The 72,089-nt window shown below is 34.0% G+C and overlaps 2 protein-coding genes across 2 annotated transcripts; both read left to right on the top strand.

Annotated features, from left to right (window-relative positions):
• The first annotated feature begins 26,488 nt into the window (after nucleotides 1–26,488).
• Nucleotides 26,489–27,556, top strand: LOC139902065 (uncharacterized). Its single transcript, XM_071884725.1, has 2 exons — nucleotides 26,489–26,909; nucleotides 27,000–27,556. The coding sequence occupies exons 1-2, from the start codon at nucleotides 26,489–26,491 to the stop codon at nucleotides 27,554–27,556; spliced, it is 978 nt and encodes a 325-aa protein (XP_071740826.1).
• Nucleotides 27,557–59,433: 31,877 nt separating this feature from the next.
• LOC139886591 (myosin-12) lies at nucleotides 59,434–70,848 on the top strand. Its single transcript, XM_071870445.1, has 38 exons — nucleotides 59,434–59,554; nucleotides 59,632–59,777; nucleotides 60,427–60,583; nucleotides 60,657–60,715; nucleotides 60,791–60,950; nucleotides 61,053–61,202; nucleotides 61,811–61,947; nucleotides 62,033–62,179; nucleotides 62,302–62,403; nucleotides 62,487–62,544; nucleotides 62,657–62,758; nucleotides 62,861–62,898; nucleotides 63,571–63,697; nucleotides 63,785–63,952; nucleotides 64,042–64,173; nucleotides 64,276–64,382; nucleotides 64,509–64,569; nucleotides 65,161–65,344; nucleotides 65,419–65,618; nucleotides 65,695–65,814; nucleotides 66,256–66,354; nucleotides 66,422–66,637; nucleotides 66,716–66,855; nucleotides 67,118–67,219; nucleotides 67,299–67,407; nucleotides 67,515–67,583; nucleotides 67,674–67,733; nucleotides 67,819–67,989; nucleotides 68,062–68,217; nucleotides 68,665–68,865; nucleotides 68,962–69,111; nucleotides 69,194–69,264; nucleotides 69,353–69,452; nucleotides 69,956–70,012; nucleotides 70,101–70,157; nucleotides 70,271–70,351; nucleotides 70,428–70,510; nucleotides 70,597–70,848. Exons 1-38 carry the CDS (start codon nucleotides 59,477–59,479, stop codon nucleotides 70,718–70,720), a joined length of 4,479 nt encoding a protein of 1,492 aa, XP_071726546.1. The 5' UTR covers nucleotides 59,434–59,476; the 3' UTR covers nucleotides 70,721–70,848.
• The last annotated feature ends 1,241 nt before the right edge of the window (nucleotides 70,849–72,089 follow it).

Genomic DNA, 72,089 nt, shown 5'->3' with positions numbered 1-72,089 from the left:
ATTTCGATGTTAAAACCTAGTTTTATCGTTCATAAATATGTATAAACATGATTTTGAGTTCATTTAATTGAAAATTTTTAAAAATTTTACTAGAATTGGGTAGTCAGTATATAAGACTAGGGCTGTTCTTTATTATCAGAGAGCACTAGATTCTAATACAACTACTGCTTTACTAGTATTTTTAATGGTAACCAAGTTTATAAAGTAAAAAATTTTAAAATCCGAAAGAACCGAAAGCCGAAAGAATTTAACCCCTTCCCACACTTAAGATCTTGCAATGCCCTCATTTGCAAGAAATCAGTAACAATTTAAATTATTGAGGGTGATTTGTGTGAAATTGATTAAATTTTACCAAAGTTTCCAAACATATTGGCGTTTGTTTGCTGAATGATAAATGGTGCACATCATTTGTTCATTCCGTCTTGTTGTTATTTCACATATATTTTGCATCTTGTCGTCAAAATTAGTTGCTTTTGCTGAACTTAATGCTAGTCTTTGAAAATGCATTGTTTTACCCTGTTGTGTACATAAGATAAACTGCAAACATATATACATATTTTTGAAGTTTGGTATATTACCCCACATTCAAAAATTATTAAAATCTAAGAATAAAAGTTAGACAATTATAAAAACTATTACAATATTAACAAAAGTATTAAACGTATCAATCATTACAAATTACAAAATAAAAAAACTAAGTATACTAGGGATGATACTGGTACCAGTAGGGGTTCCAGGCATAACCATAGGTGCTATAGAATGCTTCGGCATGGTTATACATAGGATACGGTGGCTGCATCTCTATAGACCAGGGAGGGAAGATGGGTTTCGGTGTAGGAATATAGTTTCTACCTATATGTTGGCAATGAGCTATGATTTGGTTCTGATGAACTTGCCAATCTTCAAATGCTCTCTGTCTAGCATTTTCGTACTCCTGAGAAGCTATAAACCTTTGCATTTCTTGCATCTCATTCCCCCCTCCTACATTACCTTGCTGTTGGTTTCTCTCAACCTGTGGATGTCTACCATGGTATGGTACTGCGGCGTTATTTCGCCTCTTCAAAACTTTCGCACTATGGTATACATTTAAACCTATAGTATCGCGGGGTTCTGGTTCTTCCACTAATAATCCCCCCCGACTTATATCCACACCGAGATATTCAGCAATCAAAGTAATAAAAATACCACCTCCTATTATGCTATGCGGTCTCATCCCCCGAACCATAGCTGATAAATAATAACCCACACAATACGGTATACTTACAGCGCTTTGTGGGTCTCGAATACACATATGGTAAAACAAATCCTGTTCATTTACTTTTTCCTTGTTCTTACCCCTTTGTGTAATCAAATTAGCTAAAAACCTATGAATTACTCTTAATTCAGCTCTATCTATGTCCAAATAAGAGTAATTTCCCCCTTTGAAATGGTGATGGCTTGTCATTTGACTCCACACACCGTGTATATCAAAATTTTCATCTATCTTTCTACCGTTTAGTATCAACCCTCTACAATCAGCAGATGCTAACTCCTCAGGCGTATATATACGTAAAGCCTGAGCCATGTCCAGTAAAGACATGTGGCGCATCGAACCGCCTAACAAAAATCTAATAAAAGAACGATCGGTTAAACTAGCTACCCGATCATTCAACTCTATACTACACAATAATTCTTCACACCATACTTTATATACAGGTCTACGCATGGTGAATAAACGTACCCAGTCATTAAAAGTAGAATTACCATACCTCTGTACAAGTAATTCCCTAATTGGCCCGGCCAATTCTACAGCTTCTAAGGGTCCCCATTCTATGACCCTCGGTACCTCAACAACCTTAGAATGAAGAGTATGCAAACCCCTTTGGTATTTTGGATAATCTATCCAAAGTCTGTCAAATCTCAGGTTCGGGTGCAACTCTTCCAAGTGCATATCAGAAAAGGTCATGACTGGATGAGGTATATCCTGCTTGTAGTAGTTATCCACCTCCTGTTGTTCCGCATTCTCAGCAGGAGCATTGCGAGCTTGGGATGAAGATTCACCCCTTTCAGTCTGCAAAACACATCAAACACAATTTTTGTGCATCCAAATATGCGTTAGTGTCAGCAAAATCATCAATCAAAATAATTACAATGACATGATCAATTTATATCAAACTTAAGCTCATTTTCACATTTTTATCAAATCTACACTTTTTCAAATAAGCATATACGAAAATGTTCGCCAAGTTCATAAGCATTCAACTCAAATAACATGTCAAAATAATCATTACTAGCAATTAAACAAGTCTCAAATGGCATTATCTTTCAAAAATCAAGTTCATGAATTTTTAGACTTGAAAAAGTCCACTTTAATTCTCAAAATCATGTTTAGGCTCAAAGTTTGGATCATTTAACTATCTAAACATGTTACACTACTTAATTTAGCAACAATTCATGACAAAAATCGGCCATAACCTGTTTATATCAAAAAGCCCCAAATTTGTTCAAGAACACAAACCCTAGATTACTCAAAATTTGAAGTTTAAGGCTTCTAATCATGTTAAATAGCATCAATCTAGGTTATACAAGCATAATACATAAACAATTTAAGCATAATTACACTAAAAAGCATCAAAATCAAATTGGGGAAAAAATTGCTCAAGAACACCAAATTTCGGATTAAATGGTGTTTAGGTGTAGAAATTTACCGTTTTTCTTGAGTAATTTCTAGATAGCATCCTTCTCAACATGATTTTAGTAAAAGATTTGGTGATTAACGGTTAAAAATTGTGATTTTGGGGGTGTTTTTGGTGTATTTTCGCGCAGTATTTCGGCAGGTTTTTAGTTTTTGTGGGTTGGGGACTGATCTGTTCTGCGGTTATATTTTTTTCTGATTTTTAGTCCCTCCGCGACTCGCGGTGTTTTCCCCTTCAAACTCCGCGACTCGCGGAGTTTGGGTTTTTTTTTTTTTTTTTTTTTTTAATCTTTAACTTATAAAATAATTAAGTAATTAATTTTTAAAATTTTGTTTCCCTTGTTATTTAGGACGAGGTCGTTTCGGATCGATGTCCTAGTCCGTCCCTCGACAAAATTTTAAAATTTTTCTTTTTGTAGCGATTGTTTTAAAAGCTAAGATTTTTTTTTTTGGGGTTTTTTAATGTTTTTGGCATACTTTAATTCAATAAGATTAAAAATAATGATAATAAAAGTTCTCGTCCCTCCCTCGGGTAAAGTAATTTCGGTTCAAAGACCTAGTCTTCAACTTACGACGAATTTTAAAAATCATATTTTTAACTTAATGAGATAAAGTAAATTTTTGTTTTTAAATTCACACAACTTAAATATGAAATTCAAAATTAATATTAAAAATTCACACCAAACTTAAAATTTAAAATGCATAAAATTAAAAATTCATATTTTAAAAATTCACACCAAACTTATATTATAGTTCAAATATTTACAATTTTAAATATATTGTTTTTATAAAGTTTACAATATTAATTTAAGATTTAAATATTAATTTTAAAAACATGGTAAAAATAAAATTAAAAATCTTTTTGGCTTTTTATCCCACTTTAATCAATCAAATATTATCAAAAATATGCGCCCCTCTTTTCGGTAAAGTAATTTCGGTTCCAAGACCTAATTTAACTCATGACGAATTTTTGAAATATTTTGGGTTGATTGATTAAAGATATTTATACCTTAAGAATAAACGTTAAATTTCGCAGTGATGTAATAAATTTTTGAATGATATCAATAATTTCGGTCGCCAAACCTAATTTTATTCAATACCAATTTAATACTTTTTAGCGAACAAATTAGCGTTTATTATCAAAAGGTTAAAAATAAAAATAAAAATAAAAACTGTACAGACATACCTGTGAAATAGATTTCTTAGTTATATGATCTATCCCATTCATAAGATAGTCGGTTTAATTGGTTTTCCATAGCTACATAGGCGTAACCTCGAGCATTCAGTGTCTTTTCTTCTAAACATATGAACGGTCCGTCTCTGCATAAAGTAACAAATTTGGTATTTGAATAGGTTTGCTTATTTGAATATTTACCTCCATGTGACCATTTTCCGCATTTGTGACATCTTTCCAGGTGTCGTGCTCTTCTTTTCGCTGCGGATTTTGATTTTCCTTTACCAAATTGTAACTTATTATCTTCGCATCTGGATTCTTTTCTAACTCCGTCCATTCTTTTTCTGATTACTGATACTAATTCACTCGGTAGTATGTCATTATTACGTTTAGTGATCAAAGCGTGTAGCATTAGACCATGGTTTAGTTCACAGGCAGTCTTCATTTCGTAAAAACCTAAAAAAATAAAAATTCAGAATGGGGGGAGAAGACTAGTTCTTTAGGGTCTGATAGGGAAAGACCATTCGGGTTCCATTTTCGAGAACTACACGAAAACAGACAATCTAACTCTAACAGAAATATATAAACCCCTTTGATTCTCCCCACACTTAGTTGGCTGTGGTATCGAAATTGTGATTAACATTATTTTCAATTGAATCATTAACAACTTGTATATCTTTGACTTTTACTTCAATCCATTTGTTGATTTCCTCCGTAACTTTCACAAATTCAACTAACATTGCCTTTTCTTTTGACGATAAATTGGATATTAATCGGTTATATAACTTAAAGTTTCCTTTAATCTTAGCATCGTGAATCCGTTTATAAAGTTTCTTCGTTGAACTGTTAAAAATGGATTCATCTAATTTCGTATCATCAACGGCATTCTTTGTGATTGGATCATCATTAAGTGTTTCTTCATCTTCCCCACACTTATGCATTTTTATTGGTCTAACAGTTTTGGTTTGTGGAGATCTAAACTTTCGGTTCACAAAGGTGATCGATGTATCACCATTCCTAAGTGTTATTCTACCTTCTCTTACATCAATGAATGCCTCGGTGGTTGCTAAAAATGGGCGACCTAGAATTAGAGGAATATCAAGGTTTTCCTCCATATTAATCACTATGAAGTTTGTAACAAAGGTCAAACTTCTCACGTTAACAAGTAAATTATTTGCTATTCCAACCGGGTGTTTAATGGTTTGGTCAAATGATTGAACACCTATTTTGGTTGGTTTTAATTTACCCATGCCTAATCTTTTGTATAAGGAAAGAGGCATAATATTTGCACTTGCTCCTAAATCTGCGAGTCCATTATATACAGCACCATCATTAAGTAAGCAAGAAATGATAAATTCACCCGGGTCTCCTGCTTTAGTAAGTCGAGTTGGTTTGTAAACCTTTTTCGGGTGTTCTTTCCTTGGTTCTTTCATTTCTATTTGAATTTCTTGTTCACATTTTTCTTCGTTTCTTGGAATGGGAGGTTTGTATAGGAATTCTTCTTCATCACTCAAATTTGAATCCTCCCTATATTCCAGTTTTGATTTTTCATTTGTTGTTGATAACATATTTATGTTTTCATTTTGAAGGTTTTCTTGGGTGGTGAAATTATGATTAACTTCATTGTCAACTTCCATCGGACCATGTATGTAATGTTTAACTCTGTGACCATTAACTTTAAATTCAATCCCATTTGAATTTATTAATTCTATCGTTCCGTATGGGAAAACTCTTTTGACTATGAATGGTCCAGACCATCTTGATTTCAATTTTCCAGGAAATAGCTTGAATCGTGAATTGAAAAGAAGAACTCTGTCTCCTTCTTTAAATTCTTTTAAACTTCTGATTCTTTTATCATGCCATTTCTTCGTTCTTTCTTTATAGATTAACGAATTATCGTATGCTTCATGTCTCAATTCTTCTAATTCGTTTAGTTGACTTAATCGTAAACGTCCAGCTTCATGTAAATCAAGATTACATGTCTTCAAAGCCCAAAATGCTTTGTGTTCAATTTCTACTGGAAGATGACATGCTTTTCCATAAACAAGTCTAAAAGGTGTGGTTCCAATTGGAGTTTTGTAGGCTGTTCTAAAAGCCCAGAGTGCATCCTCCAATTTAATGGACCATTCCTTTGGATTTGATCCTACGGTTTTCTCTAGAATACGTTTTAAAGCTCGGTTGGTATTTTCAACTTGTCCACTTGTTTGTGGATGATATGCGGTGGAGATTTTATGAGTTACTCCATATCTTTTAAGAACTTTCTCAAGTTGATTATTACAGAAATGAGTACCCCGATCACTTATCAAAGCTTTCGGTGTTCCAAACCTTGCAAAAAGACGTTTTAAAAAGTTGACTACAACTCGTGCATCGTTAGTTGGGAGAGCTTGTGCTTCCGCCCATTTAGATACATAATCAATGGCTACGAGTATATATAGATTATTATGAGATTTTGGAAATGGACCCATAAAGTCAATACCCCAAATGTCAAATACTTCACATACTTGGATGACATTTTGTGGCATTTCATCACGTTGACTTATTTTTCCGGCCCTTTGACAAGCATCACAGGATTTGCAAAGAAGGTGTGCGTCTTTGTAAATTGTAGGCCAATAGAATCCAGCATCATAAACTTTTCTTGCTGTTAGTTGAGGCCCATAATACCCTCCTGTTGGTCCTGTGTGACAATGGTTTAATATTTTACTAGCTTCATCTCCAAATACACATCGGCGTATTATTCCATCGGGACAACTTTTAAACAGATGTGGATCTTCCCAAAAATAGTGTTTTATATCACTGAAGAATTTCTTTCGTTTTTGGTACGATAATCCTTTTTCAAGGAATCCACAAACTAAGTAGTTTGCATAGTCTGCAAACCATGGGATTTCTTTATAATCTATCTTCAATAGATATTCATCAGGAAAGTTGTCTTGTATGGCCGATTCATTTAGAACTTCTAACTCAGGATTTTCAAGACGAGAAAGATGATCAGCGGCGAGATTTTCTGCTCCTCTTTTATCTCGGATTTCAATATCAAACTCCTGTAAGAGTAAGATCCAACGGATTAATCTTGGTTTAGCATCTTGTTTTGAAAATAAGTATCTAAGAGCAGAATGGTCGGTATAGACCACCGTTTTTGCTAGAACGAGATATGATCGAAATTTGTCAAAAGCAAAGACAATAGCAAGGAGTTCTTTCTCAGTAGTTGTATAGTTCGTTTGTGCTCCTTGTAACGTCTTACTAGCATAATATATAGGTTGAAATCGTTTTTCAATCCTTTGTCCTTAAATGGCTCCCATTGCAAAATCACTTGCATCGCACATTAGTTCAAATGGTAGATTCCAATTTGGTGTTATCATGATCGGCGCATTAGTTAGTTTTTCTTTAAGAATATTAAAAGATTTGATACACTCATCTGAAAAGATGAATGGAGCATCCTTTTCTAGGAGTTTATTCATAGGAGTGGCAATTTTAGAAAAATCTTTTATGAAACGTCGGTAAAAACCGGCATGCCCTAGAAAACTCCTAACTCCTCTAACATTGGTGGGATGTGGAAGTTTAGCAATTACATCTACTTTAGCTCTATCCACTTCAATTCCGTCTTTTGAAATTTTATGTCCAAGAACGATGCCTTCTTTAACCATGAAATGGCATTTCTCCCAATTAAGAACTAGATTTGATTGTTCGCATCTAATAAGCATTCGTTCAAGATTAACTAGACATGATTCAAATGTATCACCGAAGACTGAAAAGTCATCCATGAAAACTTCCATGCATTCTTCTATCATGTCGTGAAAAATCGCCATCATACACCTTTAAAAGGTTGCAGGGGCGTTGCAAAGTCCAAATGGCATGCGTTTGTAAGCAAAAGTACCATAAGGGCACGTGAATGTGGTTTTCTCTTGATCTTCGGGTGCTATTGGAATTTGAAAATATCCGGAAAATCCATCTAGAAAACAATAGTAACTATTTCCGGCTAATCTTTCCAACATTTGATCAATGAAAGGTAAGGGAAAGTGATCTTTTCTGGTGGCGTCATTTAATTTTCTATAATCAATACACACACGCCATCCTGTTACAGTCCTAGTAGGAATAAGCTCATTTTTCTCATTTGTAATGACAGTCATGCCACCCTTCTTAGGTACGCATTGAACTGGGCTTACCCATGGACTATCAGAAATTGGATATATCAAACCTGCATCTAGCAGTTTAATAATCTCTTTCTTAATTACATCTTGCATATTAGGATTTAGTCTTCGTTGGCGTTGCACATACGTTTTATGACCTTCTTCCATAAGGATTTTATGTGTGCAATACGAAGGACTTATTCCTTTAATATCATGAATCTTCCATGCAATGGCTGGTTTATGAGCTTTCAACACAGAAATGAGTTGTGATTTCTCATTTTCAGTAAGAGAAGACGATATTATTACAGGTAATTCAGATTCACCATGTAAATAAGCGTATTCCAAATGGTTTGGAAGTGGCTTTAACTCTAATTTCGGAGGTTCTTCTATCGATGATTTGTATCGATATCTGTCTTCTTCTTTTAGCATTTGAATTTCTTCTGTTGTTGGTTCATATCCATTAGCTATAAGTGTAGCTAACATTTCAGCTTCATCAATTGGTTCATTACCTTCTCCTAAAGAACATTCTCCTGTTCCTTGTAATTCTGGAAATTCTTCTAATAATTCTGCATGTGCATCTATAGTTTGAATATAATAACATGTATCATCTGCAGATTGTGGTTGTTGCATTGCTCTATCAACTGAAAAGGTAACACTCTCATCCTCTATACTTAGGGTCAATTTCTTACCGAACACGTCTATCATTGCTTTAGCCGTGTTTAAGAATGGTCTTCCTAATATGAGAGGAACTTGAGAATCTTCTTCCACGTCCAAAACAACAAAATCTACTGGAAATACTAAAGTACCAACTTTAACTAGCATGTTCTCCATTATCCCTCTAGGATATTTTATTGATCTATCGGCTAGTTGTATGCTTATTCTGGTTGGTTTTAATTCTCCAAGGTCTAGTTTAGCGTATAGTGAATACGGCATTAGATTTATACTAGCACCTAAGTATGCCAATGCTTCTATTGAACTAAGACTACCTAGAAAACATGGAATTGTGAAACTTCCTGGATCAGATAATTTTTCTGGTATCTTATTCAACAGCACTGCTGAACAATTAGCATTCATAGTAACAGCCGAGAGTTCTTCCATTTTCTTTCTATTTGAGATTAGATCTTTTAAGAATTTAGCATATCTAGGCATTCCTGAAATCACATCAATGAAAGGAAGATTTACATTTATCTGTTTAAACATATCCAAGAATTTGGATTGCTCGGCTTCAAGTTTCTCTTTCTTCATTTTACTCGGGTAAGGAAGTGGTGGTTGGTATGGTTTAACATAAGGTTTATCCTTAACTGTGTTATCTTCATTAACCTTTTCAACTACCGGTTCTTTTTCCTTATCTTGATCAGGTTGTGGTTCTTGTGGAGTAGGAATAGCTTCATCAGAAGTTACAGGTATTTCCGGTGGTTTAAGTGTTGTACCACTTCTTGTGGTAATAGCTTTAGCTGTTTCATTCTGGGGGTTAGCATTTGTATCACTAGGTAGACTTCCCGGTTTTCTTTCACCTATTAACCTTGCTAGGTTACTTACTTCTTGTTCCAGATTTTGAATAGAAGCTTGTTGATTTCTAAATGCTTGAGCATTTTGTTCATTAGTTTGTTTTTGAGATGTGAAAAACTGCGTTTGAGTTTCAACTAGCTTCGTCATCATATCTTCTAAATTCGGCTTTTTATCATCGGTTTGTTGTGGTGGTTTGTTTTGAAAATTAGGTCTTTGCTGATTGTAAGTATTATTGGATACTTGTTGATTGCTAGGACCTTGTTGGTTGTTGTATGGAATATTTCGGTTATAATTCTGGTTTTGATTGTAAATTGGTCTTGGCGGTTGATAACTATTCTGATAATTATTTCCAGGCCTTTGGTTTATGTATGAAATATTCTCTCTTTGTTCCATTGTTAATTCAATACTGAGACAATCTTTTGTCAAATGTGGTCCTCCACACTGCTCACAACTAATTCGTATTGAGTGAATATCTTTAGTCATCTTTTCCATTCGTCTTTCCACAGCATCTATCTTTGCGGAAATGGAATCTAAGTCATGGCTAGAATCGGCTCTAGCTGCTTTAGATGATCTAACGATATCTTTTTCTTGGTGCCACTCATGTGAGTGGGAAGCAGTGTTATCAATAATTTTGTAAGCATCAGTTTCGGTTTTCTTCATAATAGAACCACCAGCTGCTATATCTATGTCTTTTCTCGTAGTGATGTCGCATCCTTGGTAGAATATTTATACTATTTGACAGGTGTCTAAACCATGTTGCGGACATCCTCTTAACAACTTTCCATATCTAGTCCATGCCTCATATAGAGTTTCATTCGGTTTCTGTGTAAACGTAACAATTTCTGCTTGAAGTCTTACGGCTTTAGATGCAGGAAAGAATTGTTTAAGAAATTTTTCAACTAAAACGTCCCATGTATCGATCGTCCCTTCAGGTAACGATTCCAACCAATCTTTGGCTTCTCCCTTTAAAGTCCAGGGAAATAACATGAGATATATCTGTTCATCCTCCACTTCTCTTATTTTAAATAGTGTGCAGATCCTATTAAAGGTACGTAAATGTTCATTTGGATCTTCCTTCGGCGCACCACTAAATTGGCATTGATTTGTCACCATGTGTAGAATTTGTCCTTTGATTTCATAATCTGGCGCATTAATGTCTGGATGAGTAATTGCGTGTCCTTGGCCAGTGCGTTTAGCTCTCATTCGGTCTTCCATACTTAAAGGTTCCAGATTTTCCATAATTGAATTTGTTGAATCGGAATCACTAGAGGATTCTGATTTAATGGTTCGTTCCTCAACAATCTCTGTTTGAATGATTGGTGGTTCCGGAGAAAAGTTTAGTGGTTCAGGATCTACGAACCGTTCCTGAATATTCTCCGGATTCTCAATTGTGAGGTCGGGTTCAAAAAATGGATTATCGGAAATTTGAACTGAAGTACTTGGTCGACTGGATGATGATTCTAAAGAAAAATCAACGGCAGTAATATTTGCTAAATGTCTTGATCTAGTTACAGGTGGTGAACGTACAAAAGGTGGTGAACGTACAAAAGGTAGTGAACGTCTTGCTCGGTGCATTCACTGAATATCCTCTTAGTTTTTAAAAGGAAAGAAAAATTATAATAAGTTATCCAATCAATAGACTTTTCTGATTTTGCCCACGTTTTGAATAGCCAAAAGATGCAGCAGAGGGGCAGGATTCGTTTGGTCTCAATATAATTGAGGACTGTTTGGCTCCAATAACCCGGTCCACGTACAAATCCAACTATTACTACGAACCAGAAAATTTTTATGTCTATCAATTTAACCACTTAAAATAAATTTTCGTAATTTTAAGAAATTTAGATAAGAAGTAGAATAAAAATTTATGTCCTAAAAACTAGAATAGCGAGAAATAAGAAAGAAAAAGAGTTCGTCGGAAAAAGATTGAAAAAGAAAAATGGTTGAAAAATAAAAGGTGACGGAAAAATAAAAGAAACTTATAAAACTTAAAAATACTTGACTAACCTAACCTTATTACTACAGCTAACTTAAAATTATAATCGCAAATTGAGATTACTAATTGGAATGATAATTGATACATAGGTAAAAGTCGTCTAAAAATATTAAAGCTTACAAGTAAAACTATATCCCAAATGGAAATAACTTAAAAAGAAACTAAAACTTAAAAAGGCGTCGCAAAATTCTAAAGCACCTAAATCTTAGTCTAAAGAAAAAGCACTTAAGGGATTTTACGGCAAAGCCTAAAAATCTAGAAGTAAAAATAACTATGGCAAAAACTAAGTTTAAAACTAAATATGAGCTAAAAATACAAATATTACGCTAAAACGATTAAAAAGGGACAAAATATAAAAATATACAAAAAGTTGTAAAAAGTACAATTTTTATAAAAATATTATTTTTATATTATTTATTTATTAAAACTACTAATTTTACAAATTAATTAAACTACTAAATAATACAAATTAAATAAAAAGAAACTAAACTAATTAATAAATAAATAAAACCTATTTTAGGGTTTCTAATTAAATAATAATAATAATTATTATTATTACACCGTAATTAATGCCTGATTAGGGCTTCTGTCGCGTGTCAGAGTACCTCCGCGAGTCACGGTAATCAATGCAGAAAACCCCGCGAGTCGCGGGGTTCAGAAATTCAGATGACAGCTTATTTAAATTCGACGCGTTTTTCTTTATTTAATTTTTTTTTTTTTTTAGCGTTGCGCTTCCGGCTTTTAAGAGAATCCCCGGCAGCGGCGCCAAAAATATTTGATGTTTTAGCAGAGTGGTATAAAATACTATTAAATTTTTGCAGAAAATATTATTAAATACGATACAATTTTACACAAGATATTTATTTAATTATAGAATGGATATACTTAAACCTTGCTACAACACTTATAGGCAGTGTACCTAATCGTACAGTAGTGTAGTTTTTAGTAAGTCCGGTTCGTTCCACAGGGAATCTTTTTAAACAAAGCTTAACGCTATATTAGTTTACTTTTATAAAAATACAAATATATATATATAAGTAATATTATTATTATAAATGGGGGGTTTTTACCGTTTAATGACCGGTTTATCGATTTTAAAACTTTAGTCGCAGTTAAAACCAAATATAAAATATTAAAAATAAATACAAGACTTAAATTAAAGCATAAAGTAAATAACGATAATGAAATTGCGAATAATAAAAGTGCGATAAAATAAACTTGCGATAATTAAAAAGTACGATAATTAAAAGTGCAATTAAATACAATAACAAAAAAAATGCGATAATTAGAAGTGCAATTAAATATAAAATAAAGGAAATTAAATATGAAATAAAAGAATTATGCTTATTTAAACTTCCGTAATCATGATGTTTGACGTGTTGATTTTAGTTTTATGCTCATGGGTTAATTGTCCTTTGTCCTGGATTATTTAATATGTCCATACGGATTTGTCCATAATAGTCCATCAGTCATAAATATAAAGAGCGAAAGCCTTCGTCAAATTATTCTTATTCCCGAAGTCAAATATTTCAACTAATTGGGGATTCGAATTGTAACAAGGTTTTAATACTTTGTTTAATGAATACACCAGGTTATCGACTGCGTGTAAACCAAGGTTTTACTACTTTGTTAACAATTACACCAATTACCCTTGAATGTAATTCACCCCTGTTTCAACAAGTTTATTAACTATTAATCCAGTTCCGTATCCGGTAAAATGAATAATTATTGGTATTTATAGATATCCCGCCCACCGTACCCAGTCAAGCGTATGTGGTTATATATAAATACGTCAAATTATAAGTTTGTATATTAAATTAACAAAGTATTGTTTAGTTAATATAAAACCCATTAATAGCCCATAGTCTAATTTCCACAAGTGTCGTTCTTTTGTCCAAACCCCAATTATGGTACAAAGCCCAATTACCCAATTTTAGTAATTAGCCCAACATCATGATTACTTCGGATTAAATAAGCATAATAATAACTTAGCTACGAGACATTAATATAAAAAGGTTGAACATAACTTACAATGATTAAAAATAGCGTAGCGTTATACGGACAGAATTTCGACTTACACCCTTACAACATTCGCTAACATACCCTTATTATTAGGATTAAAATTAAAATTAAAATTAAAATTAAAATATAAATATAAATATATACGATATAGATAGAGAGATGGATATATTTTTTTTGGTTTTTTTACGATCAGAATGCGCGAGCTTTATAGGGAGTTTCAGAAATTGGGGCTCCGCGACTCGCGGCCAATTTTGCCTTCAAACTTCGCGAGTCGCGGAGTTTGCTTTTACAGCTCAGAGGAGTTTGGCTCTTTGTTTACCGACGGTTTTAAATAAATATAATATATTAAATAATTATTATAAGAATTATTTAAATATTATATTATATTTATGTGCATAGTTGACTTGTAATTTTTAGTCTGTTGCGTCGAGCGTTGAGAGTTGACTCTGGTCCCGGTTCCGGATTTTCGAACGTCCTTGCGTACAATTTTATATTTTGTACTTTGCGTTTTGAATCTTGTACTCTTGTAATTTCGAGACGTTTCTTATCAATAATTGGAACCTCTTTGATTGTCTTTTGTACTTTTGAGCTTTTTGGTCGTTTGCGTCTTCAATTCGTCGAATCTGTCTTTTGTCTTCACCTTTTATTATTTAAACGAATATCACTTTTAAATAGAACAATTGCAACTAAAAGCTTGTCTTTCTTGAGGAATAATGCTATGAAATATATGTTCGTTTTTAGCATTATCATCATCCAACCTCAAGAAATCTTTGTTTCTTACAGTAGGTTATCATTCTAATACAAGGTAATAATCATATTCAAACTTTGGTTCAATTTCTATAACTATAACAATCTTTTTTCAAGTGATGATCTTACTTGAACTTGTTTTCGTGTCATGATTCTGCTTCAAGAACTTCGAGCCATCCAAGGATCCGTTGAAGCTAGATCCATTTTTTTCTTTTCCAGTAGGTTTATCCAAGGAACTTAAGGTAGTAATGATGTTCATAACATCATTCGATTCATACATAAAAAGCTATCATATTCGAAGTGGTAAACTAGTAATCACTAGAACATAGTTTAGTTAATTCTAAACTTGTTCGCAAATAAAGTTAATACTTCTAACTACACATTTAAAATCAACTATACACATGATCTATATCTATATGATATGCTAACTTAATGATTTAAAACCCGGAAACACGATAAACACCATAAAACCGGATTTACGCCGTCGTAGTTACAACCGGGGGCTGTTTTGGTTTGGATAATTAAAAACTATGAAAAACTTTGATTTAAAAGATATAATTCTGGGAAAATGATTTTTCTTATGAACATGAAACCATATCCAAAAATCATGGTTAAACTCAAAGTGAAAGTATGTTTTTCAAAACAGTCATCAAGATGTCGTTCTTTCGACAGAAATGACTACCTCTTTCAAAAATGACTTGTAACTTGTATTTCCGACTATAAACCTATACCTTTTCTGTTTAATTTCATAAAGTCAAGTTCAATACGAAACCGTGGCCGCTTAAATCACTCAAAACGGATTAGAAACGAAGAAATGGCGAGCAAAACAAAATTGGTAAAAACTACTCATTTTAGCTACGTGAAAATTGGTAACAAATCTATTCCAACCATAACTTAATCAACTTGTATTGTATATTATATAATCTTGAGATACCATAGACACGTATACAATATTTCGACCTATCATGTCGACACATCTATATATATTTCGGAACAACCATAGACACTCTATATGTGAATGTTGGAGTTAGCTATACAGAGTTGAGGTTGATTCCAAAATATATATAGTTTGAGTTATGATCAATACTGAGATATGTATACACTGGGTCGTGGATTGATTCAAGATAATATATATATCGATTTATTTCTGTACATCTAACTGTGGACAACTAGTTGTAGGTTACTAACGAGGACAGCTGACTTAATAAACTTAAAACATCAAAATGTATTAAAAGTGTTGTAAATATATTTTGAACATACTTTGATATATATATGTACATATTTGTTATAGGTTCGTGAATCGACCAGTGGCCAAGTCTTACTTCCCGACGAAGTAAAAAATCTTTGAAAGTGAGTTATAGTCCCACTTTTAAAATCTAATATTTTTGGGATGAGAATACATGCAGGTTTTATAAATGATTTACAAAATAGACACAAGTACGTGAAACTACATTCTATGGTTGAATTATCGAAATCGAATATGCCCCTTTTATTAATTCTGGTAATCTAAGAATTAGGGAACAGACACCCTAATTGACGCGAATCCTAAAGATAGATCTATTGGGCCTAACAAACCCCATCCAAAGTACCGGATGCTTTAGTACTTCGAAATTTATATCATATCCGAAGGGTGTCCCGGAATGATGGGGATATTCTTATATATGCATCTTGTTAATGTCGGTTACCAGGTGTTCACCATAGGAATGATTTTTATCTCTATGTATGGGATGTGTATTGAAATATGAAATCTTGTGGTCTATTATTATGATTTGATAATATATAGGTTCAACCTATAACTCACCAACATTTTTGTTGACGTTTTAAGCATGTTTATTCTCAGGTGATTATTAAGAGCTTCCGCTATCGCATACCTAAATAAGGACGAGATTTGGAGTCCATGCTTGTATGATATTGTGTAAAAACTGTATTCAAGAAACTTATTTCATTGTAACATATTTGTATTGTAAACCATTATGTAATGGTCGCGTGTAAACAGGATATTTTAGATTATCATTATTTGATAATCTACGTAAAGCTTTTTAAACCTTTATTGATGAAATAAAGGTTATGGTTTGTTTTAAAATGAATGCAGTCTTTGAAAAACGTCTCATATAGAGGTCAAAACCTCGCAACGAAATCAATTAATATGGAACGTTTTTAATCAATAAGAACGGGACATTTCAGTTGGTATCCGAGCGTTGGTCTTAGAGAACCAGAATTTTGCATTAGTGTGTCTTATCGAGTTGTTAGGATGCATTAGTGAGTCTGGACTTCGACCGTGTTTACTTGAAAAATGATTGCTTAACAAATTTTGTTGGAAACTATATATTTTTAACATGTGAATATTATGTGATATATTAATCTCTTAACGTGTTTGATATTATGTGATTGATGTCTACCTCTAATACAAGTCCCATTGACTCACCTAATAATAATGAAGAGTCAAATGTAATTTGAAATGATTCGTTGACTGATTCACAAGTTCCCGAAGAGGAACCGGAAGAAGAATCGGAACCGGAAGAAGAATCGGAACCGGAGGAGGAGGAACCGGAAGAAGAAATAGAACCGGTGGGGGAAATAATAAAACGGTTAAGTAAAAGAAAATCCTCAACCAACCGACCAAGGTTAATTATGGTCAACGGTGTTTCCGCCAAGGAAGCAAAATATTGGGAGGATTACCAATTCTCCGATGAATCGGATCCCGACGAGGATTCCGATGATGTTATAGAAATTACCCCAACTGAATTTAAAAAGGCAAAAGAGAACAATAAGGGAAAGGGCATAAAAATAGAGAAATCTGATTCCAACCCCGATGAACTTTATATGTATCGTCAATACCCGTATTTCTTAAGTTGTAACAATAACCCGGGAACCTCTAAATCACAAGGTTTTTCGAGACCAATGTGGAAAACGACGGCTCGTATTAGGGGAACATCATATATCCCTAAAAACTTAGCAAAAAGAACCAAGTTCGAAAAAGAAGAAACGAGTGAGTCGGAATAAGATAGTTGTATTTGTGCGGTGTAATATATGTAATATAGTGTGCTTATGCTTTACGATATATATAAAAATTGCTTGTATTAATAAGTATCTTTTATGAATCTAACTCTTGTCTATTTTACAGTATAAAAACACAAAATGGATAGACAACCCAATATTTTAGAAGACTTACCCGGAGACATGATTGATGAAATCTTGTCTAGAGTCGGTCAGAATTCCTCGGCACAACTATTTATGGCAAAATCAGTTTGTAAGACATTCGAAGAACGTTCCAAGAATGCCTTGGTTTATAAAAGGCTTTCGTTTGAAAGATGGGAGATATCACATTGGGAAACCCATAAGTTACGATGTGTTTACTTTGACGCATATATTGCGGGGAACCCAAATGCTATTTTACGCAACGGGTTAAGAAATTATTTTGACTCAATATATCCGAATATAGGACTTCGTGATTTAGAAAAAGCGGCTAACATGCAACATAAAGAAGCATGTTATGCTTACGGGTTAGTAATGTTCGCTTCTCACCAAAGTGAGAACAAGAACATCGGGCTACAACTATTAAACAAAACGTTCCCACAAGTGACGGATTCGGTAATTGGGGTAAGAAATGAGGTTTTTAGATTGTTACAGGACTGTTGGACATTACGTAACCCTCGTCCCTTTGACAACGTTACAACACGCTGTCTTATCAACGGCCATAACGGTTATGTTCCACAAGACCAAGGATGGGAAGTAGTCCTAGTAAAACCAGAATGCATGACTTGTTTCTGGACGTATGCATTACGTGTCTTTATTACCTTTGCTGAACGACTTGTGTACTAACTAGAATTATCTTCGCAACTACTTTGTATCAAAGTTTTATGTGCTATATTTCATGCTATATGTAAAATAGCGGTATTGTAAGTTTGCAAGTTATTGTATAAAGGTTTGAATATGATATATATTTTTTTTGTGATTAGTTTTTCATATAGAATTATAGTAGTTGAAATGGTATGTTAGCTACTAAGTATGAACTTAACGGGTAGGTACTACCCGAATTAAAGAGTATAAAACGCTAATATGAAGAAAGAGCTTTTATAAATAAGTTCATATTACGCTACGAAATACTATTGACTACTCTTGATATTCTATATGATTAACTCGTTTCATTTGACTATTTTGAAGGAAATGGCACCGACTACTCGACACACCTTGAATATGAGTGAAGAGGAATTTCGTGCCTTTCTTGCTTCAAACATATCCGCAGTACAGGTCGCGCTACATACCAACAATAACCTTGGATCTAGCAGTACAGGAAATCGTGTAGGATGCACCTACAAAGAATTCACTGCCTGCAAACCTTTGGAATTTGATGGAACCGAAGGACCAATCGGATTGAAACGGTGGACCGAGAAGGTAGAATCGGTGTTTGCCATAAGTAAGTGTACTGAAGAGGACAAAGTGAAGTACGCTACGCATACCTTCACAGGTTCTGCGTTAACATGATGGAATACCTATCTAGAGCAAGTGGGACAAGATTATGCTTACGCACTACCGTGGTCAGCATTCAAGAACTTGATGAACGAGAAGTACGCCCTAGAACCGAGGTCAATAAGCTCAAGACAGAACTTAGAGGGTTACGAACCCAAGGATTTGATATTACCACGTATGAAAGACGATTCACAGAATTGTGCCTATTGTGTCCGGGAGCGTCCGAAGATGAGGAAGAGAAGATCGACGCGTTTGTGAAAGGATTACCGGAAAGAATCCAAGAAGATATAAGTTCACACGAGCCCGCCTCCATACAACAGGCATGTAGAATGGCTCACAAACTAGTAAACCAGATTGAGGAAAGAATTAAAGAACAGGCAGCTGAAGAGGCCAATGTGAAGCAAGTCAAAAGAAAGTGGGAGGAAAACGGTGATAAGAATCACCAATACAACAACAGCAATTACAACAATAATCGCAACAACTATCCCAACAATCGCAACATCAATCGCAACTACAACAAACGGCCCAACAACAACAACAACAACAACAACAACAACAACAATAACAACAACAACAACAACAACAACAACAACAACAACAACTACAACAATCATCCCAACAACAATAACAACCGCAACAACAACAATAATCAGAAGCAGCTATGCCAAAGGTGTGAAAAGTATCACTCGGGGTTCTGCACCAAATTTTTCAACAAGTGTAAAATAAATGGTCATAGCGCGGCGAAGTGTGAGGTCTACGGACCAGGGGTTAACATAACGAAAGGAACAAATGGTGTCGGAACGAGTAATGGTGGAGCAAGTAGTGTCGGAGCAAGTTATGCCAATGTAGTTTGTTATAAATGTGGAAAATCGGGCCACATTATTAGAAATTGCCCGAACCAGGAGAACACGAATGGACAAGGCCGCGGAAGAGTTTTCAATATTAATGCGGCAGAGGCACAGGAAGACCCGGAGCTTGTTACGGGTACGTTTCTTATTGACAATAAACCTGCTTACGTTTTATTTGATTCGGGTGCAGATAGAAGCTATATGAGTAGAGATTTTTGTGCTAAATTAAGTTGTCCATTGACGCCGTTGGATAGTAAATTTTTACTCGAATTAGCAAACGATAAATTAATTTCAGCAGATTATATATGCCGAAATTGAGAAATTAAACTGGGTAGCGAAATATTTAAGATTGATTTGATACCAGTAGAGTTAGGGAGTTTTGATGTAATAGTTGGCATGGACTGGCTGAAGGAGATGAAAGCAGAGATCGTATGTTACAAAAATGCAATTCACATTGTACGAGAAGAAGGAGAACCCTTAATGGTGTACGGAGAAAAGGGCAACACGAAGCTACATCTTATTAGTAATTTGAAGGCACAAAAACTAATAAGAAAAGGTTGCTATGCTGTTCTAGCACACGTCGAGAAAGTACAAACTGAAGAAAAGAGCATCAATGATGTTCCCGTCGCAAAAGAATTTCCCGATGTATTTCCGAAAGAATTACCGGGATTACCTCCACATCGATCCGTTGAATTTCAAATAGATCTTGTACCAGAAGCTGCACCAATAGCTCGTGCTCCTTACAGACTCGCACCCAGCGAGATGAAAGAACTGCAAAGCCAATTACAAGAACTTTTAGAGCGTGGTTTCATTCGACCAAGCACATCACCGTGGGGAGCTCCTGTTTTGTTTGTCAAGAAGAAAGATGGTACATTCAGGTTATGTATCGACTACCGAGAGTTGAACAAACTTACCATCAAGAACCGGTACCCACTACCGAGAATCGATGACTTATTTGATCAACTACAAGGCTCGTCTGTTTATTCAAAGATTGACTTACGTTCCGGGTATCATCAAATGCGGGTGAAAGAAGATGATATTCCAAAGACTGCTTTCAGAACACGTTACGGTCATTACGAGTTTATGGTCATGCCATTTGGTTTAACTAATGCACCAGCTGTGTTCATGGACCTTATGAACCGAGTGTGTGGACCATACCTTGACAAGTTTGTCATTGTTTTCATTGATGGCATACTTATTTACTCAAAGAATGACCAAGAACACGGTGAACATTTGAGAAAGGTGTTAGAAGTATTGAGGAAGGAAGAATTGTACGCTAAATTTTCAAAGTGTGCATTTTGGTTGGAAGAAGTTCAATTCCTAGGTCACATAGTGAACAAAGAAGGTATTAAGGTGGATCTGGCAAAGATAGAAACTGTTGAAAAGTGGAAAACCCCGAAAACTCCGAAACACATACGCCAGTTTTTAGGACTAGCTGGTTACTACAGAAGGTTCATCCAAGACTTTTCCAGAATAGCAAAACCCTTGACTGCATTAATGCATAAAGGGAAGAAATTTGAATGGAAGGATGAACAAGAGAAAGCGTTTCAGTTATTGAAGAAAAAGCTAACTACGGCACCTATATTGTCATTGCCTGAAGGGAATGATGATTTTGTGATTTATTGTGACGCATCAAAGCAAGGTCTCGGTTGTGTATTAATGCAACGAACGAAGGTGATTGCTTATGCGTCTAGATAATTGAAGATTCACGAACAAAATTATACAACGCATGATTTGGAATTAGGCGCGGTTGTTTTTGCATTAAAGACTTGGAGGCACTACTTATATGGGGTCAAAAGTATTATATATACCGACCACAAAAGTCTTCAACACATATTTAATCAGAAACAACTGAATATGAGGCAGCGTAGGTGGATTGAATTGTTGAATGATTACGACTTTGAGATTCGTTACCACCCGAGGAAGGCAAATGTGGTAGCCGACGCCTTGAGCAGGAAGGACAGAGAACCCATTCGAGTAAAATCTATGAATATAATGATTCACAATAACCTTACTACTCAAATAAAGGAGGCGCAACAAGGAGTTTTAAAAGAGGGAAATTTAAAGGATGAAATACCCAAAGGATCGGAGAAGCATCTTAATATTCGTGAAGACGGAACCCGGTATAGGGCTTAAAGGATTTGGGTACCAAAATTTGGAGATATGAGAGAAATGGTACTTAGAGAAGCTCATAAAACCAGATACTCAATACATCCTGGAACGAGGAAGATGTACAAGGATCTCAAGAAACATTTTTGGTGGCCGGGTATGAAAGCCGATGTTGCTAAATACGTAGGAGAATGTTTGACGTGTTCTAAGGTTAAAGCTGAGCATCAGAAACCATCAGGTCTACTTCAACAACCCGAAATCCCGGAATGGAAATGGGAAAACATTACCATGGATTTCATCACTAAATTGCCAAGGCCTGCAAGTGGTTTTGATACTATTTTGGTAATAGTTGATCGTCTCACCAAATCAGCACACTTCCTGCCAATAAAAGAAGATGACAAGATGGATAAGTTAGCACGACTGTAATTGAAGGAAGTCATCTCCAGACATGGAATACCAATCTCTATTATCTCTGATAGGGATGGCAGATTTATTTCTAGATTCTGGCAGACATTACAGCAAGCATTAGGAACTCGCCTAGACATGAGTACTGCCTATCATCCACAAACTGATGGGCAGAGCAAAAGGACGATACAAACGCTTGAAGACATGCTACGAGCATGTGTTATTGATTTCGGAAACAGTTGGGATCGACACCTACCGTTAGCAGAATTTTACTACAACAACAGTTATCATTCTAGTATTGAGATGGCGCCGTTTGAGGCACTTTATGGTAGAAAGTGCAGGTCTCCGATTTGTTGGAATGAAGTGGGGGATAGACAGATTACGGGTCCGGAGGTAATACAAGAAACTACTGAGAAGATCATCCAAATTCAACAACGGTTGAAAACCGCCCAAAGTCTACAAAAGAGCTACGCCGACATTAAAAGAAAAGATATAGAATTTGAAATTGGAGAGATGGTCATGCTTAAGGTTGCACCTTGGAAAGGTGTTGTTCGATTTGGTAAACGAGGGAAATTAAATCCAAGGTATATTGGACCATTCATGATTATTGATCGTGTCGGACCAGTAGCTTACCGACATGAGTTACCTCAACAACTCGCAGCTGTACATAACACTTTCCACGTCTCGAATTTGAAGAAATGTTTTGCTAAAGAAGATCTCACTATTCCATTTGACGAAATCTAAATCAATGAAAAACTTCAATTCATTGAAGAACCCGTTGAAATAATGGATCATGAGATTAAGAGACTTAAACAAAACAAGATACCGATTGTTAAGGTTCGATGAAATGCTCGTAGAGGACCCGAGTTCACCTGGGAACGAGAAGATCAGATGAAGAAGAAGTACCCGCACTTATTTCCAGAAGATGAGCCAACACCTCCAATCGCTTAAAATTTCGGGACGAAATTTATTTAACGGGTAGGTACTGTAGTGACCCGAACTTTTCTGAACCTTTCTATGATTATATGTTTAATGAAAACTATATTTACATGATTAAATATTTCCAAGATGTTAAGCAATCAAACTTGTTAAGACTTGGTTAATTGAAACGGAAATTTTGTAAACGTCTGATTACCCAGTTTGACCAATGATTCACGAACGCTATAAGTTGTATATGACATGATGATACATAAATTAATAAATATATATGTTTAACATGATATAATGATCATTAAGTATCTCATTAAAAATAGTAACAATAAGTTATATACTTAAAAAGGAGACTATTGACGTATGAAACTCAAAACGATACATATAACGATTATCGTTATAACCACGTCTTACTAAATATATATGAAGCATATTAATACATTGTTATATTATATATAACATGATAATATGATAATTAAATATATCATTAATTGTATTAACAATGAACTACATAAGTAAAAACAAGACTACTAACTTAAGGTTTTCGAAACGAGACATATATGTAACGATTATCGTTGTAACGACATTTAAATGTATATATCAAATTAATATATATCAATATATCATAATATCATGATAATATAATAATTTAAAATCTCATTTGATATTATAAACTTTGGGTTAACAACATTTAACAAGATCAGTAACCTAAAGGTCTCAAAACAACACTTACATGTAACGACTAACGATGACTTAACGACTCAGTTAAAATGTATATACATGTAGTGTTTTAATATGTATTCATACACTTTATATCTAATCCATATACCAACGACCAAAAACACCTACAAACACTTTCATTATTCAATTTTCTTCATCTAATTGATCTCTCTCAAGTTCTAACTTCAAGTTCTAAGTGTTCTTAATAAATTCTACAAGTTCTAGTTACATAAAATCAAGAATACTTTCAAGTTTGCTAGCTCACTTCCAATCTTGTAAGGTGATCATCCAACCTCAAGAAATCTTTGTTTCTTATAGTAGGTTATCATTCTAATACAAGGTAATAATCATATTCAAACTTTGGTTCAATTTCTATAATTATAACATTCTTATTTTAAGTGATGATCTTACTTGAACTTGTTTTCGTGTCATGATTCTGCTTCAAGAACTTCGAGCCATCCAAGGATCCGTTGAAGCTAGATCCATTTTTCTCTTTTCTAGTAGGTTTATCCAAGGAACTTAAGCTAGTAATGATGTTCATAACATCATTCGATTCATACATAAAAAGCTATCATATTCGAAGTGGTAAACTAGTAATCACTAGAACATAGTTTAGTTAATTCTAAACTTGTTCGCAAATAAAGTTAATCCTTCTAACTACACTTTTAAAATCAACTATACACATGATCTATATCTATATGATATGCTCACTTAATGATTTAAAACCCGAAAACACGATAAACACCATAAAACCGGATTTACGCCGTCGTAGTTACAACCGGGGGCTGTTTTGGTTTGGATAATTAAAAACTATGAAAAACTTTGATTTAAAAGCTATACTTCTGGGAAAATTATTTTTCTTATGAACATGAAACCATATCCAAAAATCATGGTTAAACTCAAAGTGAAAGTATGTTTTTCAAAACAGTCATCAAGATGTCGTTCTTTCGACGAAAATGACTACCTCTTTCAAAAACGACTTGTAACTTGTATTTCTGACTATAAACCTATACCTTTTCTGTTTAGTTTCATAAAGTCAAGTTCAATACAAAACCGTGGCCGCTTAAATCACTCAAAACGGATTAGAAACGAAGAAATGGCGAGCAAAACAAAATTGGTAAAAACTACTCATTTTAGCTACGTGAAAATTGGTAACAAATCTATTCCAACCATAACTTAATCAACTTGTATTGTATATTATGTAATCTTGAGATACCATAGACACGTATACAATGTTTCGACCTATCATGTCGACACATCTATATATATTTCGGAACAACCATAGACACTCTATATGTGAATGTTGGAGTTAGCTATACAGGGTTGAGGTTGATTCCAAAATATATATAGTTTGAGTTGTGATCAATACTGAGATATGTATACACTGGGTCGTGGATTGACTCAAGATAATATATATCGATTTATTTCTGTACATCTAACTGTGGACAACTAGTTGTAGGTTACTAACGAGGACAGCTGACTTAATAAACTTAAAACATCAAAATGTATTAAAAGTGTTGTAAATATATTTTGAACATACTTTGATATATATGTACATATTTGTTATAGGTTCGTGAATCGACCAGTGGCCAAGTCTTACTTCCCGACGAAGTAAAAAATCTGTGAAAGTGAGTTATAGTCCCACTTTTAAAATCAAATATTTTTGGGATGAGAATACATGCAGGTTTTATAAATGATTTACAAAATAGACACAAGTACGTGAAACTACATTCTATGGTTGAATTATCGAAATCGAATATGCCCCTTTTTATTAAGTGTGGTAATCTAAGAATTAGGGAACAGACACCCTAATTGACGTTAATCCTAAAGATAGATCTATTGGGCCTAACAAACCCCATCCAAAGTACCGGATGCTTTAGTACTTCGAAATTTATATCATATCCGAAGGGTGTCCCGGAATGATGGGGATATTCTTATATATGCATCTTGTTAATGTCGGTTACCAGGTGTTCACCATAGGAATGATTTTTATCTCTATGTATGGGATGTGTATTGAAATATGAAATCTTGTGGTCTATTATTATGATTTGATAATATATAGGTTAAACCTATAACTCACCAACATTTTTGTTGACGTTTTAAGCATGTTTATTCTCAGGTGATTATTAAGAGCTTTCGCTATCGCATACTTAAATAAGGACGAGATTTGGAGTCCATGCTTGTATGATATTGTGTAAAAACTGCATTCAAGAAACTTATTTCATTGTAACATATTTGTATTGTAAACCATTATGTAATGGTCGCATGTAAACAGGATATTTTAGATTATCATTATTTGATAATCTACGTAAAGCTTTTTAAACCTTTATTGATGAAATAAAGGTTATGGTTTGTTTTAAAATGAATGCAGTCTTTGAAAAACGTCTCATATAGAGGTCAAAACCTCGCAACGAAATCAATTAATATGGAACGTTTTTAATCAATAAGAACGGGACATTTCAATACATGCTTCCGCACACTATTTTGATACTTGCTTGGATGTCGAGTATACGTACATACATGGAGCGTCTTTTGACTTTACTTTAAATTGTGCCGCATAGTTCATTTTTACTTTAAATGTTGTAACGTAACATGTTGTTAAACTACTTTTGTAAACCTTGAAACATCCTTACATTTGAAATGAATACGACATATTTTGGTCAAACTTTATTTTAAAGACTTATGACCACGTAACGGGACCTAAGTTGACGGCGCCGTCAATGACGATTTTGACGGGTCGTCACAGAAACCGTATTTCAGGAAATGAAGAAGTTGTTGAAAACTATACCTACGTTGACAGCACCAATTAAAGGAGAAAATCTTTACCTCTATATATCCGTGGCAAATGAAGCTTTTGGCTCAGTTTTAGTTGCAGAAAGAGACAAAATACAAAAGCCAGTGTATTTTGTCAGCAAAGCTCTTGCGGGTAGTGAAATAAACTATGCCCCCATTGAAAAATTTGTGTACGCGCTTATATTGACATCGCGAAGGTTGCAGAGATATTTTCAATGGCACCCAGTACATGTGTTAACTAACATGCCAATCAAGCAAGTTTTAACAAAACCAGAAATATCTGGTAGGCTCGCGTTGTGGGCAGTGGAGTTAGGTGCTTTTGAAATCTCTTACTTTTTGCGCAATGCTATAAAGGGGCAAGTTTTAGCAGATTACCTTGCAAAAATGTCTGGTGAGATGGAAGTAATCAATGAGCGAACATAGTTAAAGCCAGTGCAGGGTGAGACATGGGATTTATTTACTGATGGAGCCTAATGCGCAGAAGTTGCCGATGCGGGTCTAGTGTTAGCATGCCCAAGTGGTGAGGAGCACACGTACGCGTTACGTTTCAATTTTGATGTAACGAATAATGAAGCTGAATATGAAGCGTTGCTTGCTGGTTTAAATATCACGCATAAAATGCATGTCACCAAGTTGCGCGCTTTTACAGATTCGCAGGTAGTGGCAAATCAGTTTAGTGGCTCTTTTAACGCACATGAACTCTCGATGCAAAAATATTTGAAGTTGTTGCAAGAATTAGCTATGCAGTTTGAGCATTTTGAACTTGCACAAGTACCAAGGAGTCAAAATAAGAAAGTGGATGCGTTAAGTAAGTTGGCTGCTTTAACATTTTCACACTTTCAAAAGCAAGTTTGGGTTGAGGAGTTGCCAAGCAAATCAATAGATAATGATCTAATGGTTGCGTCTGTTGAAGAAGAACAACCAAACTGGATGGAACTAATTATGCAGTATATCCGCAACAATGTCTTGCCGAATGATAAACCCGAAGCTCATTTAGTTCGTGAACGAGCACCAATGTACATCATTCAAAATGGATGAAGTACACAATGGTTCTTGCGCATTGCATTCAGGCTATAAAACAATTGCGGCTAAAATTATGCGAATGGGTTACTTTTGGCCGTCCTTGTATCGCGATGTTGCAAAGATTGTTAAGCGTTGCAAGAGTTGCCAAAGGCATGCACCGCAGAATAGGATGCCAAGGCACGATATGATCCCTGTTAACTCGCCATGGCCATTTCACAAATGGGCTATTAACATTGTGGGACCATTTCCCACATGTCCTGGCAATGCCAAATTTTTAATTGTGGCAATTGACTATTTTACAAAATGGGTTGAGGCGAAAGCAGTTCGCACTATCATTGGAGTGCAAGTGCGTAATTTTGTTTGGGAATATATTGTGTGCATATTTGGCATTCCGCGAGAGTTGATTAGCGATAATGGGGCTCAAACAGCGAAAGACTCATTCAAAACACGGTGCACTGATTTAAATATAGTCCAAAAGTTTACGTCGGTGGCACATCCGCAGGCTAATGGATTGTGTGAAGTAACTAATCGCGACATTGTAAGCGGTATTAAAAAGCGATTATATGAGAAGCAAACTGGTTGGGTGGACGAGCTACCCAATGTACTATGGGTGCATCTTACTACTTTCAAGAAGAGCACAGGTGAAACACCTTTTAGTTTGGTATATGGCTCTGAAGCAGTAATACCCACTGAAATTCTTGTTCCAACACATAGAATTGCTAACTTTGATGAAGAAGCAAATAATGAAGCTCTATGTGAAAATTGAATTTAATAGAAGAGCAAAGGTTAATGGCTCCTATCAGGGAGGCAAATAACAAACAGCAAATTGTTAAGTATTATAACAAAAGAGTGCGTGCATTGTCCTTTGATATAGGCGAATGGGTACTGCGGAACAATGATGCGAGTCAAGCAAAAAAACTTGGTAAGCTGGGGCCTAATTGGGAGGGTCCTTATCAAGTTATTGCTATTAACGTGGCAGGATCATATAAACTCGCAGACATAGAAGGGCGAAATCTCAATAATGCGTGGGATGCTGCTTTGTTGAAGCGATATTATGCATAAATTTTTAAGGATAATGTGTTAAGCAATGCGTATATGTATTCAAAATGCCAAATGAAATAAAAGAATGCATTTGCTATTTTTCTATGTGTTTTTTATTTTTGCAAGTTTTGATCACACTTGTAAGAATATGCTGAATAAAATTAAAAGATTGCTTATATTGATAAAATTAATAAGACTTTGCGGCATATTTCAGTTCATGAAATTTTCTATAACATTTGGTTTCAGTATGCTGGTATGTTTCGCGAAAGCTAAGTCACGTAAGTGATGACATTACCCACTTATGCAGAATTATATGCCGCGAAAGGATGTTAATTTCCTAAGTATTTGATTTTGCCATACTTAGATGCTTCACGATGCTAATTAATTGCTTAAGGATCGTTTTGGCGGACTTGGAAGATTCATAACGTATAAATATATACAAATACAGATTGTTTCGCAAAGTACATACTTATTATGTGGACGATAATAAAAGTTGGATATTGCAAAGGGCAAGTCTATGTTATGGATATTGTTGATAAAGCGCTATATAAATATAAGTACTTGCAAAAAGTATAAACAATGAAAGTTTTATTAATAAAAATGCAGAGATAGCTGCACGCTAATATTACATAATACATTTTCATTCCGTAGATAAGTTAAGTTTGATGATGTTATCTTCAGTGGCATCATCTCGCTCGCTTATCGCTGTTATTTTAGGGATGGGAATTTCAGCTATGTTCTCCTTTGCAGCAGCAAACACTGATTGAGCGTCTGACACAGAACATAAGCGGTTCGCTATTTTAGATGGTAGCGGCTCTGGCAAGGGACAATGGATGGCAATTTGGTCCATGAATTCCACCCTCTCGCGCAATTGTAGCGCGGCAGCATATGTTGAAAATTTCTTAGAAACAGGAAGAGAGTTGAGCACTTTTCTTGACAACTCGGGCAGATGTTGGCGGAGCTTGGTAAATTCCAGTTCCGCTGAGGATTTAGCGGCTAGAGCGCTATCTCGCTTTGATGTCAGCTTCGTAACATCCTCCGTTAAAGCTTTAATGGTTGCTTGAAAATTGTTTTCCTTAACCGCTGCTGCAGAAAGTTACTGCTTTAAGTCTTCAGTAGCAGCTTTTGCTGCGGTGACTTCCGTAGAAAGATCATAATAGCGCTTTTTGCTATCTGCAACTTTGACCTTTTCAGTATAGCACTTGGCCTTCTCAGCTTCAAGAACGTTTAAAAACTGCTCTTGGCGGCACATCATGTCATAGGCAGAGTTAAATGCCATATAGAAGTTCTGCACGAAGTAATTGTGTGCTTCTGGTACAGGAAGTTTCGCGAATTCATGCCAACTTCATTTGATGGCATTGGTCTAACGCCGCAGAAGAGGAAGTGCAGGTATACCCTGACAATCCGTCAACTCTCACCCCATAGGAGTCGGGCGGAGTGCAGAATAGCTCAGTAATCTGGTCGACGGTGCCAGGACTGGGGAAGACTGGGTCATCGGTTGACTCACCTATGATAAAAATGATTTTATGAATTAGTGAAGAAAAGTAATAAGTGCAAACGCTATGATAAGGGGGCAATATTTTTGCCTTACCCATGAGTTGCTCAGAGTCATAGTCAGATATCACCGGGTTATCAAGAAGAGTAGTTTTGCGTTGCTTTAATTTCTTGCTCTGAGACGACGGAGATGTCTCATATGGTCGCTTGGTGGAGCCTGGTTTGGTGAGTGGGGATTTCGTTGTTAAATCAACAACTGAAATCGACTGCTTCTCCTTCCCAGATGATGATGTCGATTTTGACTCCGGACTTGTTAATAGCTTCGTAATTAAGGTTTTTGGGTTTACTTTTCTATCAACTTCGTCGATTCTCATTTTGATTATAAAGGAGTTGTGAGTAATGTAAGGGTTGTGAAGATTGGTTGAGAATTTGATTAATTGCAAGTGTTTTGAGTTACGGGTAAGGATTTTGTGATTACAGATACTGATATATATATATATATATATATATATATATATATATATATATATATATATATATATATATATATATACATATATATATATATATATATATATATATATATATATATATATATATATATATATATATATATATATATATATATATAGTGGTAGGATCAAGAGGGAAGTAACCAATCTGGGGGAAGCGGGGGGAAGCAAAAACTTTTTTTTTTTGTTTTTTGAAAAAACTTTGTTCACGAATATTATAGATGAGATGAAAATATGAACATTTAGTAGAGACACTTTGTGATAAATGTTTTTATTCTGGCGGGAAAATGCTCGAAGAAGTAATATGTAACAATTATCGTGTTTTTTGAGCATATATTGAGGTTTTAGCTATTGGGGTTTAGATATTAGGGTTTAGATATTAGGGTTTATAGGGTTTAGAAATTTAGGGTTTAGGGTTTAGATTTAGGGTTTAGATTTAGGATTTAGATTGAGTTTTTAACACGAACGCATAAACCCAAAACACCAAACCCTAAACCCTAAATCCTAAACTCTAAATCGGGCTAAATTTTACTTCACAAAACATGAAGAAAAAAAAACGTTCATATTCTTCACGAACAATATTATCTTGAATGTTATTTTTGTCGATCGTTTTCTCGTCTAAATAATAACATTCATCACGAAGTGTCTCTTCTAAATGTTCATATTTTCGTGTGATCTTGATGCCGGAAAAAAAAATTCCAAAAAAAAGAAAAAAAAAATTTTTTTGCTTCCCCCCGCTTCTCCCCGATTGGTTACTTCCCCATTGATCTTGCCCACATATATATATATATATATATATATATATATATATATATATATATATATATATATATATATATATATATATAGTAGGGTTGAGAATGTTAATCGATTATGATTAAGTATCAATCATGTTGATTTAACGGTAATAATGCACCCCAACGGATAGAAACGATAACTTTGTTTAATCTAACAATAACAAAGGCATATCGAAACGATTCAATGCGGTTCGCGGTCATGAATAACTGCGAATTCTATTTTTAGAGTTTATCATGCTACATTTAAATGCAAAATGTACCATAATAAACTGGGGGACTTGATCATATACATAGTATTGTATATGCATATTTTAAGTGTTAATGGCTAAAAATAGAAGTTATGCGAAGTATATATTTAAAGGACTCAGTATATCCGCTGAAAGTTAAGATAGCGGATAATATGGCGCACTAATAAAAGACTGCGGATTCTTTTCGCTAAGTTAACGCGGATGATTAGACAACCCGCATACCGTGAATTTTCTGGAAACTATAAATAGAGAGCTTGGCCTCTCATTTATAGGTTGTTGATTCTCTGCCATTTGTCCAGACCTTTGTAATGTTCACTTGTGACTTTGCCCAAGGAACTTTTACATTGTGTTAAGGTGAATCATGCTAATTAACAATCAAGACCGGGTCGGGGTGGTTGATCACTTGATTGATAAAGTGAAAGACGATCATTAGGGCCCAAAACAATCATCAAACATCTCATTCCACCACTTTAATCTCATTGCACTCAATCCTTAATTAAGTATCTTTAATCTAGGATTGATCAATACTATATTAATATTTTAAATATTATATATATGTAAAACAACTTAAATTAATACGTTTAAGAAATATAATTTAATCTGATTACATTCCTAAAATACGATTACATCTCTAAAATACGATTACATAAAACGAGTACATAAATAAAATAAACTACTAAAATACTAAACGTTAAATACTAAATGAGTACATAAATAAAAATAGGGTATGGATAAATAAATCAAAGCTAAGGGATGAAAAAACCACCTTTTTGACTATGTTGATTAATGATTGATTAATAATGATGCCTTACACTTTTTAATTATTATTTTATTTACTTTATTATTATGGAAGACAAAATTGATGAAATGGTCCATGTGGTTTGTATCAAAATGTCAATTTAGTCCCTGTGCTTTTTTTATGGATTTGGTCCTTGTGGTTTGTAAATGTCGCTAAATAATCCCTATTTTTAACGACCGTTAAATATCATATCATATGCAATGCATGTGAGGGTAAACATGTCATTTTACTTTTCCTTATCTTTTCCATAGAAAAAGACTTGTACTATATGTTGTATTACTTATACCTCAGTTACCATTATCAACCATGAAAATCTCCATCCACATTCATCACAAAACTAAACTCAAATTCATCACAAAACTAAACTCATAATTAAACACCAACTCATTACGAAAAACACATTACAAATTACGAATCCATTAACAAATCCATTTCCATTTTCATACATTAAAAGAAATAAAAGAAAAAAAAGGAAAAAAAAACACACATTATAAAATTTGAAGAGATATGAGTTAAATCGACACATTCATTATCATCCAAATTCAATTCAAAAACAAGAAACGAAATCGACCAAAAAACCGCCGTTTTTATCCATAAAATCAGATCCATAAAATTGTTACCTACAAATTAGAGATCTGAAATCTGCATATCGTCGCCGCCGTGTCTGAATGGACGGATTTAAGTTAAATAGCAGATCTGGGTTGATTAATAGGTGAAATCGACATCTCGTTGACGTTAACATTAAAACCAGCAGCAGCTGACGAGAGTGAAGACGAATTTACTAGAATTAGATCTAGGTCATTGAACATCGGTACTAATGGTTGTTGACATCGATGGTGTGAGAAAAAAGAGAATAAGAAGAAAAGGATGGTGTGAAGAAAAAGGAGAAGTATGTAATGAAAGGTTTGAATTATGTCGTTTGTTCATATATATTGTTCATATTGTAATCGAGAAGTCGATGATGATTAGGCATATAGCATTTGTTTTGAGTAATCAAAAGATTTTGGACAAAAAGTCTCTGTATTAAAGCTCATTTTAAGTTTAATTTTATTTTGATTTTAATTTAAATTTGGGAAAGAACATATTTAATTTTGGAGAAGAACACTGATTATGATTTTTGGATAAAGATTACAGGTGATTTAAAATTTGATAAAGAACAAACAAAGAAGATAACTAAATGAAAAGACACATTACCCTTACATGCATTGCACATGATCAGATTTAGACGTCCATCAGAATTAGGGACTAAATCAGCAACATTGACATATCATGAGGATGAACTTAGTAAAAAAAAGCACATGGACTAAATCAATATTTTGATACAAACCACGGGGACCATTTCAGCAATTTTATCTATTACGGAGTATAAAATTATGGGATGTGATCCTCCCACATCACTTTTTGATCTATGTACACTTTTGTCTCATAAACTCACAATTATACTCTTAGCTTAATCTATAGAGTTGAACTTATATTATTATTTGTCGGGGGAGAATGTGGGTTAACACGGGATTATGCTTAATAACTATACTAATCTTAACCCATAACAATAAGTGTTTTGATAATGACATATGCACATAACTAAAGGTAATGGTAGACATCTAAACATAAATATACAAGTTCACTAATCCACCATTACTCTAGCAAAAAATAAAAACCAAATAAAGCTTAAAATGAAAAACGTAAACTGCACGGTTGGGTACACGATCGACCGCAGGTCAAACCGTGGAGTTCTACACCCTGATTTATGAAATCAGGGATGCACGGTCAACCTCACGGTCAACCGTGGATCGACCGTAGAAGCTTCTGTCCCAAATTCCATCGATTTTAGTTCGACTACTTCGGGGCATCTATAATTTATGAAACATGTTCAAACATGCTTAGAATAGTTGCCTCCTTCATACTCAAAGGAGTTTTAATCACTAGAATACTAATCTTGGTTAATCATGCTTAATGACATCTTAATGACGATTAAACCTTGGTTAAGGATAACACATAAGTGTTATAGGAAAACATGTACATCTAAAATATATCTAGACATACTTAAGATGGTCACCAAGTCCCAACTAAGAGTTGTTCCTTCCTTGTACATGTGTTGGATATTAATGTATACTTATACATTAATCTTGCAAATGCCATTTTCCAAGTAAAACTTACATTTTCTTGATTCAATGCTATGTAATCACTATGTGTTTAATTCTAGATATCTTGCTAGTCATTACATGAATATTACTTGACTACTTGCTACTAATACATTTGTATTATTTGACTATGTGCTAAGTGCTAAATGCTAAGTAGTTATTTAATATGTGTATGTATGAACCATGTCTTGCTATGTGTTACAAGTTGGATTTCACCAACTAGTATTTGTACTACTTCAATATATGCTTGTGCTACTTGAATAATGCTTAAAATGTCATAATCTAGTAATCTTAAAAGACAATGAATAATTAACACACATAGGTTTGCTTAAGTCTAAAATTGTAATGACCCAACTTTTTTGACTTATATTTATACTTATACTTTCACGAAACTGCGTATATGTGCGTACTGAGCTAGATAACATTCTGGAATCATTATCCATGTTAATTACTTTTGTTAATACCTTAAAATGTGTTATTAAGTGTTTAATTACTCAACTTGATCCTCGAATGCTTTTATGACCGTTAGTGTCACTTGTCGTTAAGAACGAGATACGTACTCATTACACATTAAACTTTTGTCATAATTGGAGTGTTATGCCTACTTAATCCTAATTGTTATTTTTAAATGACAATTACTTAGCTTGACGGTTTCTTAATTACGCTTAGTGTTTTACTAATGCACATTAGTTAGTCTTAATGGGTTTATCACCTTAATGGACTTAGGCTACTCAAGTAAATGGACTAGTTTAGTGGGCTAGTTAATGGATTGGTTAGCCCAGTTAATAGAAGACAAAGTCCATTTATGAATTAAGACAAGAATAAGCATGCTTATGTACTATTACTTACACATTTTAACTCCATACACCATGCCTCCCAACATGCAAGCATCACCATTGTACCACCACCCATGCCAAGCCAAACGGTCCCCCCATCCCCACCCATGGTGACCATCGGCTTTATACACCACCACCACCACTTCATTTTTTTAAACTTCACTTCATTTTCTCAAAACACACACACATTTTCTCTTTAAGTTTTTCTCTCTAGTTTTCTCACACTAAAAAGCTTAAGAACTTGTAAGTTTCTTGAATATCTTTCTTCCTTTTTTTCTTTCTTATTCACGAAATCATCATCATCAAGGGATCAAGCTTTTTAGCTTTGATCTTGTTATATCTTGAAGATTCAAACCTTGATTGAAAATCTTCAAGAACATGAAGGATTCAAGCTTTTTAGCTTTGAATCTTCATTATCTTTGTTAGATCTAAGCTCATTGCTTAAGATCTCTTTATTTTTGTTAAAAGATCAAAACCTATGTTTATGATCTTCATGTAACTTGTAGATCTAACTTTTTGCTTTAAAGATCTTCAAGAACATTAGAAATCCAAGCTTTGTAGCTTGAGGTTTCTACAAAACGTTTGTTAAAAGATCAAGTTTATTAACTTACGATCTTCTTTATGTTGTTTTACTTCACTTTTGTAACTTGTGATTTCGTTAAACAAAGATACAAGCTTTCTAACTTGAAGTCTCATAAGTATTGTTAAGGAATCCAAGCTTTCTAGCTTAGGGTTTCATTATTATTTTGTTTGATCTAAGTTATGTAACTTATGGTCATCCAACTTGTTAAAACAAAAGCACACAAGCTTATATTCATTCTATGTTGTAAGAATCTAAGTTTTATAACTTAAGATTTTGTAAAAGTTGAAAGTCTAAGTTCTATAACTTAGGGTTTCACCTAGAACACAAGATCTAGACTTTCTAGTCTAAGGTCTTCAATATTTAGCTAAGATTTAAGTTCTATAACTTAAGGTCTTGCTTGTTTAGTTTGAATCAAAGTTTATAGCTTAATAGAACTTGTACTTGTGTCGAAACTAAGAACTTGATGTAACTTTGGTTCATCATCTTGCTCAAACTGTTAAATGAGTTGTACTTCTTTCTTAGTCTTGACACTGTGTGTTGATGGTTAAAACTTGGTCAAAGTAATGCTAAAACATCAAATAGTTGTACACTTGAGGCTTATACGCATCAATGATGAGAACCGTGATAAGCATCAAACACCAAGAAACCCACTGGAGCACTTGAATCTGTTTTTCAGGGTCTGATCAGACTCCTGGAGCTTCTGGAAAGTTGATTTCTAGATAGTTCAGTTCGTGTAGATGACATTTTGTTTAAGACTCGCCTAAATCCGATATACGGTTTAGGATTTATAGTCTTCCGAAGTTCACTACGCCTTCGTAACGACGTGCTGAAATTTCTGACCTACTCACGCTTGAACTATCGCCACGGTCAAACGATATCGAGTTAGGATCTGAGCTTTGGATAGCGGTAAGAGGACTCACAAACGGAGCCTTGGCCACTGACCGCGCATCATTTCAGTTTGTGTAGAGGTCGTAGCGGCTGTTCGAATTCAGCTTTTCGTTTCGACCTCTATTCTTGTTGAAAACTTACTTTATCTTTTGCGAATGATGATAATGATGATACTTAAGACTTAACTTATTTACTTTTAAACTTTTTGGGACACTTTACTGACTTAGTAACCATTGACTTAGATTGAGGACCTTTTGGACCAACTTACTACTTGCTTACACTTTCGTATCGATTTTACCGCACATTCACTGTGAGTTATAGCTCCCTTTTTACTTGAACTATTTTTGGGACTGAGAATAAATGCGTTTTTTATGTTTTACATACTAGACACGAATACTTAAACTTTATATATGTGTGGGTGACATAATGGCACAAAGATTCTCCTTAGCTCGGTAACGTTTAGTCATTGGTTTATGAACCGGTGAACGCGAATCTTAGATATGGATCCATAGAATTTGACATCCCCACTCGGGCTAGTCGCGCTAGCATTTAACAGGTGTTTAATACTTCGTCTGTTTTAACGCACTCTCCAAGTGTACTTTTAGGGGGTGATATATTATTCTTTGTTAAGTTAGTTACCAAGTGTAGTGATGAAAGGATCCGAAACTAATCATCCGGACATCGTCCATATAGATTAAAAACGAATTACAATAGTTGATAACATCGCGAGGTACTTGACCTCTATATGATACATTTTACAAACGTTGCATTTATTTCTTAAAGGCAATCTATTATTACATCGAGAGTTGACATATTAGCCTAACATTTTATAACAACCAAATGATCTAATCTGCCATTTTCATAACAATAGTCTTTAATGAAATTCAATGACTCGAATGCAACGTCCTTGTATCATAGCTTAAATGGTCCCAAGTAGTATCCTTAACATGAGCTAATGCACAGCGGAAGACTTAATTCGTACCTGAGAATAACATGCTTTAAAACGTCAACATAAAGTTGGTGAGATATATAGGTTTGATGCTAGCAGCGTTATAACAATGGACCACAAGATTTCGTATATAATCATTTCAATAAAAATATTCTAAGTGGTTGAGCACTTGGTAACCATACTTAACATTTAATCACGTCGCATATTCCCTTTAATATGAAATCTTACTACACCGTACCAAGGTGTAGTCGCAAAACGAAGTACTGTGCAACCGTTGAATACTGGTCGTCCAGTCCGGTTGGGGTTGTCAGGCCCGATAGATCTATCAACAGGATTCGCGTTTACAATACCGCTGTAAATAACAGTTACCAAGCTACAGGGAAGTATGCCAGTGGTACAACTCAACGTAGAATATATTTTTCAGTTACTTGTGTCCATAACGTAAAACATAAAATACATGTATTCTCATCCCAAAAATATTTAAAGTTCAAAAAGGGACTATATACTCACTGTTGTCTCGAAGATATATATATTTTTGACTTGGTCTTCCGGTTGATATCACGAACCTATCCATATATAATATATCAATATATTTTCATTTTAAACAAACATCTCGTATATATATTTATAATACTTTTAATACTTTGAATAATTCCTTAGTCCGTAGTTAGCGTTTCGATGTTAGTAATTCAATTTTAATGGTTCATTTTTAGATGTTTAATATACCCGCAATAAATAAACCCCCAACGAAATAAATAAAACTCCCATAAAACCCCATCGTATATGTGTTGGTCGAGATTAATCTTGACCCACGGTACCGGTGTTGTCAAATGACGTGTTGCGTACATAAAGTACCGGTGTTGTCAAATGACGTGTTGCGTACAATCATGGGATCTTATGATTAATCTTCTCGTGTTGTTTACGGGTGATCCTGAACCATATAAAATTGAATTATAAGTACATATATATAAAATATCATATTATCTTAGAAATATGTGATTTATATCATTTTTTTCCAATTGATCCCGTAGTTGAAATGATCTAGGATAACCAATTTTGTTTCGGTCATAGTTTCTTCGTTACAAATCCGTTTTCGTTGATTCAAATTGCCATCTTCTTGGATCGAGTTCTTCTTTAAGACTATGAACTGTAAATACCTTGGTTTGTATTCAAAATCATACGGCATAAGTGAAACATTAGTGAAACATATGAAGTTAAACATTTTTGTTACAACAAAATCATTTAATGACCATTTTTCTAAAAATACTTATACTTTGAAAAACCAAGTTTTACCTTGTTAAATTAGTATATACATAAGTTATATTACAGGTCTTGAAGTATTTTAAAAGTTAAGTTAGAAGGATCTATTTAGTTTGCAAACAAGTTTGAAAACATTCAAACTATGTTCTTGTTGTTAAACTTTTGTACCACAAAATAAGATAGCTATATATATATGAATCGAATAAGGTTATGAACATAGATTCTACCTCAAGTTCCTTGGATAAGTTTGCTGTAAAAGAGAAGTAAGAAGCTAGAATCAAAAGGGTGATAGAAGTGGATGAAAGATTGGTAGTAAGTTGGTGTTCTTGGAGGGTTTTCTTGAAGTGTTTTTGTATGGTTTTCTTATGGTGTTTTAGTATGGTTTTTGGAGCTAGATCTTCTTGGAAACTTTGCTGAATTGATTAAGGGTTTTAAGGGTTGTGAAAGAGTGTGTGTTTAACTAAAAATGAGGTTAGAAAATGAACTAGAAATGGTGATACTTATAACCTAAAAAAAATGTGTATCATGTAATACATGATAAGATTTTTAGTTTGTAATTTTGTTAATTAGTCAAGTAATCATCCAAAAGTAATTACCTAGCTCTAAGGGCATGAATAATGGCTGGTTAGGTGGTGATTTTGATGTGTATTTACTATTAGTAAATACGTATAGGAGCTAGGTATGATACGAGTACAAATACTCTAAATATACGTATAGAAATTTTGTGAAAAATGGAATGAGGATTCAAATATAGCTATCTTTTGTAAATACACTTATATGGTTTTATGTATTTAAGTCTTTAAAAGTGATTAAATACATTACTTATACAATATATGTATAACATTATAAGTCTTAAGTATTTATGTCAAATAACGTTACGTATAGTTATCGTTTTGAAAACTTAAGTTAGTAGTTTCAAAATACACATATAACTTGTTGTTATTAATACAAAATGAGATATTAAAACATTTATTAATCATGTTAAATATGTATATATACATTTATATACACAAACGTATAATTATCATATATTGTATAGTTCGTGATATCATCGGTCAAACTAGACGGTCAAACGTTGTGTAAAACTCTTTTCGGAAATATAAGTCTCGACAATTTGGATTGCTTATCATATTGGCAAGGTTTAATTTATGTAAATATTAATCTTATAAGTATAGTATGATCGAAAAAGTGCGGGTCAACTTTAGGGTTTTTGCTTATCGTGTCGGAACCATATAGAGATTAGAGTTTAAATTTGGTCGGAAATTTCCGGGTCGTTACAAGTGACCCGAACTTTTCCATGTTTATATATATTAATTGAGATTGATATTTACATGATTAAATGTTTCCAACATGTTAAGCAATCAAACTTGTTAAGACTTGATTAATTGAAATATGTTTCATATAGACAATTGACCACCCAAGTTGACCGGTGATTCACGAACGTTAAAACTTGTAAAAACTATATGATGACATATATATGGATATATATATATAGTTAACATGATACTATGATAAGTAAACATATCATTAGGTATATTAACAATGAACTACATATGTAAAAACAAGACTACTAACTTAATGATTTTTAAACGAGACATATATGTAACGATTATCGTTGTAAAGACGTTTAATGTATATATATATCATATTAAGAGATATTCATACATGATAATATCATGATAATATAATAATTTAAAATCTCATTTGATATTATAAACATTGGGTTAACAACATTTAACAAGATCGTTAACCTAAAGGTTTCAAAACAACACTTACATGTAATGACTAACGATGACTTAACGAATCAGTTAAAATGTATATACATGTAGTGTTTTAATATGTATTTATACACTTTTGGAAGACTTCAATACACTTATCAAAATACTTCTACTTAACAAAAATGCTTACAATTACATCCTCGTTCAGTTTCATCAACAATTCTACTCGTATGCACCCGTATTCGTACTCGTACAATACACAGCTTTTAGATGTATGTACGATTGGTATATACACTCCAATGATCAGCTCTTAGCAGCCCATGTGAGTCACCTAACACATGTGGGAACCATCATTTGGCAACTAGCAAGAAATATCTCATAAAATTACAAAAATATGAGTAATCATTCATGACTTATTTACATGAAAACAAAATTACATATCCTTTATATCTAATCCATACACCAACGACCAAAAACACCTACAAACACTTTCATTATTCAATTTTCTTCATCTAATTGATCTCTCTCAAGTTCTATCTTCAAGTTCTAAGTGTTCTTCATATATTCTACAAGTTCTAGTTACATAAAATCAAGAATACTTTCAAGTTTGCTAGCTCATTTCCAATCTTGTAAGGTGATCATCCAACCTCAAGAAATCTTTGTTTCTTACAGTAGGTTATCATTCTAATACAAGGTAATAATCATATTCAAACTTTGGTTCAATTTCTATAACTATAACAATCTTATTTCAAGTGATGATCTTACTTGAACTTGTTTTCGTGTCATGATTCTGCTTCAAGAACTTCGAGCCATCCAAAGATCCATTGAAGCTAGATCTATTTTTCTCTTTTCCAGTAGGTTTATCCATGGAACTTAAGGTAGTAATGATGTTCATAACATCATTCGATTCATACATATAAAGCTATCTTATTCGAAGGTTTAAACTTGTAATCACTAGAACATAGTTTAGTTAATTCTAAACTTGTTCGCAAACAAAAGTTAATCCTTCTAAATTGACTTTTAAAATCAACTAAACACATGTTCTATATCTATATGATATGCTAACTTAATGATTTAAAACCTGGAAACACGAAAAATACCGTAAAGCCGGATTTACGCCGTCGTAGTAACACCGCGGGCTGTTTTGGGTTAGTTAATTAAAAACTATGATAAACTTTGATTTAAAAGTTGTTATTCTGAGAAAATGATTGTTATTATGAACATGAAACTATATCCAAAAATTATGGTTAAACTCAAAGTGGAAGTATGTTTTCTAAAATGGTCATCTAGACGTCGTTCTTTCGACTGAAATGACTACCTTTACAAAAACGACTTGTAACTTATTTTTCCGACTATAAACCTATACTTTTTCTGTTTAGATTCATAAAATAGAGTTCAATATGAAACCATAGCAATTTGATTCACTCAAAACGGATTTAAAATGAAGAAGTTATGGGTAAAACAAGATTGGATAATTTTTCTCATTTTAGCTACGTGAAAATTGGTAACAAATCTATTCCAACCATAACTTAATCAACTTGTATTATATATTATGTAATCTTGAGATACCATAGACACGTATACAATGTTTCGACCTATCATGTCGACACATCTATATATATTTCGGAACAACCATAGACACTCTATATGTGAATGTTGGAGTTAGCTATACAGGGTTGAGGTTGATTCCAAAATATATATAGTTTGAGTTGTGATCAATACTGAGATACGTATACTCTGGGTCGTGGATTGATTCAAGATAATATTTATCGATTTATTTCTGTACATCTAACTGTGGACAACTAGTTGTAGGTTACTAACGAGGACAGCTGACTTAATAAACTTAAAACATCAAAATATATTAAAAGTGTTGTAAATATATTTTGAACATACTTTGATATATATGTATATATTGTTATAGGTTCGTGAATCAACCAGTGGCCAAGTCTTACTTCCCGACGAAGTAAAAATCTGTTAAAGTGAGTTATAGTCCCACTTTTAAAATCTAATATTTTTGGGATGAGAATACATGCAGGTTTTATAAATGATTTACAAAATAGACACAAGTACGTGAAACTACATTCTATGGTTGAATTATCGAAATCGAATATGCCCCTTTTTATTAAGTCTGGTAATCTAAGAATTAGGGAACAGACACCCTAATTGACGCGAATCCTAAAGATAGATCTATTGGGCCTAACAAACCCCATCCAAAGTACCGGATGCTTTAGTGCTTCGAAATTTATATCATATCCGAAGGGTGTCCCGGAATGATGGGGATATTCTTATATATGCATCTTGTTAATGTCGGTTACCAGGTGTTCACCATATGAATGATTTTTATCTCTATGTATGGGATGTATATTGAAATATGAAATCTTGTGGTCTATTATTATGATTTGATATATATAGGTTAAACCTATAACTCACCAACATTTTTGTTGACGTTTTAAGCATGTTTATTCTCAGGTGATTATTAAGAGCTTCCGCTATCGCATACTTAAATAAGGACGAGATTTGGAGTCCATGCTTGTATGATATTGTGTAAAAACTGCATTCAAGAAACTTATTTTGTTGTAACATATTTGTATTGTAAACCATTATGTAATGGTCGTGTGTAAACAGGATATTTTAGATTATCATTATTTGATAATCTACGTAAAGCTTTTTAAACCTTTATTGATGAAATAAAGGTTATGGTTTGTTTTAAAATGAATGCAGTCTTTGAAAAACGTCTCATATAGAGGTCAAAACCTCGCAACGAAATCAATTAATATGGAACGTTTTTAATCAATAAGAACGGGACATTTCAGTTGGTATCATAGCTATTTGTCTTAGAGAACCAGAATTTTGCATTAGTGTGTCTTATCGAGTTTTTTAGGATGCATTAGTGAGTCTGGACTTCGACCGTGTTTACTTGAAAAATGATTGCTTAACAAATTTTGTTGGAAACTATATATTTTTAACATGTGAATATTATGTGATATATTAATCTCTTAACGTGTTTGATATTATGTGATAGATGTCTACCTCTAGAACAAGTCCCATTGACTCACCTAATAATAATGAAGAGTCAAATGTAAATTGGAATGATTCGTGGACTGATTCACAAGTTCCCGAAGAGGAACCGGAAGAAGAGTCGGAACCGGAAGAAGAATCAGAACCGGAAGAGGAGGAACCGGATGAAGAAATAGAACCGGTGGGGGAAATAATAAAACGGTTAAGTAAAAGAAAATCCTCAACCAACCGACCAAGGTTAATTATGGTCAATGGTGTTTCCGCCAAGGAAGCAAAATATTGGGAGGATTACCAATTCTCCGATGAATCGGATTCCGATGAGAATTCCGATGATGTTATAGAAATTACCCCAACTGAATTTAAAAAGGCAAAAGAAAATAATAAGGGAAAGGGCATAAAAATAGAGAAATCTAATTCCAACCCCGATGAACTTTATATGTATCGTCAACCCCCGAAGTCCTTAAGTTGTAACAATGACCCGGGAACCTCTAAACCACCAGGTTTTTCTAAACCAATGTGGATAACAACGGCTCGTATTAGGGGAAAATCATATATCCCTAGAAACTTGGCAAAACGAACCAAAACCGAAGAAGAAGAAACAAGCGAGTCGGAATAAGATAGTTGTATTCATGTGGTGTAATATATGTAATATAGTGTGCTTATGCTTTATGATATATGTAAAAATTGCTTGTATTAATAAGTATTTTTTTTTATGAATCTAACTCTTGTCTATTTTACAGTATAAAAACGCAAAATGGATAGACAACCCAATATTTTAAGAGACCTACCCGGAGACATGATTGATGAAATCTTGTCTAGAGTCGGTCAGAATTCCTCGGCACAACTATTTAAGGCGAGATCAGTTTGTAAGACATTCGAAGAACGTTCCAAGAATGTCTTGGTTTATAAGAGACTTTCGTTTGAAAGATGGGGGATATCACATTGGGAAACCCATAAGTTACGATGTGTTTACTTTGACGCATATATTGCGGGGAACCCAAATGCTATTTTACGCAACGGGTTAAGAAATTATTTTGACTCAATGTATCCGAATATAGGACTTCATGATTTAGAAAAAGCGGCTAACATGCAACATAAAGAAGCATGCTATGCTTATGGGTTAGTAATGTTCGCTTCTCACCAAAGTGAGAAAAAGAACATCGGGCTACAGCTATTAAACAAAACGTTCCCACAAGTGACGGAGTCGGTAATTGGGGTAAGAAATGAGGTTTTTAGATTGTTACGGGACTGTTGGACATTACGTAACCCTCGTCCCTTTGACGACATTACAACACGCTGTCTTATCAACGGCCATAACGGTTATGTTGCACAAGACCAAGGATGGGAAGTCGTCCTAGTAAAACCAGAATGCATGACTTGTTTCTGGACGTATGAATTACGTGTCTTTATTGCCTTTGCTGAACGACTTGTGTACTAGCTAGAATTATCTTCACAACTATCTTGTATCAAAGTTATTGTGTGCTATATTTCATGCTTTATGTAAAATAAGCGGTATTGTAAGTTTGTAAAATACTGTATAAAAGTTTGAACGCGAAATATTATTATAATCAGTTTTTCATATAGAATTGTAGTAGTTGAATTGTATATTAGCTACTAAGTATGAACTTAACGGGTACCCGAATTTAAACTTATAAAACGCTAATATGAAGAAAAAGCTTTTATAAATGAGTTCATATTATGCTACGAAATACTATTAACTACTCTTAATATTCTGTATGATTAACTTGTTCCATTTGACTATTTTGAAGGAAATGGCACCGACTACTCGACACACCGTGAATATGAATGAAGAGGAATTCCGTACTTTTCTAGCTTCAAACATAGCCGCAGTACAGGTTGCGCTACATACCAACAATAACCTTGGATCTGGCAGTACAGGAAATCGTGTAGGATGCACCTACAAAGAATTCACTGCCTGCAAACCTTTGGAATTTGATGGAACCGAAGGACCGATCGGATTGAAACGGTGGACCGAGAAGGTCGAATCGGTGTTTGCCATAAGTAAGTGTACTGAAGAGGACAAAGTGAAGTACGCTACGCATACCTTCACAGGTTCTGCGTTAACATGGTGGAATACCTATCTAGAGCAAGTGGGACAAGACGATGCGTACGCACTACCGTGGTCAGCATTCAAGCACTTGATGAACGAGAAGTACCGTCCCAGAACCGAGGTCAATAAGCTCAAGACAGAACTTAGAGGGTTACGAACCCAAGGATTTGATATTACCACGTACGAAAGACGATTCACAGAATTGTGCCTATTGTGTCCGGGAGCATTCGAAGATGAGGAAGAGAAGATCGACGCGTTTGTGAAAGGATTACCGGAAAGAATCCAAGAAGATATAAGTTCACACGAGCCCGCCTCCATACAACAGGCATGTAGAATGGCTCACAAACTAGTGAACCAGATTGAAGAAAGAATTAAAGAACAGACTGCTGAAGAGGCCAATGTGAAGCAAGTCAAAAGAAAGTGGGAGGAAAACGGTGATAAGAATCACCAATACAACAACAACAGCAATTATAACAATAATCGCAACAACAATCCTAACAATCGTAACATCAATCGCAACTACAACAAACAGCCCAACAACAACAACAACAGCAACCACAACAATCATCTTAACAACAATAATAACCGCAACAACAACAACAATCAGAAACCGCTATGCCAAAGGTGTGAAAAGTATCACTCGGGGTTCTGCACCAAATTTTGCAACAAGTGTAAAAGAAATGGTCATAGCGTTGCGAAGTGTGATGTCTACGGACCAGGAGTTAACAGAACGAAAGGAACAAATGGTGTCGGAACGAGTAATGGCGGAGCAAGTAGTGTCGGAGCAAGTTATGCCAATGTAGTTTGTTATAAATGTGGAAAACCGGGCCACATTATTAGAAATTGCCCGAACCAGGAGAACACGAATGGACAAGGCCGCGGAAGAGTTTTCAATATTAATGTGGCAGAGGCACAGGAAGACCCAGAGCTTGTTACGGGTACGTTTCTTATTGACAATAAATCTGCTTACGTTTTATTTGATTCGGGTGCGGATAGAAGCTATATGAGTAGAGATTTTTGTGCTAAATTAAGTTGTCCATTGACGCCTTTGGATAGTAAATTTTTACTCAAATTAGCAAATGGTAAATTAATTTCAGCAGATAATATATGTCGGAATCGAGAAATTAAACTGGTTAGCAAAACATTTAAGATTGATTTGATACCAGTAGAGTTAGGGAGTTTTGATGTGATAATCGGTATGGACTGGTTGAAAGAAGTGAAAGCAGAGATCGTTTGTTACAAAAATGCAATTCGCATTATACGAGAAAAAGGAAAACCCTTAATGGTGTATGGAGAAAAGGGCAACACGAAGCTACATCTTATTAGTAATTTGAAGGCACAAAAACTAATAAGAAAAGGTTGCTATGCTGTTCTAGCACACGTCGAGAAAGTACAAACTGAAGAAAAGAGCATCAATGATGTTCCCATCGCAAAAGAATTTCCCGATGTATTTCCGAAAGAATTACCGGGATTACCCCCACATCGATCCGTTGAATTTCAAATAGATCTTGTACCAGGAGATGCACCAATAGCTCGTGCTCCTTACAGACTAGCACCCAGCGAGATGAAAGAACTGTAAAGCCAATTACAAGAACTTTTAGAGCGTGGTTTCATTCGACCAAGCACATCACCGTGGGGAGCTCCTGTTTTGTTTGTCAAGAAGAAAGATGGTACATTCAGGTTGTGTATCGACTACCGAGAGTTGAACAAACTTACCATCAAGAACCGCTACCCACTACCGAGAATTGACGACTTATTTGATCAACTACAAGGCTCGTCTGTTTATTCAAAGATTGACTTACGTTCCGGGTATCATCAAATGCGGGTGAAAGAAGATGATATTCCAAAGACTGCTTTCAGAACACGTTACGGTCATTACGAGTTTATGGTCATGCCGTTTGGTTTAACTAATGCACCAGCTGTGTTCATGGACCTTATGAACCGAGTGTGTGGACCATACCTTGACAAGTTTGTCATCGTTTTCATTGATGACATACTTATTTACTCAAAGAATGACCAAGAACACGGTGAACATTTGAGAAAGGTGTTAGAAGTATTGAGGAAGGAAGAATTGTACGCTAAGTTTTCAAAGTGTGCATTTTGGTTGGAAGAAGTTCAATTCCTCGGTCACATAGTGAACAAAGAAGGTATTAAGGTGGATCCGGCAAAGATAGAAACTGTTGAAAAGTGGGAAACCCCGAAAACTCCGAAACACATACGCCAGTTTTTAGGACTAGCTGGTTACTATAGAAGGTTCATCCAAGACTTTTCCAGAATAGCAAAACCCTTGACTGCATTAACGCATAAAGGGAAGAAATTTGAATGGAATGATGAACAAGAGAAAGCGTTTCAGTTATTGAAGAAAAAGCTAACTACGGCACCTATATTGTCATTGCCTGAAGGGAATGATGATTTTGTGATTTATTGTGACGCATCAAAGCAAGGTCTCGGTTGTGTATTAATGCAACGAACGAAGGTGATTGCTTATGCGTCTAGACAATTGAAGATTCACGAACAAAATTATACGACGCATGATTTGGAATTAGGCGCGGTTGTTTTTGCATTAAAGACTTGGAGGCACTACTTATATGGGGTCAAAAGTATTATATATACCGACCACAAAAGTCTTCAACACATATTTAATCAGAAACAACTGAATATGAGGCAGTGTAGGTGGATTGAATTATTGAATGATTACGACTTTGAGATTCGTTACCACCCGGGGAAGGCAAATGTGGTAGCCGATGCCTTGAGCAGGAAGGACAGAGAACCCATTCGAGTAAAATCTATGAATATAATGATTCATAATAACCTTACTACTCAAATAAAGGAGGCGCAACAAGGAGTTTTAAAAGAGGGAAATTTAAAGGATGAAATACCCAAAGGATCGGAGAAGCATCTTAATATTCAGGAAGACGGAACCCGGTATAGGGCTGAAAGGATTTGGGTACCAAAATTTGGAGATATGAGAGAAATGGTACTTAGAGAAGCTCATAAAACCAGATACTCAATACATCCTGGAACGGGGAAGATGTACAAGGATCTCAAGAAACATTTTTGGTGGCCGGGTATGAAAGCCGATGTTGCTAAATACGTAGGAGAATGTTTGACGTGTTCTAAGGTCAAAGCTGAGCATCAAAAACCATCAGGTCTACTTCAACAACCCGAAATCCCAGAATGGAAATGGGAAAACATTACCATGGATTTCATCACTAAATTGCCAAGGACTGCAAGTGGTTTTGATACTATTTGGGTAATAGTTGATCGTCTCACCAAATCAGCACACTTCCTGCCAATAAGAGAAGATGACAAGATGGAGAAGTTAGCACGACTGTATTTGAAGGAAGTCGTCTCTAGACATGGAATACCAATCTCTATTATCTCTGATAGGGATGGCAGATTTATTTCAAGATTCTGGCAGACATTACAGCAAGCATTAGGAACTCGTCTAGACATGAGTACTGCCTATCATCCACAAACTGATGGGCAGAGCGAAAGGACGATACAAACGCTTGAAGACATGCTACGAGCATGTGTTATTGATTTCGGAAACAGTTGGGATCGAAATCTACCATTAGCAGAATTTTCCTACAACAACAGCTACCATTCAAGCATTGAGATGGGGCCGTTTGAAGCACTTTATGGTAGAAAGTGTAGGTCTACGATTTGTTGGAGTGAAGTGGGGGATAGACAGATTACGGGTCCAGAGATTATACAAGAAACTACCGAGAATATCATCCAAATTCAACAACGGTTGAAAACCGCCCAAAGTCGACAAAAGAGCTACGCTGACATTAAAAGAAAAGATATAGAATTTGAAATTGGAGAGATGGTCATGCTTAAAGTTTCACCTTGGAAAGGCGTTGTTCGATTTGGTAAACGAGGGAAATTAAATCCAAGGTATATTGGACCATTCAAGATTATTGATCGTGTCGGACCAGTAGCTTACCGACTAGAGTTACCTCAACAACTCGCGGCTGTACATAACACTTTCCACGTCTCGAATTTGAAGAAATGTTTTGCTAAAGAAGATCTCACTATTCCGTTAGATGAAATCCAAATCAACGAAAAACTTCAATTCATCGAAGAACCCGTCGAAATAATTGATCGTGAGGTTAAAAGACTTAAGCAAAACAAGATACCAATTGTTAAGGTTCGATGGAATGCTCGTAGAGGACCCGAGTTCACCTGGGAGCGTGAAGATCAGATGAAGAAGAAATACCCGCATCTATTTCCAGAAGATTCGTCAACACCTTCAACAGCTTAAAATTTCGGGACGAAATTTATTTAACGGGTAGGTACTGTAGTGACCCGAACTTTTCCATGTTTATATATATTAATTGAGATTGATATTTACATGATTAAATGTTTCCAACATGTTAAGCAATCAAACTTGTTAAGACTTGATTAATTGAAATATGTTTCATATAGACAATTGACCACCCAAGTTGACCGGTGATTCACGAACGTTAAAACTTGTAAAAACTATATGATGACATATATATGGATATATATATAGTTAACATGATACTATGATAAGTAAACATATCATTAAGTATATTAACAATGAACTACATATGTAAAAACAAGACTACTAACTTAATGATTTTTAAACGAGACATATATGTAACGATTATCGTTGTAAAGACGTTTAATGTATATATATCATATTAAGAGATATTCATACATGATAATATCATGATAATATAATAATTTAAAATCTCATTTGATATTATAAACATTGGGTTAACAACATTTAACAAGATCGTTAACCTAAAGGTTTCAAAACAACACTTACATGTAACGACTAACGATGACTTAACGAATCAGTTAAAATGTATATACATGTAGTGTTTTAATATGTATTTATACACTTTTGGAAGACTTCAATACACTTATCAAAATACTTCTACTTAACAAAAATGCTTACAATTACATCCTCGTTCAGTTTCATCAACAATTCTACTCGTATGCACCCGTATTCGTACTCGTACAATACACAGCTTTTAGATGTATGTACGATTGGTATATACACTCCAATGATCAGCTCTTAGCAGCCCATGTGAGTCACCTAACACATGTGGGAACCATCATTTGGCAACTAGCAAGAAATATCTCATAAAATTACAAAAATATGAGTAATCATTCATGACTTATTTACATGAAAACAAAATTACATATCCTTTATATCTAATCCATACACCAACGACCAAAAACACCTACAAACACTTTCATTATTCAATTTTCTTCATCTAATTGATCTCTCTCAAGTTCTATCTTCAAGTTCTAAGTGTTCTTCATATATTCTACAAGTTCTAGTTACATAAAATCAAGAATACTTTCAAGTTTGCTAGCTCATTTCCAATCTTGTAAGGTGATCATCCAACCTCAAGAAATCTTTGTTTCTTACAGTAGGTTATCATTCTAATACAAGGTAATAATCATATTCAAACTTTGGTTCAATTTCTATAACTATAACAATCTTATTTCAAGTGATGATCTTACTTGAACTTGTTTTCGTGTCATGATTCTGCTTCAAGAACTTCGAGCCATCCAAGGATCCATTGAAGCTAGATCTATTTTTCTCTTTTCCAGTAGGTTTATCCAAGGAACTTAAGGTTGTAATGATGTTCATAACATCATTCGATTCATACATATAAAGCTATCTTATTCGAAGGTTTAAACTTGTAATCACTAGAACATAGTTTAGTTAATTCTAAACTTGTTCGCAAACAAAAGTTAATCCTTCTAAATTGACTTTTAAAATCAACTAAACACATGTTCTATATCTATATGATATGCTAACTTAATGATTTAAAACCTGGAAACACGAAAAATACCGTAAAACCGGATTTACGCCGTCGTAGTAACACCGCGGGCTGTTTTGGGTTAGTTAATTAAAAACTATGATAAACTTTGATTTAAAAGTTGTTATTCTGAGAAAATGATTGTTATTATGAACATGAAACTATATCCAAAAATTATGGTTAAACTCAAAGTGGAAGTATGTTTTCTAAAATGGTCATCTAGACGTCGTTCTTTCGACTGAAATGACTACCTTTACAAAAACGACTTGTAACTTATTTTTCCGACTATAAACCTATACTTTTTCTGTTTAGATTCATAAAATAGAGTTCAATATGAAACCATAGCAATTTGATTCACTCAAAACGGATTTAAAATGAAGAAGTTATGGGTAAAACAAGATTGGATAATTTTTCTCATTTTAGCTACGTGAAAATTGGTAACAAATCTATTCCAACCATAACTTAATCAACTTGTATTATATATTATGTAATCTTGAGATACCATAGACACGTATACAATGTTTCGACCTATCATGTCGACACATCTATATATATTTCGGAACAACCATAGACACTCTATATGTGAATGTTGGAGTTAGCTATACAGGGTTGAGGTTGATTCCAAAATATATATAGTTTGAGTTGTGATCAATACTGAGATACGTATACTCTGGGTCGTGGATTGATTCAAGATAATATTTATCGATTTATTTCTGTACATCTAACTGTGGACAACTAGTTGTAGGTTACTAACGAGGACAGCTGACTTAATAAACTTAAAACATCAAAATATATTAAAAGTGTTGTAAATATATTTTGAACATACTTTGATATATATGTATATATTGTTATAGGTTCGTGAATCAACCAGTGGCCAAGTCTTACTTCCCGACGAAGTAAAAATCTGTTAAAGTGAGTTATAGTCCCACTTTTAAAATCTAATATTTTTGGAATGAGAATACATGCAGGTTTTATAAATGATTTACAAAATAGACACAAGTACGTGAAACTACATTCTATGGTTGAATTATCGAAATCGAATATGCCCCTTTTTATTAAGTCTGGTAATCTAAGAATTAGGGAACAGACACCCTAATTGACGCGAATCCTAAAGATAGATCTATTGGGCCTAACAAACCCCATCCAAAGTACCGGATGCTTTAGTACTTCGAAATTTATATCATATCCGAAGGGTGTCCCGGAATGATGGGGATATTCTTATATATGCATCTTGTTAATGTCGGTTACCAGGTGTTCACCATATGAATGATTTTTATCTCTATGTATGGGATGTATATTGAAATATGAAATCTTGTGGTCTATTATTATGATTTGATATATATAGGTTAAACCTATAACTCACCAACATTTTTGTTGACGTTTTAAGCATGTTTATTCTCAGGTGATTATTAAGAGCTTCCGCTATCGCATACTTAAATAAGGACGAGATTTGGAGTCCATGCTTGTATGATATTGTGTAAAAACTGCATTCAAGAAACTTATTTTGTTGTAACATATTTGTATTGTAAACCATTATGTAATGGTCGTGTGTAAACAGGATATTTTAGATTATCATTATTTGATAATCTACGTAAAGCTTTTTAAACCTTTATTGATGAAATAAAGGTTATGGTTTGTTTTAAAATGAATGCAGTCTTTGAAAAACGTCTCATATAGAGGTCAAAACCTCGCAACGAAATCAATTAATATGGAACGTTTTTAATCAATAAGAACGGGACATTTCACCAAGTGCCCACGGTTAAGCATATACTTTTCATACTGTTTTGAATACGAAATCTCGTGGTCTACATTACATTATTGTTTACATAAAACTATAGCTCACCAACATTCGTGTTGACTTTTTAAAGCATGTTTCATTCTCAGGTAACTAAGACGTATATTTCTTCCGCTGTAATAAACTTGCTGTGTTAGACTTCCGCTGCATTGTTAGAGATGTCTCTTAAGCATGGACTTTTATTTTGCATTCACTACTTATGTTTAATTTGAACCATGGTTTGTAATGATCTAAATGTCACGTACTATTGTTAATGCTTTCTACTCGTAGAAGCACGTTACTTTTGTAAAAACATTTGTCGTTGGGAAAAACTTTATCTTTTTATGAATGCAAAAATCTTGTTTTAAAAGAGCATATAGTGTTATACCGTGTAATGGACATGTTGTTGATGATCCATACCATGATGGTTTTGGACGGGGCATCACAAAAATTAAGTTTATGAATAAGTTTAAACTTGATTTAACTTGATGTCTTGCAACATGCTTAATTTTTATTACTTGCTTAAATTGTCAAGACATCATTAACTTACTTAATTAATTACAAACAAGTTCAAATTTGAATACTAGCATGCTTTGTGATTAAAGTGGTTTGTGTCATCAGTGACATGTTGACCAACCAATAGAGATTTAGCAAATGTTTTAATTACAAATAAAGGATTATGACAAAACTGAAATTGCCTCAAATGATTATCATGACTTGTATCCAAGAATGTTAGACTTTTCACTTTGAGCATGACAAGTCACTATCAAGGCAATACATGCAAGGTAAATGGACATTTAATGCATATAGTACTTGTATAGGATGTTGGGTATCTTTTGCAGGTAAATGGGCATTTAATGCGTAAACATAAAATGTAAATGTAAATGTAAACGTAAACGAAAATAAATATATATAAGGGAAAACGTTTGATAATAATGATGATAATAACAATTATAATAATGATTAATGTCAATAATTATTTTATAATAATAATAATAATAATAATAATAATAATAATAATAATAATAATAAAATTAATAATAGTAATAATAATAATAATAATAATAATAATTATTATTATTATTATTATTTTTATAATAATAATAATAATAATATCAATAATAATAATAATAATTATAATTACTATAACTATAATAATAATAATACTAATAATAATACTAATAATAATACTAATAAGAATAATAATAATAATAATAATAATAATAATAATAATAATAATAATAATAATAATAATAATAATAATAATAAAAATAATAAAAATAATAAAAATAAAAATAATAATAATAATAATAATAATAATAATAATAATAATAATAATAATAATAATAATAATAATAAGAATAAGAATACTAATAATAATAATAATAATAATAATAATAATAATATAATAATAATAATAATAATAATAATAATAATAATAATAAATTCTGGAACTAACTGTATAGGGGCGTTTCTGGCGTAATGGTTTGAGAATCATGACCGGAACGCCTCTATGAAATTTGATGATATACTAATAACAATTCTCTTTGGTGTCAGTATTCTTGAATGTACAAAAAAAGAATAAATCTACTTCGTCGTTTTACTGGATCACTGTAGATATAATAATAACAATTCTCTATGGTAATTTTCAAAGGTGAATTTAGTGTATTATTATTAAATTAATTTAATGAAAGCTATGATAAATAAATTTACAAAATATAACAAACAACGTGTATAACAAATAAAGATTAATAGTACAAACCTACAAGGAAAGTACATGATGTTAATTATTATTATTATTAATTATTATTTTAATTATTATTATTAATCTTACATACTAAACCTCCCCAAAATTTGGTCGTTTCAGTTTTACCGAGTTGTCGTTTTGAGTTCGCGTTCACACTACAAATGGTCCTCCAACTTTCGCACAAATTACACAACAACTCCTCAACTTTACACTTTTTTAAGGGTAAAAAACGTAAATTTATAATTTAATTAAAATAAAAAAACCTTACTCCACCCGAATTTATAACGGGTCCTATCTTCTCGCTCGGTGCGAGTTAAATTTTTCCGAGGCCACCGTTCAACTCGAAAAAATCTCACGAACCCAACGAGACTAACTATATGCAAAACGGACATCGTTAAAAAAACACTAAATAACGGGCCCTATATTCACGCTCGGTGCGAGTTAAATTTTTCCGAGACCACCGTTCAACTCGAAATAATTTTACGAACACAACGCGACTAACTATACGCGAAACGGACATCGTTAAAAAAAATAAATATTTCGGGTTATATTACATACATATATATACATATACAACACGACTAACTATACGCGAAACGGACATCGTATATCTAAATTGGACCGCGCGTCGAATACAACCGCAGCAACGCGCGGTCGGATTTTTTCTGGTTAACACCAAAGCATATCATGATGAGATGAACAATAACCTTCATGTATTGGGTCCTACTCATCAACACCATTCCAATAAAGATCTACCAACAATTAATTAATTGTAATTTACTAACAATCAAAAGTGAAATCAGAAAACTAAACCCCTTATCAACACTGTTTTATCATTCAAATAAAAACTTAGACGTGATGCCATAACTGGTAGTACTTTCACATTAAACTTCATCGGAATGATCGAAATTTGAACTCTAGAATCTCGACGATCATCGATCCAAATCCTGACATGCTCGAAAAACTAATAGTTACCACCTTTTACCTGATCAGTTGCAGTATCATTTAGAGATCCAAAAAAGAGAGATGTTTTTATATCATATTCATATTCTATTTATTATTAGTATTTAGTATTAGTATTCATATTCTATTTTTTATATCATATCCAAATCCTGACATGCTCGAAAAACTAATAGTTACCACCTTTTACCTGATCAGTTGCAGTATCATTTAGAGATCCAAAAAAGAGAGATGTTTTTATATCATATTCATATTCTATTTATTATTAGTATTTAGTATTAGTATTAATAATAAAATGTTAATGACAACATATTGTTCCAAAACATATGTTTCGGCAGGGATATGCAAGCCCTGTGTTGACACTGTCAACCCATCCAGCCGCACCCCGTATGCCACTGGAGGCTGGCGAAACACCTTCACCCATAAATCACCACAATATGCCAGCACCCAGATTCGAGCCTGCGTGAAGTCATTGTTCCAACACTTACATATGTGGAACCGAGGGGATCACAAGGGCCGGGTACCGTTGAAGCAACTTCATTGGTGTTAATGACAACATATAATTGGTTTTATTTAATACTTAAAGAAGAAATGACAGAATATTGGAGAGGTGGGGTGAGGGTGGGGAGACTGCTTCTTCTTTTGCTTTTTAGTTACCATCACTACCACCACTATCACCCTGTGCTTTCCATTTTCTTTGAAACATTCCTTTTTTTTTTTTTCATTCTTTTTTCCAACTATTTCAATTTTATTTTATTACTTTTATTATTTCTACATTATACCAACCTGTCATACCTTAAAATCCTCCTGTCTATCTGTATCTCTTTCTCTTCATCTACAATCCAACCTGCACACACTTCTTGTGTTTAATGATCCTCTAGAATTTATGAAATGGTATCGTTTTGTGATGATCATTTAACTTCATGCTATGTTTTGTAACAGAATTATTATATTATATGATCACTATAATGTAATGTCAACTTTTTTTGTTTCTTGTTTAATGATTCCAGGGAACACCGGTAAACATCATCGTTGGATCACACGTTTGGGCAGAGGATCCTGAAGTAGCATGGATCGATGGTGAGGTGATCGATATCAAAGGCAATAATGCTACAATTGTTACCACAAATGGTAAAACTGTAAGTGATTGTAAAATCTTCATTGGATTCTGCATATTGTACAGTAACTCATGCTATATAAAGTAAAAGTTAACTAAAATTGAGACAGATAAGTCCTTCATATTCTGTAATATTATTCTTATAAACTATATACTCATCATTCTTCATTTCTTTAGCTTCACGATGATCCGCAACATAGGTAGCAAAATTGGGTGGGTCGGGTTACAGATTGAAATGAGCATAGGTCAAAACAGTAGGGGTTAGATAAGAGTTGGGTAGGATGACCTACAAAAACTTAATTTTCTAGTTTTCATAATTTCTATAGCTAAATAATGTATGAAATATGGTTACAAGTTACAACAAACAAATAGAAATAGCATTCCCATTGTTATCAATAATATGGTTTGAAAAGTTGTAACTTGTAGTTTGACCCAATAGAAGTAAACTACAACCCAATCAACCCATACTTGGGATCAACAATGTTGTTTTAAATGATTATAACCTAAATTCTCTAAAGTAGCTTAGGGTATCAGTACAAAAACTAACAAGAATATATATATATATATATATATATATATATATATATATATATATATATATATATATATATATATATATATATATATATATATGTGGGCAGGATCAATGGAGAAGTAACCAATCGGGGGGAAGCGGGGGAAGCAAAAAAAAAAAAAAAATTCGTTTTTTGAAAAAACTTTGTTCACGAACATTATAGATTGGATGAAAATAAGAACATTTAGAAAAGACATTTCGTGATGAATGTTATTATTTTGGCGGGAAAACGATCGACAAAAATAACATTCAAGATAATATTGTTCGTGAAGAATGTTAACGGTTTTTTTTTCCATGTTTTGTGAAGTAAAATTTAGCCCGATTTAGAGTTTATGGTTTAGGGTTTGGTGTTTTGGGTTTATTCCATAAACCCAAAACACAAAACCCTAAACCCTAAACTCTATACTCTAAACTTTAAACCGTTCGTGTTAAAAACTCAATCTAAATCCTAAATCTAAATCCTAAATCTAAACCCTAAACCCTAAATTTCTAAACCCTAATATCTAAACCCTAATATCCAAACCCTAATATCTAAAACCTCAACATACGCTCAAAAAACACGATAATTGTTATATATTACTTCTTCGAGCGTTTTCCCGCCAAAATAAAAACATTTATCACAAAGTGTCTCTACTAAATGTTCATATTTTCATCCCATCTATAATGTTCGTGAACAAAGTTTTTTCAAAAAACGAAAAAATAAAAAAAAAAAATTTGCTTCCCCCCGATTGGTTACTTCCCCCTTGATCCTACCACTATCTATATATATATATATATATATATATATATATATATATATATGGGCAGGATCAATGGGGAAGTAACCAATCGAAGGGAAGCGGGGGAAGCAAAAAAAAAAAAAATTTCCGTTTTTTTTGGAATTTTTTTTTTCCGCCATCAAGATCACACGAAAATATGAACATTTAGAAGAGACACTTAGTGATGAATGTTATTATTTAGGCGGGAAAACGATCGACAAAAATAACATTCAAGATAATATTTTCGTGAAGAATATAAACGTTTTTTTTCTTCATGTTTTGTGAAGTAAAATTTAGCCCGATTTAGAGTTTAGGGTTTAGGGTTTGGTGTTTTGGGTTTATTCCATAAACCCAAAACACCAAACCCTAAACCCTAAACTCTAAATCGTTCGTGTTAAAAAACTCAATCTAAATCCTAAATCTAAACCCTAAACCCTAAATTTCTAAACCCTAATATCTAAACCCCAATAGCTAAAACATCAACATACGATCGAAAAACACGATAATTGTTATATATTACTTCTTCGAGCGTTTTCCCGCCAAAATAAAAACATTTATCACAAAGTGTCTCTACTAAATGTTCATATTTTCATCCCATCTATAATGTTCGTTAACAAAGTTTTTTCAAAAAATGAAAAGAAAAAAAAAAAAAAATTTGTGTCCCCCCGCGTCCCCCCGCTTCCCCCGATTGGTTACTTCTCTCTTGATCCTGCCACTATATATATATAATAAAAATGAATCTATATATATAAACAGAGCATGCTGTACATTTTACAGATAAAAAAAGATATTTCAAATATATATCCAAAAGACGTAGAAGCACCGCCGTCTGGAGTCGATGATATGACTAAATTAGCTTACCTTCATGAGCCAGGAGTGCTTTACAACCTTGCTGCTCGATTTTCGCTCAATGAAATTTACGTAAGTCAAAAACTGCACACTCAGAAAATTGATTAAAAAGATGAATATTGATCGAAGAAATTTAACAATACATGCAGACTTACACGGGGAACATTCTAATAGCAGTAAACCCTTTCCAAAGGTTACCACACTTGTATGATATTCACATGATGCAGCAGTATAAAGGGGCCACTTTCGGAGAGTTAAGCCCACATCTTTTTGCCATTGCAGATGAGTGTTACAGGTACAATGCACTACTATAAGTGAAGATCTGACCCATTTACTTATGCACTGGTCAATTTGGATACTGCTTTATCTGTGATGGGTCAAATAAGTGAAAATCAACCAAATGTATTTCAAAGCATACAATCAACTCAATCATTTTGTGCAAAGATTATATCAATATAGCAAGAGTATAGTTTCTGCATCATTTGCAACAGACTGTATCATATAGACATCTTATTATATGATCCTTTTCAACCTGTAAAGTAAAACTACCTAAATAATTAGGTGTTGTTTGTTTTTGAGTCTGCGGATCTTATTATGTCTTATGTAAGCGCACCCGCATACGTTTTTACTGCATAGTGTTTGTTTTAATAAAGACATAAGATAAGATAAAATAATGTCCTATTCTGTGTGCAAACTCTTCTTAGTGTTGAAAACATGATTAAGTTATTTAACAAGCATAGAAACAGTCTTCACTACAGAATGTCAGAAACAAACCTTTAGACTACATCTTGTGTACAGACATGGACCGCAGATCTTCAAACAAAACATCTTAAACACAAACAGCATCTTAGTCACCCAAGCAGCTCGACCCACCCATGTTGCCACTTCTATGCACTACATTTGAACTTAAATGACACCAGATGACCAAAATGTTGTTATATCAGGGCAATGATCAACGAAAACGGAAGTCAATCGATATTGGTGAGCGGAGAAAGTGGAGCAGGTAAAACCGAGACAACAAAAATGTTGATGAGATATCTTGCTTTCATGGGAGGCAGATCAGGCACCGAAGGACGAACCGTCGAACAACAAGTTTTAGAGGTAAGTACCTAATATTAACAAATTTTCAAATTTCATAAATTATATTTAGTGAAATCTAACGACTATTTATCAGTCAAATCCAGTTCTGGAAGCCTTCGGGAACGCCAAAACTGTGAAAAACAACAATTCCAGGTTAGAAGTCAACAAAATAAGTATAATTCTATTAAGTGAATCAAAAGTAATCATATGACTGAGATTTTGTACCAGTCGTTTTGGTAAATTTGTAGAGATACAATTTGATAAACAAGGAAAGATATCGGGGGCTGCAGTTCGAACTTATCTTCTTGAAAGATCTAGAGTTTGCCAAGTTTCTGATCCCGAGAGGAACTATCATTGTTTTTACATGCTGTGTGCAGCACCCCCCGAGGTGCAATTTTTTACTAATTTGGGTTTATTTTATATTGTATGTATATGACTATATGTATATGTATATAGAAGGTAGCTGAAACAAAATACTGTTTGGTTACAGGATGTAAAGAGGTTCAAATTAGGAGACCCGAGAACATTTCATTATTTGAATCAGACGAATTGCTATGAAGTAGCAAATATAGATGATGGAAGAGAGTATTTGGAAACACGAAATGCAATGGACGTTGTAGGAATCAGCCAGGATGAACAGGTAAAGCAAATTTATGACTAAGACTTTAACGTTTAAAAAAGGTGGCATAATGGGCAGGTTGGCTGGGTCGGGTAACGGATCGAAACATGTAAATTTAGGTATAGGGTAGGTTGTCCTCAAACACTTCAAGAATTTATTTAAGGATTTGTAAGGAAAATGAAATAGAAGGTTTTATGCATTGAAAATATGGAGGTTGACAGAATCGCTACTCGGTCCAGACTTTTTAGGGAGTACTCGGCAACTCGGGGAGTACTCGGATGTTGACCAAGTTTGACTTTGAACGATTTTGACTGAGTTTTGACCGATTTTGACTGATTTTCCGAGTAATCCCGAGTTTTGGCCGAGTTTTGACCAAGTTTGATCGAGTACTCCGAATTGGCAAAAACCGAACTAGCCAAGTAATTCCTAGTTCTGCAACACTGGAACATATACAGTAGCAACTATTAGCTACATTAACACTTTTTAACTGTTTTTTTTTAATATACCCCTGACCGTAACATATAAAACAGAACCCGATTCAACCCATTCATACCTACATGGGATAAGATTAGTTACCTCAGTATATAACCAACTTCTAAGGGTAAGAACTTTTGTACGTACTTTTGTAGGACGCAATATTTCGCGTTGTAGCTGCAATTCTTCATCTTGGAAATATCGACTTCATTAAAGGAAAGGAATTTGACTCGTCAAAAGTCAAGGATGAGAAGTCATTCTATCATCTTCATACAACAGCAGAGCTACTCATGTCTAAATCTAATCAACTGCTATTTATTATTATTTCAAAATAACGCATAAGAAAAAAAATCTCATTTGAACGTGCTTTACGTCAGGTGTGATGAGAAAGCACTTGAAGAATCATTATGTGAGCGTGTTATTGTGACCCCTGACGGAAATATTACCAAACCTTTAGATCCTGCAGCTGCAGCCAATAGTCGTGATGCACTCGCAAAAACAGTTTACTCCAGACTTTTTGACTGGTAAGGATATCAAAACTAAAGATGGCAATTTCGACCCATTTACCAATTTGAACCATTGCTCAATTGAACTGACTCATCAATTTAACAACCTCCTTTTATACTGAATTGATGACCTATGACAGGATTGTGGAGAAGATAAACAATTCAATTGGTCAAGATCCTACTGCAAAAAGCATAATAGGAGTCCTTGATATTTATGGATTTGAAAGCTTCAAAGTTAACAGGTAGATAATAGGCTTTCTAATCAAAAACACGAAAAATCTCAAATATGATAATGTAACCTTACGAATTTTCCTTTATATGATAGTTTTGAACAGTTATGCATTAACCTAACAAATGAAAAGCTGCAACAGCATTTCAATCAGGTAATGTTACAAACTGCATTTAATTTTAAAAATTCTTCAACTTTTGTCAATATGAACTTATACACTGGAATAATATCAAGTCATAATACAAATTTTATGAGGGTACTTGCAGCACGTATTCAAGATGGAACAAGAAGAATACACGAAGGAGGAAATCAACTGGAGCTATGTGGAATTTGTAGACAATCAAGATGTTCTAGATCTAATTGAAAGGGTATGGACTTCAAAACTATCAGAGTCAAATTTCAAAAGATCAAAAATAACAGGTCAAGATCTGTTTTCAGACGATAACTTTAATGTATTATGATTATTGCAGAAACCTGGGGGCATCATTGCTCTACTTGATGAAGCATGGTATTAATTTTTCTCCTTGATATGTCATGAACAACTGAATGAGTTAAAGGTTTCATTTTAAGCCACTTACTTATAAAAAGATCGATGGGGTTACGTCTAATCTCATATGGATCAGCTGGTCAAAATAGAAAAGTATTAGCTAATAAGAAAATGGGTGACATGGGTCGAAAGTTCCCCAAGTGTATTTTCAACCGATACAAATTACTAATTAGATCTAGTAAACTATATCGATAAATTATTATTAGTAACCATATTTAAAATACATGGGGGATTTAAAATTTCAGGCAGGATTTAAAACCCATGGAAATTTGATTTTACCATTTTCATGGCGTCTCAATTTTATTTAATTTTTTTTAAAAAAAATTTCCTACTTAGTGGCCGGAGGTCCACTCGGAAGCAATCTCTCTATCCGTCGAATAGAGAGAGGGATGATTTTCTCTACTTTTGAGAGTGTCTTCACTCTGGGTGGATAAATGACTTGTCTTTATTCTCGGATAGGGGAAGGATTGTCTACATCTCACCTCCCCCATACACCACTTATGTGGTATTGGGTTTTGTTGTTGTTGATTTAATATACAGTACATCAATGAAATATTGGGCAAAAAGGGGTACACCCAACCCGATCAGGGCCAATTTGGGTATAACACTAAGGTTTAACTACCTCATATGCAGTATGTTTCCCAAGTCAACACATGAGACATTTGCTCAGAAGATGTACCAGACATATACCTCACACAAGCGGTTTAGCAAGCCAAAACTTTCTAGAACAAACTTCACGATCAACCATTACGCTGGCGATGTAAGTAAAATTTTACGTCCAATTTATCATATATCATACAACAATAAATTTGTTTTTTTTTTCACTTTCAAGATTTCGACAATATAGGTTACTTACCAAGCTGACCAGTTCCTGGACAAGAATAGAGATTACGTTGTAGCAGAATTTCAAGCTCTGTTAAATGACTCAAAATGCTCTTTTGTAGCAAATCTCTTCCCACCGTTAGAGGATTCATTTAAGCAATCCAAGTTCTCTTCGATCGGAACTCGCTTTAAAGTAAGTAATAAATTTCTGCATAAATAGAGGACATATTATATTTTAATTCAGTTATAAAAAAGATTCTTCATTGTGTTCCAAAAATGCAGCAACAACTACAATCTCTTATGGAAACCTTGAGCACAACAGAGCCACATTACATCAGATGTGTAAAGCCTAATACGGTTTTGAAGCCAGGAATATTTGAAAATGACAATGTTTTGAATCAATTAAGATGCGGAGTAAGTTTGCTACTGTCTAAAATCGATAAATAACACCAAATCGATTATTTATTCAACATTTGTTGAGAAAAATTCTTTGCGTTTTTTCGTCAATTGTGATAGGGTGTGCTAGAGGCGATAAGGATAAGCTGCGCAGGGTATCCTACAAAAAGATCTTTTGATGATTTCTTGGAACGCTTCGGAATGTTGGCTCCAGACGTTTTAAATGGGTAAATGTGCAATTCATTTATATAACAAAGTACAATAGATTAGGATAGAACGGTTAGCTATAAACATAGTCAAGTGCAACGTTTATATAGAAAGAAAGTAACCAAATATTTATATAATGTATGCAGGTCTGATGAAAAGTTAGCTTGTGTAGCAATTTGTGAAAGATTTGGATTAAAGGGATACCAGGTACTGAAGCCGAAAATTATCTAAAATCATAGAGGTTGAAAAATGGGAGTGTTGGATAACGGGTCAAAATGGATCAATTTGGTGCGAGACAAGTTGGGTTGGTTGGACAAACACCTTTGTGTCCAAGAATTAAGTATTTATGAATGATGGGCGTGTCTAATATGATTACAAAAAATTATGTTTCAACAATAATATATAATATATAATATACATAAATAAATAGTATGAATAAAAGGTTAGGAGTTCTATGCATTAAGGATACACTTTAAGCAACTTTAGACCCGATTCTTTTCAACCCACTCGGCAACTCGGGAGAACTCGGGGAGTACTCATATGTTGACCAAGTTTAAATTTGACCGATTTTGCCCGCGGTTTGACCAAAGTTGACTGATTTTCCGAGTAATCCCGAGTTTCGGCCGAGATTTGACCAAATTTGACCCAGTACTCACCAAGTAATTCCGAGTTCTGCAACGCTGACTAACTTGCCTGAAATCTTCACCTCTAATTCCTACTATTATAAGATAGAACAAGTTACTTTAATAGGAAACCTGGTAAAATATAAGCAATCGAGCTAAATTATCTAAATTTCAGATAGGGAAAAGCAAAATTTTCCTTAGGGCTGGACAGATGGCCGAATTAGATGCAAGACGAGCTGAAGTTCTGGCAACAGCAGCAAGAAGAATTCAGAGGCAAATTCGAACATATATCACACGTAAAGAATATATTATCCTTAAAAGGTCCTCAATCAATATGCAAAAACACTGGAGAGGTAATAATTTCATCTTAACACTACTCATATTAAGCAATTATCGACTCACAAAATCATTATATGCCATCATACAGCAAGACTTGCACGTATGTTATATGATTACTTAAGGAAGGAAGCTGCATCTATTTGTATACAAAAGCATATTCGTAGAGGTATAGCAAGAACATCATACAGACAGTTACAAAAAGCAGCAGTATCTATTCAAACTGGGCTTAGAGCAATGGCTGCACGAAATGAGTATAGACACAGAAGAAGGAACAAGGCTGCAACGATAGTTCAGGTATAGTATATGTATCTATCATGTATCTATCATCTATTTGTGTATAAAAGATTACTAATGGTTCACTGTTTTGCAGACTGAATGGAGGAGGTTTCATGCTCATTCTAGTTATGAAAGAAAGAAGAAAGCAACTCTTACACTTCAATGTCTGTGGAGATCGAAGGTAGCAAGGAAAGAACTAAGGATGCTAAAAATGGTGAGTGTAATTTCTCTCTAAAAGAAAAGTATATCTACTCAGAATTGACTAGAGGTGGTAATATTGACCCATGTACTTATAAATGGGTCGACTTGGGTTGTGTGTCATCTCAAACAGATCAAATGACTAAAAATTTAACTAAATAGGGGAGCACTTCAAATGGATTGAAAGCCAACCAGAATCTATTGAAAATGCTACAAAACATCGACATATTACTTATGCAATCATTACTAACACATTAATAGATCATAAGAAGATGGGAAAATGGAGATAAAAAAAAAGCGCTCGTAAAGTAAAACCGGCCTAATTCAATCTAAACATGTTTTGACTTATTAACCAACCCACCCATCTTACCGCCTCTAGAATTGACATATCTACATCAAAGTATACATAAACATTAGCACTTGGTCGAAAGTAGAAACTCATAATTTTTTATCACAGGCTGCACGAGATGCAGGGGCCCTCAGAGAAGCTAAGGACAAGCTTGAGAAGCGTGTTGAAGAGCTAACATGGAGATTAGACTTCGAAAAGCATTTGAGGGTACAGGACATAATTATAGCACAAATTTTTTGAAGATATAATTTTCTAAAGGTTCTGTTACATGCAGGTTGATCTTGAAGAAGCAAAGGGGCAAGAAATAACAAAGTTGCAGAACAATTTGCAAGAAATGCAAACAAAGCTGGATGAAGCAGACAACCAAATCCTTTATGAGAAAGAAGCAGCAAAACTAGCTATTGAACAAGCCCTTCCCGTTATCAAAGAAGTACCCGTTGTAGACAATACCCGAGTAGAGGAATTGGAAACTTTTAATCATAAACTAGAGGTATTTTAAAAAAAAAATACATCTATTAACTTTAACAATCTTAGCTGTGCGGCATAAATCAGTAATTTTTATGTACAGGATGAGGTTGTAGAGTTGAAGAAGAGAGTTGAGGAATTTGAGCAGAAGTTTAATGAAGTTGAAAGCGAGAGCAAAGATAGGCTTAGAGAGTTGGAGGAATCACAAGTTAAAATTTTGGGACTTCAAGAGACCATTGAAAGGTAGCTAAAGGGAATGTAGTTACAATAGATGTGACGAAATGGGTGGGTCGGGAGTGTTAGTTATTGGTTCAAAACGAGAAATTTAAAAGGGTCAGGTTGGGTTGACCTGAACCAACCTTTTTCCCAGTTCAAGATTACAAATACTTAGATTATTTCATTTATATTCTACCAACAAAAAAATTTGATTAGGAGATTTATGCATTATAAACATTTTTGGCAACCCACTTGACATGTTCAAGTTCAACCCATTCAATATAATCAGGTTAGATGCAAACTTGTCCAACCTCGAATCAGAAAATCAGGTTTTGCGTCAGGAAGCTTTGGCTGCATCAACTAAGGAGGATCTCAATGAAGAAATTGAACAGTAAGAATACACAAGATATTAGAATTACTTGATAACATCATTGATTATCAAAAATACTTACTATATCGTTTTCTTAAAGTCTCAGAAGCAAGATCAAAGAATTAGAACTGGAGAATGAGCTCATTCGTAACCAAAAAGTGGTTGTGCAACAGATAACCACCCCTGAGAAGCTACTCCCTCAACTACAGGTAACTTTCACCATGTTAACAAATATCATTACAAATGAATGGTTGTTGACAAATATTGATCGTATACGATATTTCAGAGTTTGGATAGTGGTCATAAAACTGATCAGATAAAAGATAACGGTCATGAACCGAAAGATAACTTTGAAACACCGAACGTGGTGCACGAAAAGACACGGGTAATATTACAATTATATAAGCAACTTTTTCCCTAAAATTTGTATAAGCATTTAATATAAAATTAAATTGATGGAAATATAATTTTGCAGGAGTTAGACAACACTATGTCCTCTCTAACAAAACAAAAATCATTAACGGACAGGCAGCAGGTATGAAATTAGAGCACAAAATTCTTGCATTATTTTTAAACTATAAATTAGACCAATGAAGTTTATTTGGTCTTCCAATAATCAGGAAAACCATGATGCTTTGATCAAGTGTCTGTTAGAAGATAAGCGTTTTGACAAGACGAGGCCTGTTTCTGCATGTATCGTGTACAAAACATTAGTTCAGTGGAGGTCTTTTGAGGCAGAGAAGACGAATATATTTGATAGAATTATTCACTCAATTCGATCTTCTATAGAGGTAGTAATAATACATTAGTAGGGACATTCATTTTGTCAATTGAAACTAATATAGTATGTTCATATAATTAAGACTCAGGATAACATCAGAGATCTAGCATATTGGTTATCGACGACTTCAACTCTACTGTTCCTACTGCAAAGTACAATCAAAGCAAGCGGTTCACCCTATAAATCTCCACATCGTAACCGTACCTCACCCACCACGTTGTTTGGACGGATGACACAAGTAAGCTCTTCCTAGCTTATTTCATGTGTCACAATAAGAGGTGGAAATTGGGAAAGGGGATGATGGACAATATAAGTTCGGGTCAAAATGGGCAAGTTTTGGTACTTGTCGATATGAGTCTGACCCATCTGCATTGAGCCCAAACATTTTGTCATCAAATATTCAAATTTAATATTTAGGATGTCAAACATGATTACAGAGATTATATTAGTTTGACTAGAACTAGATGTTTCAGAAAATGACTTCAGGGGATCTTACACACTTGAATAAACATTTTTGACTTTTGATCGAATTGACCAATTTCTTCTTAACCCTTTTTTAGTTTTATATGTAAGAGATAATACATAACTTAAATCAACAAAGTCATAAGCAAAAAAGTCAAGATTGACAACTCTAGATTCAGAGATCCATTATAACATATTTACAATAATGATAACTGGATGGCAGGGGTTACGTACATCTCCTATGGGTATCTCTACTGGATATAGTGGAATGGAAGGGAAGCCAAGTGCACAATCCAAAATAGAAGCGAAGTATCCTGCGCTTTTGTTTAAGCAACATCTAACTGCCTGTGTCGAAAAGTTGTACGGAATGATTCGTGACAGCTTAAAGAAAGAAATAAGTCCATTTTTGAATTCATGTATACAGGTAAATAATATTTTAATACATACGTATACATAATAAGATTTTCAGCTAAAGAATACCTGATAAAACTACCGCTCAACTTTCAAATTAAACTGACAGGCACCAAGATCCACACGAGCCAGACCAACGAGAGGGGTATCAAGGAATATTCTTTCGAATATTGTGGCAAAACAACAAGCATCTATGATACACTGGCAAAGCATCGTTAATAGCATGAATAACACCTTGGGAATTTTGTCTGAAAACTATGTAAGCCAAAAAAAAAAAAAAAAAAAAACTATTTTTATGTTTATAAGAAAGGTGTAGGTAGTGCTGATTAAATTACTTTTAGGTGACTTCAATTATCACAAGGAAGATTTTCAGCCAAGTATTCTCATTCATAGATGTACAGTTCTTCAATAGGTAATGTACTTCTATCTAAAACTCCAAATATATGTTTTAATAATGCATAAATTAATGTTCAGATAGTTAATAATTTGTAACTTTGCAGCTTACTGCTTCGCCGTGAATGCTGTTCCTTTAGTAATGGTGAATATGTTAAATCTGGCTTGCATGAGCTTGAACAATGGTGCAAAAAAGCAACTGACCAGGTGATTATTATTCCTTTAAACCAGATCAACCAAAATTTGAATAAAAAGACTGCAGGTAGCACGATCCATGTACATTATGTATGGGTTCATCTGGGACATATTTATCACTAATGGGTCAACATGTATAGTCAATATTTTATAGTTTAAAAGAAAATGGAACCAACGGTCACAAGTCACCATACGAAAATCTTAATGCATTGAAACTCCTAAATCAATTCATCTAATATGATTATATTATTATAGTATAGAATATATATAGATATAGATGTAAATAATAGATAATATAAGCATAATTATCTTTTTTATATAAAGAAACTTGACACCCTAATCGATTATTAAAGGATTAAAAACTTGGGAAAGAAGTTTTCCAAGTCAACCTAACCTGACACGATCAAATAATTATGTTATGTGACCCATCACAGTCAACCCATCCAATAAGTTACCTCACTTAAGCATGGCTCTATCTTATAAGCAAACCATGTTACCTTTTTCCAATTATACAGTTTGCAGGATCATCATGGGATGAGTTACAGCACATAAGGCAGGCTGTTGGATTACTGGTAAGATATTGTGTCCTATCGCATTATATGCAGCGACTCCACAAAAAATTAAAAATACATCTAACAGACTACTACAAATCTCATGCAGGTATCACATCAAAAGACACAAAAATCCATGGAAGAAATCACAAACGAACTCTGCCCGGTAATTTTCTCAAATACACTTCACCATCTTATGTTTAACATCTTGAAATAATATCGTCAAAACAGACAAAATAAGATTATCATAAAAGTGATACACCTAACATTGTGATGTAGATACTGAGTATTCCACAAATATATCGCATTGGAACTATGTTTTGGGACGACAAATACGGAACCCAAGGATTATCTCAAGAGGTAAAAATATCTAAACAACATTACTTATTTCACTAACCCTACAAAAACTAATTATAGGCATTTGAAATCGATGCAGGTAATAGGAAAGATGAGGTCACTAATGGCAGAAGATTCAATCAGCATGCCAAACAATTCCTTCTTATTAGACGTAGATTCCAGGTAAACAACATATCAAAACTACAGTAATTATCAAAACTAAAAAGGCTAACGTGATACTAATAGACATTTATTGTAACATAATTCAGCATACCGTTCTCTATCGAAGAAATATCACTCTCTTTCCTTGATGTCGACTTATCCGATATCGATCCTCCACCGCTACTCCGTCAAAGATCTGATTTTCATTTCCTACTGCAACAAATAGATTGAGCTAATAAATGTTATTTAAAAGTTGAATTAAATGATTGCAAATCCCATTTTGTCTTCTAAGGGATCACATGAGTGCTAAGAATTTGTTTTTTTTTTTTTTTTTTTTTTTTTTTTTTGTGAATTCAAAATTTCAGGTTATAAGTTGTCAATTTTTTGATTAATTACAGAGTGATACGATATTGTTAGTGTGATTTGGAATTGATTATTGTAAAGAAGACAAAAATTGATAGTTTTTTGAAGATCAGTGAGAGATTTTAATGGTGTACATGTTTTCAATTGAATGCATATAAATTCAAAATAGATAATAGATAAAATTAAAAGTAGCAAACATATCAATGTTTATCATGAGAATGAAATTAAACCTAATATTAATTGTAGGTTTAGAAACCCTAACAGATTATACAATTTGCAACTACAATATGAGTGATTAAACCTAATATTACAGTACTAAAAATCATTACCAAAATATGAGTGATTACCTGTTAATTAGCATTCGCCTGAGAGTATTCGCATATGAGTCTGGGTATTTGTTCATTCATTGCCGATTTGCCGTTAAATTCGTTGCGAACTCCAGAAACTTCTGCCAAGCATTGTGTAACGATTGTTAGGTGCGACACTCTTTCACCATCCACTGTTTTCATGGAAGAACCAAATAGTTTGGCATATTAACAAGGTTCAGATAAATTTTATCTGGGAAATACATTGACTCGTCTCCTCTAGACGAAGTAGGCATGCGCGAAGAGGTTGAAAACTTGTTTTAAGGTTGAATTCAAGAGTTTAATGCTTAGCCCTTGGATTCCTCTTTTCAATTTAAATGAGCCCGTATACATTGTCCCAACCTTAGAGTTCACCTCCACTTTAACCGTCGACTTTACAGTAGACGACATTGAGGACCCAGATTACATGCACTTTTGGCTGGAAAATCCCGAAGCATGAGCATGCTTCAATTTATCAAGGACTTAGGAATATACAAGGAGTTTAAGAGCAAACATGATATCCTTTGGTCTTATCTTTGTTCATGCAAAATCCCCACCACCAACCCTAAGGAGTTTGACTATCCAAGCGTTTGGCACCAAATGAGCACCGGAGCCTTTAGCCCGGGAAAGACCGTAGCCAACACCCTAAGGACCATTCCACACCGGATCATAGACCGTTTTATTGCTAACACGGTCAACTACGTTTTTCATAGCAACGATAAAATGTCTTACTTAGACATTTGGCTCAATGATCGAATCTTTCACAAGGAACACGTCCATTTCCCGCACATTATAGTCGATTACCTCTTTGATAAGCATGGGACTAAGGGAAAGAAGGGCACGGTGGGTGGCGTTTTTGTAACTAGGATAGCTAATCAATTGGGGATTTATAT

This window comes from Rutidosis leptorrhynchoides, chromosome 1, assembly GCF_046630445.1.
Source record: "Rutidosis leptorrhynchoides isolate AG116_Rl617_1_P2 chromosome 1, CSIRO_AGI_Rlap_v1, whole genome shotgun sequence".
In the NCBI taxonomy this organism is placed as follows: Eukaryota; Viridiplantae; Streptophyta; class Magnoliopsida; order Asterales; family Asteraceae; genus Rutidosis; species Rutidosis leptorrhynchoides.
Note: the sequence above shows the minus strand (reverse complement) of the source record. Positions and strands in the feature narration are given on the sequence as shown.

What these genes read in the sequence shown, in the direction of transcription:
- LOC139886591 (XM_071870445.1), top strand. Translation starts at nt 59,477, where the DNA reads ATGACTAAATTAGCTTACCTTCATGAGCCAGGAGTGCTTTACAACCTT. An exon ending in AGGCTGCAACGATAGTTCAG is followed by an intron (nt 65,619 to 65,694) that starts GTATAGTATATG and finishes ACTGTTTTGCAG; the next exon opens with ACTGAATGGAGGAGGTTTCA. An exon ending in GAATTTTGTCTGAAAACTAT is followed by an intron (nt 69,112 to 69,193) that starts GTAAGCCAAAAA and finishes AATTACTTTTAG; the next exon opens with GTGACTTCAATTATCACAAG.
- LOC139902065 (XM_071884725.1), top strand. Translation starts at nt 26,489, where the DNA reads ATGAAGAAGTTGTTGAAAACTATACCTACGTTGACAGCACCAATTAAA. An exon ending in TTACCTTGCAAAAATGTCTG is followed by an intron (nt 26,910 to 26,999) that starts GTGAGATGGAAG and finishes CCTAATGCGCAG; the next exon opens with AAGTTGCCGATGCGGGTCTA.